General features: G+C 41.8%; 1 protein-coding gene and 1 long non-coding RNA gene across 5 annotated transcripts; one reads left to right on the forward strand and one right to left on the reverse strand.

The window, feature by feature from the left end:
• Positions 1-26,002: 26,002 nt before the first annotated feature.
• ADTRP (androgen dependent TFPI regulating protein) lies at positions 26,003-59,486 on the reverse strand. Of its 4 annotated transcripts, none has more exons than XM_030495944.1 (6): positions 59,216-59,486; positions 50,901-51,035; positions 49,340-49,441; positions 37,976-38,091; positions 32,870-33,021; positions 26,003-26,641 (listed from the first exon to the last, which is right to left on the reverse strand). In XM_030495944.1, the coding sequence occupies exons 1-6, from the start codon at positions 59,366-59,368 to the stop codon at positions 26,598-26,600; spliced, it is 702 nt and encodes a 233-aa protein (XP_030351804.1). In that variant the 5' UTR covers positions 59,369-59,486; the 3' UTR covers positions 26,003-26,597. The 4 variants fall into 4 exon arrangements, with proteins under 4 accessions (XP_030351804.1, XP_030351824.1, XP_030351814.1 ...); XM_030495954.1 differs by lacking the exon at positions 26,003-26,641 and adding an exon at positions 29,323-29,394; XM_030495933.1 differs by lacking the exon at positions 26,003-26,641 and adding an exon at positions 31,956-32,027.
• On the forward strand, positions 43,609-50,942 carry LOC115612093. The gene is made up of 3 exons (XR_003992879.1): positions 43,609-44,150; positions 46,044-46,136; positions 49,740-50,942. It is a non-coding gene; the product is annotated as an uncharacterized LOC115612093 (long non-coding RNA).
• Positions 59,487-71,839: the final 12,353 nt, after the last annotated feature.

Below are 71,839 nucleotides of genomic sequence, written 5' to 3' on the forward strand. Positions count from 1 at the left end.
GCGCTCTTCTGAAAGGCTGTTGCTATCTGCGCTTGCCCCTGCTCCTGTCTGGTTCCCCTGGCCTCCTGTAGCTCACTTTTTACAGTGTGTATGAGATGAAGTAAAAATATGGGATGCATTTTTGTCCTTACTATAGTCAGCTGAGGTATTTCGATACAAAGCAAAAATTTTCTAGGTGTGCCCTGTCTCATAGCTACCTATACTTGTTAGGATAACACAAGATGGAGTGAAGGAGTAGTTCCTGGTGTGTACCAGTCCTGCAACACACACAATGCTATTCAATTGCTCCTAACAGGTTTTTTAAGGGTTTCTAAATATCAGTAGTCAGTCAGGTCATATTCATGCTGTATGTTTGCTGGCACCTATGCTGACTATATGCCTTTTTTTCAATGAGGATAATTTTCTTTCAAACAGCTTTCAGTCCCTGCTGGAGGTTTCTCTCTGACTTCCCATTTTTTAATTAAGATGACACTTTTTTAATGGCTTGATTTATATTTTGATATGTAATTACAGCTTCTTTTGCATGTCCCTGAATCATTCCCCCATTTCTCCTCCAGTTCCAAGACAGCTTGCCTCAAAATATCCAAAATCCTTTGTCTTGAACTGCCTGGAACAGTTGTTGTTACAAATATGATGTTATGCATAAGCACTGTCAAATATTCCTCTCCTCCAAGATTTGCTTTTGGCTGCATCTTAATGGCTGCATTCCTTGAATGAGCTATGGAGAACAGAACTTTTCCTTCATGCAGCTTGAGACAGAAATTAAGCAGCCTAGAAATAACCTTTTAAAACAAAATCTATGAAAACTATGAATTAAAAGAAAAAAAAACACTATTATACTAGGGGCAAGCAAAATCATTGTTTACTCCCTACTCATGGGAATCTTTTTCCAGGTGCTCTAACGACATGCAATTGCTGTCTGACTGAATGCACTTATGACTCTCTTTAGCTATGTAAGAGAAATGTGGTAACTGGTTTATGCCAGAAAAAAAGGACATCAGTACAGAGAATGTGGTTCTTGGTTTCTAGGAGTGCGGGGAATCACTTAGGTGTACAATAGCAAAATCTCCTTTCCTCTTTATTCCTTGGTACTCTAGGAAAGGTGAGCTGCTAGGGAGTGAGAAGGAAATTCAAGCTGAAGATGCACAAGAGTTTTGCAAGGGTGTCTATAGGATATTTTTCACTTGCTTTTCTGCTGTGAGGACTCTGTGTTGTGTTGCAGATAGAGTGCAGAAAGGGGAAAAATGTATTGGCGAAGACTCATCTTTTATTCTGAGACCTGGGGTTATTTTAGCAAACAGCAATTCTAGGATAATCACTTAAATTAACAGTATTCCTTAGCTAGATGAGCACTACCACAGCTTTAGTTAGCTATATAAAGTGTTTTAAATTTGCTTTTTATGAGATGCATATTCTAAAATCTCCAGTACATTTTTCCTAAGCCAAAAGACAGATACCGAGTTGCTGGAGCGGGTCCAGAGAAGGGCAACAAAGCTGGTGAAGGGTCTGGAGCACAAGTCTGATGAGGAACGGCTGAGGGAACTGGGGGTGTTTAGTCTGGAGAAGAGAAGGCTCAGGGGAGGCCTTATTGCTCTCTACAACTGCCTGAAAGGAGGTTGTAGTGAGGTGGGGATCGGTCTCTTCTCTCAAGTAAGAAGTGATAGGACAAGAGGGAATGGCCTCAAGCTGCACCAGGGGAGGTTTAGATTGGATATTAGGAAAAATTTCTTCACAGAGAGGGTTGTCAAGCACTGGAACAGGCTGCCCAAGGAAGTGGTGGAGTCACCATCCCTGGAGGTATTTAAAAGACTTGTAGATGTGGATATTAGTGACATGGCTTAGTGGTGGACTTGGTAGTCCTGGGGTAATGGTTTGACTTGATGATCTTAAAGGTCTTTTCCAGCCTAGCTGATTCTATGATTCTATGAGAAAGAAAAGACAAACAAATGCCACAGCTTCAAAAAAAAACCCCAAAAACCAAAAAACAAAAACCAAGCACAAAACCTCCAAGCCCCAGACACTCAGGCCATTTCAAAACTTTTCAATGACTCAGGATATATCTTGAAATACATTGATGATTTCATCCTTTGCAGATAACTGTTCATATTGCAAATGCTACCAGAACAATCTATTTGTATGTTCTGGAAGATGACACGTATTGAATGGGCTTGGCAATAGAACTATTTTCTTCCTGTAAGTGTTCATCATTTTCCAGGGGCAGTGGTACCATGAGACAAGCGCTGAAGGAGTAGGGAAGGAGAATATGAAGATGTCCTATTGACATTTTCTTGTTTTATGGGTAGAGAGGATGTTCCCTGTCTCAGTACTGAAGAGTATTTGTAAGCCCTTCAGGAGAACTACCGTTATTTCAAACATGCTTTGATTTATTTTCATAGAAAAACTTTAGATAGATGTTTCATGCCACTGATTCTGTAAGTGAGCACTCCAAGTTTTGCTGAAGCAGCAGTAAAGGCAAACCATAAATTAGTAAATGCATTTCATCCATAATTCCTTCTTGCTGCACTCTTCATGGGTGCATTGATCCCATGTCAAAAGAAGGGATCAATTTAGTTTTAAATTCTTACTCTTGTGATAGCAGTTCAGGCTCTGATGAAGGATAAAACACACCGTGTGCAATGGCTACATAAACAAATTGCATATAGACAGGTACAATCTCAATCACTTCAAAAAACAGAGGGGCTTGCAAGGTAAGATGTGTAGGGCCTACCTTCCTGTGGACGTTTTCCATAATATGAAATTAAGGTGAACAGGTAATTAATTCTGAAGTGAGAGGGTCCACACAGTTAGGTGGGAATGGTTAACCTAGATTATGTGTAGACAAGTGTTGTTAAAACCAGACTCCAAAATTGGTGTGTTTAAGGTCAACATGTGGAAGGCTTAATTGATGGGTCCTATATGGTGCTGACAGAAATATCTAAAGACCCAGATGACTTCCAAAAAGTGTTTGATCACACTAACGACTGGCTAAAATGGTGATGACAAAGTCCTAAAACTTTTCACCTTTCCCCCTCCCCCTCCCATGATCACAGTATTTAATGAATCCAGAGAAAATGAAGTAGTAGTTGTACAGCATCCTACTTACCTGTGCCTGCAGTGTAGTGGCATGTTGCACATCCCCACTCCCCTTCACCTACGTGAAGCAGCACCTTCTATTTCTCCAGAAATGGCTTCTGCTGTCAACAGCAGTATGCTATGTTGATATCTCGAGAGAAAAAAGCTCAATGTGTCCATTAGGATATGTTTTCTTACGGGCAAATGAACAACTGGTGAGAGGAAGTGTCCTGTGGAAAAAGTTGCTGAGTGATGTAGGATGGTGAAAGGAAGCAAATGAGCAGTTGGTAATTTAGAGAGAGAGCAAGAAAGATGTTACAGGTCAGTTCTGGCAGTGAGAAACAAGGTATTTCAAGCTAATTAGCTGAAAAAAAAAAATTGGCATGTTTTAATTTCCTGAATAATTAGGATGAATAGAAATGTCTTCTGCTTTCTTTGGACAACATTTTTTAAAGCACATCATGTTAGGAAAATAATTAAGGATCTGCAATAACAGAAATGGGAAGTCTAATAATCAGCTAATTAAACCTAGACAATAGATCCAGCTCTCATAAATAAGATCACTGTCTGTCTTCTCGTTGGCACTGAATGAGCTCAAGCCTTTTGCAAAACATGTTTTGAATGAAGGCTAATTCTCTTCTATATAGTGGCCACATATTTTCTTTACAAAATAAATAAATAAAACAAAGCACCAGGGCATAGATCTTGTAAGCTGAAAAGGGAAGCATGAAATTTCAACAGTGAAATTTTTACCGAGTGCCATTGATCCCTGAGGGAGCAGGTCTCCAGTTGGTACAACTAGGCAGAGCTTCATTATTCAACTTAGTTCTGTAGGTGGCTTTACAGAAGCTGCAGGTTGCCCCCAGGCAGCCTAGATGCCTAGTCAAATTGTTTCACAGATTGTATAAATGGAGAAAATCTTTAGCTGTGTGCTGAGGCTGCGTGGGATGGAAGCATCACATCCATTCATAACTGAATGGCTCACCCCCTTTTTTGTTCTCAAACCCCACAGCACCCTCATGGCAACCTCATTATTACTTGCCTGGAAGTTAATCGTAAGTGTAAGTGCATATTTTTAACTTTCTTGAATGTGATCAGCTTTCTGTACTTGCAGGACTGTCAGCTCTATCGCTGTAAAGCAAGTGGAAAGAAGGGCAATGCTTGTGCCTTTCTATGTTGTATCAGGGCTACCAGCCCTGCTTGGAGGCGCCTGTACTGGGCTGTTTCATTTTTCTTAATCAGTTCAGGTTAAGCTTTGCCAGAGTGAGTTCCTGGGATAGATTTTGTTTTTCACCTTTGAACAATAACAAAACTGGTGTACTACCAGGAAGGGCAGTGGCTAGGGAGGTTAGGAAGGAAAGAATCAAATAGGAAATAATTGTGTAGGAGGTTTTTTAGTCTGAGGAAGTAGCAACCAAGAGTCAGATCTGTAATAGATTTGTGATGAATACATACATTCAGCTATCAGTGGTATCTGCATAGAAAATTGACTTATTTTTTGTTTGCAGGCTTTGTATTTCTGCTGTAATGTGCTATTCTTGTTTTCCCCAAATGTATTAAACTCTGCAGCTGAGTCTGAATTGGAAAATTCAATGGGAGCAGGTCTGAATGCTGTGGAAAATTCAGGCTGCCCAAGATTCGTGCTCAACTTTAGTGTGTGAGGCTCTGAAAGGAAGAGTAACCTGGAGGTTTGAATTTTGGTGGAAAACCAGCTGACTGCCCAGGAGTTGAGGTGTGGGCATGGGGTGGAGGAAAGGAGACATGAGATTCTCGCACAGCTCAGGTACTCACAGGGACTACATTTTCTCTAGTAGTGGAAACAAGACGTCCTGACTTCCAAAACTGTATAGTGCTCTTAATTTTCCATTGGATTGACATCTTTGTCTGTCTGTCCAGAGTGAGCACGTTCTGTGAACATGTTATTTAGGAGGAAGGGAAGGAACAGTCTATGGAAGTGAATGACTGACTTTACAACTTTTCTTTGTTTCTATGGCTTTGTATTTCTTCAGAAGAACAGATGGGGGGCAGAGGAAAAGGAGGAAGCTTTGTCAACATGTGGATTACCACGGAAGCAAAGGGCTGATTGTCTTAATTGAACTTCTGGAAACAGAAAGTAAAATCAATAGCAAACTTTGGTTTATTTTTTTCAGGTGTCAGTTTTGCAGGCAAATTGCACTTGTTAAATAGCTTTTTAGCTATTTAGTAACTTTCTCTGATCAGGTTGACACTTTCTGTGTTCTTAATTAGAAGCTGCTGGAGTGCTTGGGGACAATTTTTGCTCCTTGCAAGATGAGAATGACTAGTTACTTATTAATCTTCATTTTATTTTAAATATGGTGGTCTAACCAGTGCCTTCTGAAGTCTGTGAGATGTTGTTGTGTAATTGGAGTTAGAAATAGGATACTACATAGACAGCAATACTGACAACCAGACAAAAAGATGCCTTAAAAATCAGTGCCAGAAATTGAAGTTATTGTACAGGACACCTAAGTGTACTTGAACGTTGATGGTTTTCTCGTCATATGGTGTTACAGCCTTGCACTGCAGATCCTTTTCTAGAGGCTCACTTTGTAGCTATTCTCTGCTGTGGATGTGTGTTTCGTGCTCGCCCATGTGTAAATTCTGGATGCCTTTGAGAAATAACGAGGCAGTGCCTACCATAGCCTGACTTAACAGCTCTACTGATTCTTGGGTCCCTGTGAAAGACATAGCCTTGATACAGATAGCTGACCTGTTGTCTTGGTAGTCTTCTCTGCGCTTTTTTTTTACTATACATCTTTCCTACCAGGAATGGAATAATTTGGGTGCTTTTTTCCAAACTATTTTTCCTGCTCTTATGCTCCACTTTTGGGGTTGTTTTTATTGTTGTTTGTTACGATTTGGGTAATCATCTCCAGCCTTAGGCCTTGGCACAAAGGTCTTTATCCTGCTGTTCAAGTGGTGTGTTGTGAGGTGCACTGTGGTAGTCTGCTGGGGAGAAGTGATCTTTGATGACATCGAAGAATTTTACAAAGCATCACCATAAAGATCTGTGTTGTTTGTACTGCTACTGGCAGGAATATCTGGAACAAAGAAGCAAATGAGATCTTGGGTGCTTCAGATCTGAAAGAGAAGCAGAAAACCTCAAGGCTGAAAGCAGGGTGTGTTAGTAAGCTTGATATGATTCACAAAAGTGCAGTGTAGTTGCTTTCTGAATCCTGGGGCACTCTTGATCTTTCCTTCCTTGGTTCTTAGAAGCACACCATGAGTTATGCTTCTCTTGTGAAATCTCATGCTGCATCACACAATTCATACGTGCACGGCAGAAATTTGACTGTCACCTTAGCAAGGTCTCCCATTCCTTACTTCCTTCTATGGGACTTGGCCAGTCAGCCAACATCAATAATTAATAGTGAATAACAAATACTCACTGCAGTTATTTCACAATCTGTTTGTTTGCACAGATCTAGTCACTGAACAATGGCAAATAGAAGTAGTAGGTATCTTGGACTGTTTATGCTCAATTTATGAGCAGCAATGAAATGACTACTTATCTATGAAAGTAGTACAATGCTTAAAAAAAAGGGTGAGAAAGACAGTTAAAAGAGATGGGTTTAATCTTCCTAGCTGGTGGCTAACACTACATGCAGACAGGTAGTTATTTGTAATATACTTTCGAAATATCCATTTACCACCTCGTTATTGTGGCATTTACTTAATTTTCAATATGCTGTGGGTGCAAATGCATATTTAATTTTTTAACTTGTTAAAGATTCTTACAACTGCTTTCTGCTGCCACTTACTTAGGGGTTTCGAGATGGACTAACCCTAAATTGTTCTGTTTTGTTTTCGGAAAACAGACAGAATGACAAAACTTGCCAAATCTTTCCTTTTCCTTGAAAGCGCAGATGTCTAAGGGAACGCTGCTTTGCAAAGACTTTTGCAACCTTTGTTTTTGACTCCTCTGGAATGTGACACATTGTTATCGCAGTTGCCTAAGAAGGCTTTGCTTGCAGTTTTATCATATACTCCAGGCTCATGAACTATTTCCCTGGGGACGACACTGCATTCTTGATTTGCATGGCGTCTCGTGGCCAGCCAGCACCATTCAATTCCTGTCCTCTTGGCATCCTGTCTTAGAAAATGACCTTCTATTCTCCCCCAGTATCTCCAAGTTGCTATTGAAAAAGTGCCTGCTGTTCAGGAAGACCCACAGGGGTGTCTGGCAAGAGAAAACAGCATTTGAGTCTAGGAAGTTTCAGTGATGCATATACACACACACACACAGACAGTCATCTCAGGAAAAGCTGAGATGTTTATGTTCCTGCCTTTGAAATGATAAAGAATACAGAAAAATTCCAAATATGTACAGTATGAAACAGGTGCCGAGGAGCCCAGAGACACACAAAGGGCAACACATAAAGCCCCGGCTTACAAAACATGGGCTGAATCTGCTCTTTGCAAAGCGCAAATTCATAATTTATTTCCAACATACAGTTGGGCAGATGCCAGGGCTGGTTTTGTGCCTTTTTGTTTTAGATTTTAAAGAATTCAGTTTTGAGAGGAAGAAAATAAATAATCCCTTTTTAGGAATTCATTACTAAACCATCTTGCAGTTCTTGAATGGTGACACTACAGACATTAAGACATTTGTAGGCTTGACAGGATCCCTATAGAACAACATTTTAAATACAGTATGCACTTAATCAATTATCTTAATTGAGGACACAAGTAAAGCTGTTACAGTTTTGGGAACAGGTGCCCACTATCTCCTCTACACAGAAGAATGAACCAGTCTAGATGACATTTTGCTGATAGGAAAAAATCCTTATTTCCTTAACCATCTCAGAAAAAATGTCAATTGTTTGTGGTTTGGTTTTTTTTTTTTTTTTTAATCCATGAGAATTTTCATAATGACACAGGAAAACATTTCTTTCATTTTATATTCATTAAACTGTCATTCCATACTTAAATCTGCATTCCCAATTGAGAAAACGGAACAGTAAGGTCCTGTTTATTTTGTAGCAGTTCCTTGAAAATCTTGGTTTCCAATTTAGCAAGATGGGTAAATGCATATTCAGCTGCACGCATGTTATTTTGAATGAGTTAAAGGTGGGGTATGTGCTTAAATTCCTTGCTGATATGGATCTATCTGGTGCAGCCTTCTCAGTTTGGTATTCTTAAGAAACATGATCTTGCTGTATTTTAGAAGAGCATTGCTTGTATGGAAACCCAGTCTGTAGGGATCATATGTATGTGTACAGTGATTTTTAGAATACTTACACATATGAATATGCATATGAAGTCTCTGCAGCATACAGACCTACAGTGACTTTAGGGAAAAATGATTAAAAATCGTGCATTTAGTGGGTATAGGCTGGCCAATGTAAAGCATAAGCTCCAGATCATAAAGTTGTCAAGAGTCTCTTAGGGTAAAGAGAGGAAAGGAGCCATTTATTCCCCCTTTTGCCCTCCTACTTGGGCTGCATATTTGGGATTAGAGGCACTGCTAAGTAGTTAGTGACCCTAAAAGAGCATCTTTGCATAGGTCTCTGAACACAGCACGTTCACCCTCCTGGTGGGCAAAGAGTGTCCTGAGGCACAGAAAAAGGGTGCCTCTGGCAGGGCTGTGTTTTCTCTGTAGGGTGACAAAGCTGTGCAGCTCCTAGTGCTGGAGCTGGGAATGCCCTGCTTGTGTTCAGCTGCAAATGTGCATCTCCCCCCTAGGTGTGGTTCAGCCTTATGGAGAAGTGTTTCTACTGCAGATAACAGTGTGGATTGCTTTAGAGGGGGGGGGGGAGAAAAGTTAAAGCCAATTTCATTTTTTTTAAGTGTTTTCTAGAATTATTAAAATTGCGGCTAAGGAACTGTGCCCTAGGAAACCTTGGCTCTCTACCCAAGCATTTTTCTCTCATGTTTCGGTTTCAAAAATAGCTCTTGTTGTTAAGGCTAATCTCAAGACAAGAACAACGTGATGATGATGATAATTATAAAAAATTTCCACCTCCCTCAAAGATTGGGTAGAAGTTCATACACTGATCTTTCTTTCAAATGTGGCCTTTCCCTGTCATAGCTTCTAAGGCAATTTGAATATTATTATTGATATAAAAATGAAAAAGTTGTACCACTGTGGAACACCAAGCAGGAGTTTTCTTTCTCTGATCATTTCAATATCAGAAAAATCCCAAACTGTAATTTTTGTCCTCTTCAGATGTTTATCTTCTGTACTGACAAAGCTGATAGCAAGAGCCAGAGGCTTATGTCCTCAGGTGTGTGCTTTTCCAGTCTTTTCAGTCTCGGCAAGTTTTAGGGCTGAATGCCACCTTGATGGTGGTGGGCAGGTTTTGGGGTGGGAAAGACCTTAAACCCACAAAATCTTTCCCTGATTTCAGACTTAGAGGGCATCCTGTTGCTGCTGCATGGCAAGCTGAGGCCAGTGAGGCCTCCTCACCGTTCTCTCTCAACTCCCTTCTTGATATCCAAGGTCTTTGCCTTGGAAACTAAAAGTCAGTGATGTAGATGCCTGAGCGTGCTCGTGGTTGCGTGCTCCCATGCTGATTTTGATGTTAATCCTTTGATTTGGTGTAACCATGTAGGTTTACATTGATTATACAATAAGCTGTTCAGGTAGGAATGCTGAATCTAATTGCAGTCGACTATCACCACTTTAGTACTTTAGTAATGTTTGTTCTGACAAGTCCTCAGAACTTGCTATTGAAACAAAGTGGTTGTGTTTTCTTCTTAGAAACAAAACAATAAAAATGACAGTAATTCCTTTTCCCTCTCAGGAAATGTTTAATGGATATGGTTTGAAGTTTGTTGTTGTTTTTTTTCACTTTCTTATGACATTTTTATGTGCCTGTTGAATAGAAAACTGTAAACAAAAAGCTTACCTATAATTTTGCTGGAAACTTTTGGTAATAACTTTACATTTTTAAAAAATAAATTATTTTTTGAAACCCAAGCAAAAATTAAAATATGTTTTCCAAATCCTTTTTTTCACCTAAGAAATTTGCAGCAGACAGCATGTAAATATTTATAATGCTGCTTGAAAATTTCTTTTTGATTTAAGTAGTGTTAACAATAGAAGTTCAATCAGCCCTAATTATTACTACAGTCATTGATTTTTGGAGGCATACTTAGTGAAAAGAATACCTGAAACATGCTCCAATTTCTTTCCAAAACAAACTTTTGCTTACTTGGTAATGATACAATTGTTTAAAAAATACTGCTGAATTAAACTGTTGGTCTGAACTTTTAAAAGATTTGAAATCTGGAAGGTTGACCGCTAACAGGGATAGAAAGCCTAGGTGAAATCTATCACATAGATTACATTGGGAGATGGCTGATGGTGATTTGAAAAAAAAAAAAGGAAGAAATTACCCAACTGGACTAACACTGGCTCTGTGTACAATATCTTTTCATTCCTGACTAGTTAGATGATGTTTCTTCGCTGGAGCAGTTATGTATTCATCTCCCCAGGGGCCCATGTCCTCATGTAAGTGTTAACATACATTCTTCTCTAAAAGTTTTTGGGCATGTCCAGCTGAGGTAATGGTAATTAGAGATAAAAAAGACCCTTTGGATCACCATGTCTTTCTCCCTGCTGATGCAATTCTGGGATTTTAGGAGGTGTATTTACAATCGATTTAACAAAGCTTTGGAAAAGTGACTCAAGATGAAGAAAATGCTCCTCACTAGGGAGACGGTTCCACGTCCAATAGCCCATAGAAATAGTCTTTTTTTCTGATGGTTTCTTGTATTTTCCTTTCCAATTATTTTTATATCTGATAGGCACCTGAGAATACCCAGTAACAATTCAATTTGGATCTTGTTTGCCATTAGCAACTTCCTACTTCATGCTGTGCATTAGCTCACTCCCTGAGTAGACATTTGGTTCAGAACTCAGCACATGATGGGACTTAGCTTTTCATTTTTTTTATTTCTTAGCTTTTTATTACTCTGTTGTTGAGCCACTTTCTTTCCTGGGAATGCTTAAGCTCTCCTGGGCTTAAAGTCAAGTTTGATACATGTGAACAGCAGTATGTCAAACAAAGTCAGACCTGCAAGTAAAGATATTTTGGGTTGGGGGAGAAATGTTTGTTTACTGGGTTCTTTTGCTACTTCTTGCTGATATTACTGTCCCAGTTAAACTATATTTACTGGTCAACACTACCACTTCCCAACACCTCTTTCGACCAAATTTAAAAGATTGATTACGAGCTTGCTTAGTCTGGGCTTACACCACTGTAATTCCATATGGCGAAACTATAACTTTGTTGAAAGCAATAGCAGTTTTTACCTGTTTTTCCTGGAGTTTACTACTACAAGTCAGATGTCGGCATTTCTATTGTCACCACATGTCCTCTCTTCTATGTGCTAATGTATCTATTTACCAAGAGAGATTTTTCTTTCCCTGCCCTCTTCACTGGATACTGGATGATGGGAAAAGTTGATGTTCTGTCACCTTTATATACATAGCCATGTATTTTAAAATGGAAAATAAAATAAGATCTAATTGTTTTCAAAAGCTTGATGAGAAGGAGGCTGCTGTCTAGTTGTAAGTAGTTATAAGACATAAACAAAAAGAACTGGGAGACTTGTTTTTTAAAACCCCCATGTTTATATCTGCCTCTGCTTTAGCAGGAGGGTGGGCTGGATGATCTCCTTATATTCCTTCCAACCTGGGTTAGCCCATGATCCTATGAACTGGTTTGAGATGACAGTGGATAATCTAGATACATTGCTTGAGGAAATTTCAGTAAAAAATGATTTGGTTGAAATTCATTGTCTGCTTCTGCCCTGCATAGCGGTGTTTGCACAAAGAGACACAGGATTTTAGAATTAAGGCTTTTTATAATTCTCAGAATTTATCTCCGTGTTTTCTTTGCCCTTTTCTGATATCAGACACTGTAAGAGACCACAGTTTTGTCACTGGTAAGCTAAACCGCCCGCCAAGCTCTGCTTCAAAGTCAAACTGCTGCTTTTACAGCAAAGATAAAAGCTAAAAAAAAAAAAAAAAAAAAAAAAAAAATCACACAAAACCACAGCAACTTTCAAGTAGCACACAGGCAGCAGGGTGCTTTATAGACATCCATGCTTACACAGTCACCTTTTGAAATACCAGCAATTATACTGCATGAGGCACTAGTGCTACTCATATGCCAGTTGTCACTTTTTAAAAGATGCCTGTTAGTTATATTTCTTCCCTGTGAGATGCTGTGAAGTCTCTTAGCATTTTGAATAAGCAGGCATGTTTCCCAAAACAAATATCCCTTAAAAAAACCAACACTTAACCAAACAAGTTGGTATATTTAAATGGCATAGGATATCCATGGCGTAAATAAAAGCTCACTTTCTGTTGTAGAGGAAGGCTGGTGTCTGTACTGCCACTACAACCTCACCACTGGAAGAATACCATGTATATGTAGGACACATGGGAGATCATAAGGGAAGAAAGAAAAGGCAGATTATGGAATAAAAGGTAAGCTCCAGTGTTAAAAATTTTTTGTACCCATTCCACAGTGTTCTGATTCCTGTCCCTACACCACTGCAGGTTTTTTAAGCATTTCTTAAAATTTCTAATAAGAAATGTTGTTTTAGGTTCACTGAACAAAACCAACCAAACAAAAGACCTTTCCAGAATATCAACCAAGGCTTTAAATTGTTGTCCCTTTTTTCTGCTTGCTAAGTGTATAACAGCAAGCCAGCTAAACAGAAAATGAACAGGACCTAAGGTCATTGCCAGAAGGGGCAGAAGGTGGACATGATCCTTTATAGTCTGTATTTCAGCTGTAGAGTATCCTTGCGCTAACTAGCTGGAGCAGTGAGGGCATCCTACCTCCTGTATCACCTTTCTCTATGTTACACAGCCTGGCAATGGGTGGATGCATCATGTGAGGACAGGCTGAACCAGTCTAGATTCATTAAATAACTGGTACTCAAGCAATAACATGCTCTTGTAATAGTTTATTGAGAAGCAGAAGAACCTGAAACAGGAGTATCTGCTGTGCTGGCCTGTCTCGGGAGCCTTGTGTTGTGCGAGCCTAATGTTAAGTGTATTCACATCAGATTTAATTACGGGCATTTTCAGAGCACAGGAATGAAATAGCTAGTGAAAAGTCTCCAGTGCAAAAGTAATCTGCGCAGCTCATTTTTCATTGTGATACGAATTTGATAGTGATGGACAAATTGCATTAGAAATCATGTTCAGTGAGTAGCACTCATTTCTTTCTATTAGTGGCACTAGTTTTAATAAAATGCAAATTGTTCTGTGCTCTAAAAGAAACACATGGGGTTGCGCAGGACAGGCAATCTAGGGGCTTTTCTTACATGCAGTCAAATGGAATTTGGTTGGTATTTACCACTGTAACTTGGTTCTGAATGTACTTTGTGTCTCCATCAGCTGCAGATACCTGCAGCCTTTATTAGTATGGAAGTCAGGGAGGAGATTAAAAAAGTAGACATAATAAAAGGAATATTTAAATTTGATTTTATTAAGAAAAAATAATACTTTTTCTTTTAATTTCTGAATGGTTAGATCCCAGGTACAAGTCACCATATGGTTTGATACCTACTGCTCTAAAATGCTATATTGCTGGTTATTTGCATTTGAGGAAGAAAAGTCTTTCGTATGTCTGAATAGACACAGGAAAACTTGCATTAACTCAAAGCTAATCAATACTGTGCTTAAAAATACATTGCCTGGGAAAGCAAAACATATGCTTGAGAAGAGGGATGCTAATTACCATTCTGTTTCCAAAGTAAATTAGTTCTTGCACATTTTTTTTGAGGAATCCTGACCAGATTGTCCCCCTTATTTTTTTGAGAATGAACGAAACTTGTCTTTTTGCTCTACCGTATCAAACCTCTCTTATCAGAGAATTACTTACATCTTGTTTCCTTAATGTTTTTAGGAGATTCCAGGAACAGTTGTCTTTAAGGACTTGCTTTCCTTTGTTCTGAGATCTAGAAAAGTCTGGTTATGCCACAGTATTTAAAATACCTTTCATTCTTGAGAAATGGGTAAATCTTGCCATTTAATTGAACTGAATGTGATTTTACTGTGGTTGCATTTATGAAAAAGAAGGTAACCACTCTGCTACAGGCATCAGTGTTTTGCTAATGCTAGACCTGTGTGGTCCAGGAATAAACCTTGTGTTAGAGGTTTTGATGGTGGGACCACTGCTGGATTTGAGGGTAGCTGGCATCCTTTTCTCTCAAGCTAAATAGCTCAAGAAGAGCTACTTAAGGCTTCTCTGTATGGAGAAGATGTTGAAGAATAAACTAGTGGGGGAAGTTAAAGAACAAAAGCTGGTCTCTGGGAAGAGGCTATTGTTCCAGAAAGACACTAGCACTCTGCTGGGTTTGATTCCCTTCCAGAGGTGCTCAAGGGCTTTAACAGCTGCTCTGTGTCACCTGAGTGTCTAACCATGTGTGTAGTCTTAGCCTGCCACTAAACTAAGGTCAAACATGGGCTTACACATCCTTGACTGCGCAAACATGAGAGCTGACTGTGGGCTGTGTACCAGACTGTTTTTATGGAGTACAATAGCTGTCTTGCAAGCCCCCGTGCTTTTTTTGCTGTGAATCATGGTGGCAGCTTGGTTTAGGCTCCACTGGTTATGTGTCAGTTATGAGAAAATCTGATTTTTCATAGAGCACAAAAGGCAGAAAAAGAGATTCTAGTCTTCATTTTGTTCATGGGAAAAGCATAGGACTTAATGGGTCTCTGGGCAGAATGCAAACAAAAAGAACCTTAGTTAAAGTGCTCTTAATATTATGGTTTTTCAACACAGCATTTAAAGACAGTGAAAAGCAGAACAGGGTGGCAAACTACACTTATCAGTAAGCTGGATCTCCAAGAGGCATAATTAAACTGAACCAAGCAAGGCTTAAATAGGTAAGACTATCCATAGAAGAGTTTCCATGTATTGAATTAAATCAATTAATAATTCCTAATAACCAAAAAATTACAGGCTGAATATAAAAGTAAAATGGACTTGCTCAATGGCACAGCCCAAGATGAGTGAAATGTAAATAAGAAAACAGCCATATGGAGTCATGTATCAGGTATTAATAACTTTATGTAGATCATCAGACACAACCTTTGTACCAATAGAAAAAGAAAGTTCTGTCAAATTGCAGGGCCCAAAATTTTGGCATAGTTCGTACGTGATTATTGCCAGTGCAACCAAGAACAGATTTTTTTTTTACACAATTTCAGTCTCCTGTGTGAACTTTTATTTCAAAAAAGCCTGATTGCATGCATGTGTGATGAAGCTGTTTTTGTTTCTTTAGTCTGGATGAGGGTGAAAGGGGAAGAACATCCAAATCCTTTTTTATCTCTCACTATTGTTTTGGCACAAAGGAAGAACTCGCAATCAATTATGGTATTTGAATCCACTGGCTAAGAGCAGCCTGTCTTGAAGTTGAACTCAATGTAGCACAGCTACAAACAGTGTGCTTTGTCCATTCAAATGGTGTCTCTTTGCTGTAACATCATTTACTGCCATGTCATTGCCAAGGCACACCCATGCCGCCCCTGTCAAAATGTCAGTTTAGATTGGTACAGCGATAGGACTTAATTCAGCTGTCTCCATGATGCAGAGTCACTGCTCACAACAAAGCAACAATTTGGTTGCTGGTAAGCTGGCAGTAGGGCTTGGGAGGAGGGAGGGCAGGAGAGGAAGGTTGAGTGTGTGTGAATAAAACAAATAGGGAGCCATAATTGCAAGAAATGTGCTTAGTTTGATTACTTGATAACCTCAGTTTTCAGCTCAGTATGACCATGTGAACTTTGTGGCCAAAACTTTACTAAAACAATAGATATAGCTGTGTAACCTTTACTAATTAAAACCATAATAATAGCATGTGACTGCCTGGGAATGCATAGTTGGGTGGATGGCCAAAGTTAAAGCCCAGTGGAAACATTTTTTGCGTGCATTGATCCAAAGTCCAGGGAAGACAAAGGGAATGAAATGAGGGTCTTGTGCCAGGAGCCAAAAGACCCAGATTGTCTCTGATAAGCCTGGAGCGTTTTGGCCAGGACTTTTAGCTTCACGTGTTTTAAAAGTAGGTTTTGGTTTATGTGTTTTTTCTGTTTGAGGTTAATCCACTATGAGATCCCTGTGACCTGACCATCAAAAATACTGTCAGGCAACCATTTCCCTTGACTTCTGTTGTGCTGAACCGCACTGAAAATCCAGTCTAGATGCATTTTCACGCACACCCATCCAGAAGCAGTGAATATCATGGATTACCTGGGTCTTGTCTTCTCAAGACTCAGTTTCCCTGCTTGTAAATACTTGTGGTATTAAATATTTATCGTATTATTAGGCTTAATTAATGTTTTTGGGGCATTTAGATTTTCTTACATGAAAGAGCCACAATACAGAGTTACACTATGCCAGGTCAGCAACTCCTACTTAAACTGGCATGATCCCACTAACATCAGATAAAGCTATGCTGACACCCAACTGAAGTTCCTACCCAAAGTATCTGGAGAGTTATTCAAACAAAAGATTGTTTAATATCCTCTTAGGAGGAAGGTCAATCCATTGAAACAGAATTTCTGGCTATGATCCTCTGACATTCACTCTTGCTTAAAGCTACAAGGAAGCCGTGGCCCCCGGATACCAGAAAGTCTATAAATATATAGCAGACTATGGACCTTCTCCTGAATAACATTTCATTATCTAGGGTTAATCATGTTTTATGAAGTTTTCATGTCTGCCTCAGAGCAGAAGTTTGGAACAGGAGAACAAAGGGGAACAGTGCTTCTGGGAGGTCCTGAGGGGAAAGAGGAGGGAAATTTTGAGAGGGAATATGGCTTTTTACAGAGGGTGGGTGATTACTGTCTGCTAGGGAGTCAAGTTTGGGATGGAAGAGGAGGAAAGGAGAGAAAAAAAGAGGTAGTAAGGTTTCCTGTTAATCTGTTTAAGACAGGCATGGAAAGTTTCAATGACAGGAGAGAAGACAGGTGGTCCTAATGTTTCCAACCCCTACAGGGGATAAGGGTATACCCTGCAGTAGAAATTGAGAGCCAGTTACAAAGGCAAAACTTGGATTCAAATGTAAGTGATTTCAATCTTTTGCTTTAGAAATTCAGAAATACTTTCATGAATAGTTGGAGGGATAGATTGGGTAATACAGGATGAAGTGGTTGCAGTGACCTGTCCTTGGACATCAACAGCCCTCTCATGGAAGATATTGCAAAGTCTCTCTTGTAGGAAGGCTGGGGGAATAGAATAGAGAACAACAAAGTGGAGCAGCTGGAAGCAGATGTTAGTAATAATTGATTTTTCTGTGTTATGTGAAATGTCATACATTTTGAGGTCTGCTAAGGTAAAGAACATTGTATCACGGCATACTCTGGTACAAATATGAGGGGAAAAACAGATGGAGAGATAAAAACAGCAGCCATCCTTGGTATGGCTATACCCTTCAAATTGCAAGGCAAAGACCAGTCCGATGTACTGTTGTGGTACAGAACTGGAGCATCATCTGAGATGTCAGAGATTTAGTGGCAGTGAACTGTTATGAAAATCATCCTATGGATGGAAAATGGAAAACAAAACCCCAAAACAATCTGCTCTCCTGCAAAGAGAGGGTTTCTCCCAGGCAGAAACCAAGGCCAATGCTCGCTCAGGGGAATGCTGTGCAGAAGCAGTTTAAAGCATGTGCAGAAATAAAAGCTATAGGCAAGCATGGTGAGGCATTACGACAGACTGATGGCTGCACTGTAGGAAAGTACAATGTGTTTCAGACTTGAAAATTTGAAATAATAACAGCACAGGACATTAATGACACCTACTAGATTTCTTTTGCCAGCAAATGCAAGCTGGGTGAAAAACTGCATGCTTTGCTTTATTTCTTCTCCTGTTTAGCGGTTGCTGGTGGTGGAGCACACCTGAGGTGCACAGATTCACTCCCCATCAGATGGGTGAGCTGTTGTTCCTCAAAGCCACGCGCCCAGCCAGTGTCACTTTGACACGGATGGAGCAAGCCACTCTCCTTCCACCTCCACCCCCTTACTCCATCCTCTCCTGCACAGGAATACCCTAATCAGGGAAGTATGCGCAGGCTGTTTAGCAAGGGGTCAAATCCATTTGGATGAAATTCCAGGGCTGCAAGGGTAACAATGGCAGGAAGAGAGGTCCTTGAGCTGGCCTGTGTTGCCTGCCCGTAGCAGCATGTTGTTGACAGATGTGGCCTGCTGCCTGCCGCCCCATGCTGCCGGCCCTTGGAAAGCCCTTGCTGCTCACGACACCACGGAGAACCGAAAGCTCACAGCAACTGGAGTTACACAGAGGAACACCTCCCTTAATTATGAAATGATTCTATGACCATACCTCTTGCCCAAACACAAATCTCCTCTTCAGCCCCTTTGGAGTTTTAGGTGTTTCATGTGATGGTATGATAGCAAGTGATGAATTCCCTTTGCTCCTCACTTCGTTCCGACAGGAAAACCCTCCCATACAAACCCCAGCATGAGTACGCTTTGCATTACAAGCCCAGGTCTCAGATATTTCATCCCATCTGAGGGAAATTGTGCTTTGCTGATTGGTCTTTAAAGCATATGAGGCAACACACAAATAAGGTAGTGTGTGGGTTTTGAGAGCTTATTACATGCTTTATACAACGGCTTATTTTTCATTCCTTCAGCTACTGTTTTTTCTGCTTCATTGAAACTCCCCATCAGTTAAGGTAGGTGTGCAAACGGACCAAACCCAGGCCACGAGACCGCATCTGGCATTTGCTACAGCAATGCAAGTGCTGTAGCCTGGGAGATGTTTCTCTGCCTGGCTCTGACCCTGAGATGAGGAGGGAGGAGGAACTGGAGGGCTAGTCCAAGTTAGAAAGAGCGTAAGCACATTTTTTCTTTTCTAACATGCTGTGAAGTGCTCCCATTGCCTGATAGCGACTATGGGAAAATTCCATCTTATCAATTTGTTAAAAATGTCTTTCTCATCAGGGAATAGGAGACAGCGCTCACAGGCACAGACAGAGAATGTAGGAGTGCTCTGTGAGTGCTCTGATAATTGAGAAACTCCAAACCCCCATAACTAAGCAAAACAAGCCAGAAACTCCTAAAAGGCACCACCACGACTAAAAGGAAATGCATCTTTTCGGTCAGCGTAATGACCAGATCAACCTCATTTCCCTTGTTGATGGGTTTGTTTGGGGTTTTTTCCAGCTAATGACAACAGCATGCTCATGGAACGAAGTCCCACACCGTTTCCTCGAGGTTGTTTCCTCTCCTTCAGCTATGGAAGCAGTTTGCGCTGTATGGACTCAAGTGTCTGACCGAGACCCACGTGCTTGTTTCTGTAGATGTATAGATGCCAGCTCCCCCAAGGAGGAAGTTGCTGCAGCTGTACATTCAGTGGAACATACTTGTACGATGAGTATATAGACACGTCACCAGGGACAGAGCTTGGGGGATGCATGCGAATGACAGAGGCTTTGCCTTCAGGCTGTGCTTTACGTTGGTAATGTTTTTCTCCCTTATAAGGGGTGGTCATATTTAAAGAGAGCATAACGGAGTCTCTCCCACAGTCTGGTCCACTTGGGGTTTGGGGTTTTCTTCCTTTCTTTTTTTCCCCCCAGTGTTTCTCTACTCTTCTTCTGTGACCTTCTAACACCACAGATCATTTATCAAATAGCCAGTGACGGCTAAAGAGGGGCCCATTATAGCAGGCATTTAAACCATTTTGTTGTCAATGAATATGCTGTGGTTAGTAAATATGTAGTAACTGGATAGCATTACATGGAAATTTCAGCTTCAGTGTGTGCCAGAAATTCAAACTGCACTTTAAAACTGTTATTTATTTAGTTTTAAATTAGCTTTCATCTGAAATAGTTGAGGTGACTTCTCTTGGCCTGCTTTGTTTTTTCTACACCTATGATTCAGAACTTAGGTCAAAGTTCAGCTCTAAATTTGTGTCACAGTCTAGAACTGAGAATTATGTTTACTAAATAGATGGACTAGAAGTACAAATGTGAATGAAAATTTGAAAGTCAAACTTTCACACAATGTACAGTGTGAGTGTGAATTTGTCCTTGTTTTCACAGCTTTCTTTTTAGATAAATGTGTTACTGATTGAAGATGAATTATCTTTATTTTATATCAGGAAATCTACAACACAGACAACAACAATATGAAGTCCCATTGGTTGACCAAGGTGCCTTTGCTGTGGCCTAGACTACTGCTAGCAGAAAAGCTAAGGTGATCCTTCAGTGGTAATTTTTGAATTAGTAGGAAATAAACTCAGCTATTAAGGAGGCATTTTGAAATAAGTCCCTTTTTTCTGCTTTCCTTTCTCTATTCCTTCCCCCCCCCCCCCCCCCGCCCCGTGCTTTTCTGCAAAGTTTCGAATTTGGTATAAACTGCCCATAAGCCACAGGCTGTGTATATTTAGCTGTGTGCCTGTGATCCCTATGATTTCCAGATATTTCATCTTCAGTTGTCATTTTATATTCCTCCATGAATAGTCATTCCAACTGATGTTTGTGTCTTCAGAACCAAACTGACATAATTGTAGTAAAAGTTGAAGAAAGGGGGGGTAAAGATAAAAGAGAAAACTACTTCAGCCTTCTGTATCTTTTTGCCTCTTGGCAACTAGTTTTCTTTCTAAAATCAGAGCCATGTAAAAACACCATTTAAGGTGCTAGAGAATGATATGCAAATTTTAGTGATATGAGCACATGGACAGAGTACTCAAATATTTGTGTTTCGTTTTCACTTACTCAACAACATAAAAACAGCTGCTTAACTTCAACACTTCACTATCTTTAATATAAACTCTCCCTCATAATGTGTTTTTCTCTTCCATCCCCTACCACTTACTTATTCCTACTCCACCCACTTCCAGTGTTGCTACATGCTTTTCAAGTTGTTCTGCTCCTTTTGGGTTTATTTGTGCTGTACACCATCCATAAAGTCATCTCTGGAACTTATAAGTACTTCTGCAAAGACAACAGTGGGAAGGCAGTTGCACATCATATTATTTTTGGCGAGATCCTACAGGAACAATGGCTATTGTTTGGCAGCTAGCAACAAGGAGGCTGCTTTAGCTTAGAGCCTGGGGGTTGTTCCTCAAAAGGTTGTGAGCTATTTTAAGGTATGTGTGATTCAAGGTCAAAACTATTTGGCAACATCTGTTTCAAAAAGGAAAAAAAGGCAAAACATCCTCAAAACTGAGACTGTAGATAAAAATAATGTGTTCTGTTAAGTTTTGTTTCTTTCCTCTTGCACGTGATTGTTACATGTGTTGACCAAAATGACCAACTTTATTATCCCTGTGATTTCTGATTTAATAAGATGGTGTTGGTTGGTTGTGAGATGATGCAGTGGGACAAAGCATGGGGTTTTCTTTTGGGCTGGTTTGATCTCACAGATGTGCGAGTGAAACAGCGCCTGTGCCAAAAGCCTCCTCCACCAGTTCTCAGAGAGCAAATGCTAGTGCAGCTGGGGCAAATTCAGGTGGCCTGTCTTGTAATGAAGTATTAATTAGCATCATTTATGACATTGAAGCGACTCCCCCCAGTTGCAGCATCCCTGAAGTCATAGGTTGTTGAAATCACGCTCAACTGCAGCTTTTTCCCCACAAATGCGGTGTTTTCTACAGCTGCGAGTGGAAAAAACCTTTCGGGAATGAGCCGTGGCCCCTGTTGGTGCTTAGGGGCGGGTGGGCACCTTCGGGGCTTTGCCAGGAGCTCCCGCTCCGCTCTGTGCCGCGGGCAGGCGCCGGCGCAGGACACCAGGTGGCGCTATGGCGCCTCGGGAGCCGGGACCTCTGGCCCCGCCCGTCGCCCCTTTACTTCCCCTGGGAATAGCGAAAGTGGCAGCAGTTAACGTTCAGATCCTTCGGCGGAACCAAGGTGCTGGATTTCCGCCCATTCTTCCCAATGGAGCCTGAGAGCCCGGCGGTAGCAATGCCCCCACTTCAAAGTGTGTTTCTTCCCTCTCAGAGGCATGCTTCCAAATTGGTCCTGTCAGCGTCTAGAAACACTTGATGGAAACAAGCATGTAAGCATGGAGATCCTCTTCTCCTCTTCATGTGCCCTCTCATGTCACACTTTAGCACCAACGCTTGGGCACACTGAACCCTGCTGTGGCCATGCTGTGGTGTGCATAGCTGTCATGTAACCATAGCCTGTGTGAGCTCTGACTTGTGACCTGAGGCTATTCCCATGATTTGGGGAGTTCCCATCACTGGCCAGAGCAGGGAAAGGTGATTTGTGGGCCTGGATGAGAGCAGCCGAGTCCTCACAAGCCTCCGGGCGAGAGGTCCATCGGTAAAGATGCCCACTTAGTTGCTTCTGCCATTAGGCAACTAAGGAATGATCGCATCTGAGCCTGAGGACAGTCACCTTTGCAGCACTGAGTCTGTAAAATGGGTGCCTGAACTCTTCACAGGCTGACCCTTTCCCTGCATGCATGCACAGTGCGGTGTGCCCCGTGCACTGTGTCAGAGCCAGGGACACCGCTACCGGAGCTCCCAATGCTCACGCTTAAGAAAACCAAAAGAAGGAAAAAGTGGTGTTTCCAAACACAGGCAGAACTGACGGTGTGTTGCAGCACACCAGTGTTAGTAGACTAAGTGATGAATGTGTCTTTCACCTGGCAGCTGGCGACACATTGTCACTAGGTGGTTCCACGCCACAAACTTGAATGAACATCTCAAAACAAAAAGCAGGTATGCGTTGGCATATGTAGGTTTCCAGCTCTTCTCCTTGAGGAATATAGCCCTTATTGACAGTGAAACTGTGTACTCAGAGGATGTAGTTCTGTTTGTCTCAGGCATAGAAAAAAAGAGTTATTTCTTTTATATGTGCTGTGTTCTGGGTAGTGAGGGAAGTTACCCTCTCAAGGTGAAAGGAACTCTAAAGCTTGCTTAAATGTTTTGAGACCATTTCATAGAAGGTGATATTTGAAACACCAAGTATTGTTACTACATTTTATAGCTCAGAACTATTATTGGGCCATATCCTAGAGGTTTTACTAAAACCCATGTTTTTAAACACCATGTTGGGAAGTTAAACTAAAGTGTATTGACACCAAATACCTTAGGTATTTGGTTTTCTTCTCAAAAGCATTGAACTCCTTGCAGGGTAGGGCCTCTGGAGACTTCAAAAGGAAAACATTTCACTTTGGAGCTTTCGACCACTCGTTACGAAGTCTCGCCTGTTGTAATTGTGTTGGGTTTTTACCTGCTGTTTTTTCCAAACAGTCAATTCAATCACAAACAGCTCTTAGCTGAAAGCAGTAGCTTTAGTTCAAGAGCAGAACTTGATGTTAGGGTTATTCATATGAATCCACATAGCCAATAACCTCTTCCCCTGAGGTAACCAGATAATCAGTAAGGTTAAGTACTAACAAAAATTATTATGAACCCGTATATGAATGCAATGACTTTTCCCAATATTCACTGAATAACTTGCCTGGGAAATGGGTCTTAGTTTGGCTCTCATGGTTGATTCTAAGCCTCCTTTTACCAATACCCCTGAGACTCTGGTTAATTTTGTGGCATAAAATATTTAATTATGTGCTCTGCCAAGTGAATACAAGGTCTCAATTTGAATTTCAGCCTCTATGGTCAACTATTTTAGACACTTCAGCAGAATGTAAATGCATATTTTCTACATACCAGATCCTGGCCCCCTATCCATCAAAGTAAATCTACAGTAGTTACACTGAAGACTTGGAACAATTCTAAATGATGTTATTAAGGTCAGGTTGTGACCTTGAAGCTCTGGCAGAGACCCAAACCAAGAAATTTGTGTGGGAAATGGGGGGGGGGGAATAAATTATCACTTGCCTGTGCTTTTTTGTGGAAGTAAACTTACAAAGGTGCAAGCTAAGATGAAAGCTCCTAATTGTGGTGGATATTGCTTTCCAGCTGTTTCTGCTGGAAATAGCTCTCTGTGTGGCTATGGGATGAGTCCTTATTTTCTGTCTCAAATAACAACCAATTTTGCTTTTATTTTCCCTGACTGTCTCTGTCCCACTCACTCCCTCCAAAGAAAAATCACTTGATCTCGTAAAAAAGAAAGTCCAGGCGTAGGTTCTAGTTTGAGGGGTTGTGGGTTTTTTTTTGCTCTGGTGAATGTAAACCTTCATTTTCTCTCTCTGCCAAACAAAAGTGGCAGGTCTAAACAGTATTAGGTAATTGTGGCTGTCATACTGCACGTTGTACTGTGGAAAAAATTAATTGCTGTTTTTCGCCGGAGGGTTTAAGCAGCAGTCCCTTTGCCTGATGGGGAGCATGTCGTTCTCCTCCTGATTAAGGCTGTGTACTGTCAAGCAGCATGAAAGGATTCCTGTACAGCTGTGCTGGGGGAGTGGGCAGGCATCTCATTCAGTAATAACATCTAATTTATACAACCATGAAAATCTACAGCTATAAATAAACAGTTCTGACTGACTTCACATGCTTACTCAAAATAAAACGAGAGAAACAGGCTGGAAAGAGAAATCTAGTGTAATCGTCATAAAGGCCAGATCCTTGCTCAGAGTACTTCAGTAAAGCCATTCTGAAATCACAGGGAAAATGTGGGTTCGTGAACAACACAGGTGCATCCTTACAGGGCTTCGTGTGCACCAGAGAAAGGAGGAAAGCAAACCCAAGATCCCAGCAGTTATGTTCTGGGGACAGGCACTCCTGATTGCTTTCCCAAAGAGCATAACTGGGATCCAGCTTCTCCACGCAGGTCAGAGCAGAGAGCAGTGCCTCTTCTGAGCCCTTTTCAAGGAAACAAACACACGTACGATTCTCCTCAAACCCCTTGTAGTCCAACAGCACAGTCACGTTGCTAGATCCAGAAGGTAATCCTGGCACAGGCAGGAGCCAAGGACGAGATCTGCCGTTCAGCTCAGACATGGAAAGAGCTACCCCTCCATGTCAGGTCCTAGGCTCCGTTTTGAATTTGTGACATTTAAACTGTTTACAATGGACTACTTTGAACAACCTGGTCTAGTGTAAGGTGTCCCTGCCCATGGCAGGGGGGTTGGAACTAGATGATCTTTAATGTCCCTTCCAACCCAAATCATTCTATGGTTCTATGATCACTAAATACCAAAATATTAAAAGAGAGAAAAATATCCAACAAACCTGTGCAGGGAGTCTTCTCTTCCCTAATTCCCTTTATGGTTCTCCTTCTGTCTGTGTCTCTGAAATATTTCCTTTGACCAGCATCTTTCAAGTGAATTCTTTCCATGTTCTCCTTCAGTTTCAGCAGAAAAGAAGGGGGGGGAGTGGTGTGCCTGCGTAATTGCTTACATTCCCCTAGCAAAGTTAGCTGGAGTGAGTTATCTAGATAAGCTGGGAATTATTCAGTGCATGCACATCTTTCATTGAGTTAGCTTACAGTCTAGCCCTAGTCTGTTAACTTCTCAGACTAGAATTTTATCAGGTGTTTAACATGTGAGAAGAACAATCTTATGTATACACATTATCTTTTTATTGCTCACAGGCAGCTTACAATGTGTTTCATTTTTACTAAGCTCCAGCAGCATTTGGAAGATGAAAATAACACCCCGGTGAACTGCATGCACAGTAGCTCTAAGCTAGGGGTTCTGGCAATGAAGATGGAGTTAGACATTCAAGTACTGGAACTAGCTTCAAATCCTCTTTTAAATTCAAGGCTAATAACAGAGATCTTTCTTTTTCACATTGACCATTAAGGAACACTTATGCTACTGTTGGTTTTGGCTGTTTATTGGAGTTTGTAAAGCAGATCTCCAGTATTTTAGATGTTAACAAAATGTTGAGGCTAATAACAGAAATCAGCTATATTGAAGAAGATTAGTAAACATGTGAATGGAGTGTAATTATATGGCAAGCAGCTTTATGTTAAACAGTGCTTTAAATTAACATGCTTTCTGTCAAAGCAATCATACAGTCAGTATAATTAGGTTACTTTTGCTGTAAGATAAACTGAAACCAAGAAAAAGGAAGAAAGTGTTGCATTCAGATTTCCTGTTAAAATGGAAGGGAGATATTATGCATATTAATATCCCAGAAAGTTTCTCGTTAGGAGAACTTGGCTTCGTGGTGAACTGAGCAGACATTCCTAATTACAGTCCTTGTTAGCCCAATTTGTTATCTAGCTAGCTTGGAAGTCACAGCACTGTTAAAATTATCCCTCCTCTTAATTTTTTCCAGACTTGATGAAGGGCAATCCAAATAAGAGCTGGCTTGCATTCACAGGTCTTTTACAGAGTGGTGCCAAGCTCATGAGGGAGTTCATTTACCAGTGACGAGTTTTAACCATGGACACATCCTCATGTGCATTGTGCAAGAGATGAGAAATCTGTGTAAACAGATGAACACAATTTTCTTTTCATAGAAGTTGCAGAGTTATCATGTAAGAGGCAAACATTTCATATTTTCCACCAGTTTTCCGTATGTCTGATGACATAATGGCTTCCCCAGAAGCTGCAATGCATTGGAGAAAGGATTTATCACAGCTGCATTTATTTTCCTCTACTTCATGGCTTCAGCATTCATGGAGAGATTGTTTGGCTCTAAGAGGAGGATTCACTTGCCTTTCTGCCTGTAGTCCAGTACTACTATTGAATCTCCTGTTTGGAGGCAGAGGAGAAGAGATTATTGGGGTGTGCGGGGAAAAAAAAGCACAGTAGAGAAGTCCTCTTACAGATCAGGCACACTGTTGGGAGGAGGATGTGAACGTGACCCCAGCCTCCCAACATTCCTAGGGAACCAAACCCACCTGGAAGTGGGAATAAGCTATGAGTGCATGGCTTGGACCAGCTGCTAATGCCAAAGTGCTGCAGAAGCTGAATGAGCCCAGGATATCCTCAGCAAGTAAAGGTTTACTCAACTATTGAGAAGTGATTTGAAATATGCTATGGGCCACATCCATTGTTAATGGGAAAAAGCATCTGCTGCCAAATAAACCTAGCTTGGTGTAAGAATACGTGAAAAGCTTTAAAAATAAAGTGTACCTTACGTAATGCACAGTCTCAGTCTCTCTTCTTCCCGTTGATGATCATTTACTCACAGGGAACCCTGTGCTTTCTTTGTCCATAGACCTCAGAGGCTCTGAAACACTAATTGCTGTATTTTATTTATCTCCAGCTTGCCTAGCATTTGGCAATTGACCTGGTATGGAATAAAATCCTGGCATTTCTTTCTTCTCAAAGGATCCTGTATTTTGTACTGACCAAATATATTTTTTAAAGATGCGGTAGAAAAAAACCCAAACTATCTTATTAGGCCAGGGACAACATATTAGCAAGCACCTGTTAACGTCTGGCCTCCAGTGATGAAATTGTAAGCCCTAGGTTGCCACAGCTTCCGATCCCGTCTGCCTCCAGTGGATCATCAGATAAACTTGTCAGCAAGAGCAGGGTGTGTGACAGATGGCACAGGTTTCCTTTAAATAGTTAGACTCCTCTATCCAAGGGGTAACTGCAGCTTGGGGAGTGACAAATATGAAGGATATAAATATGCCATCACAGGTTTGTGGCACAACTAGGATGAATGGATGGGACAAAAGTAGGTATTTGTATTTAGTTTGCAAACTCTGGTCTGTAAATCCTCTTAAATTTGAGTTCCATTTGTCACTGGCAATATACTGAAATTGTAGATATAAACATTATTTGTTTACTGAAAGAAATAGATATACCCTGGACTCTTATTCTTTGTTTTTAAAGGCACAATAGAACAAATGAAGTTATATTGTTGAAAGGAAGCTCAGTTTAAAAATCCCTGCTGGACACGGTAATAACAAAGGGTGGAACCTGTATCTGCATTGGTAACTACCTGCAGAACATGAGCATTTTAACATTCACGCAAAAACCCGCGTACTAGTATAATAGTAGAATGACTTTGTATCTCACACAGTTACCCTTTGCATCCCTTTATTTGCCACTCGGGTTTCTACAATCTGAACAGCTGCTCAGAAGAATGAGAGCATCAAGAATGCAATTGTATTATAGTATTTGTATTGGACAGATTCATGTGCTGTCACGTAGGCTGGGTTTCCCAATAGCTGACTACAGGGTATTAAGGCAGCTTGGTTTCACAGGCACACAAACACAAAAATAAAACCCACGGAAAACAATCGGGTCCTAAAACATGTTATATGTTTCTGGAAAATTCATTTAATGCAAAAGTACTCCACAAAGAAGATTGCCATCTAACTTTAGCTCAGCTTTAGGTGAATACGTTTCAACAATGGTTTCATGAGATACTCAAGAGCTCATAGAAGGTCTGGAGGAGCACATCTGTCTGTGCACTGGGCCCGAGGAAGTTACTCCACCGTAAGTTTCCTCTTTTTCCTGGGAGCAATGGCTCTTATTCTTGTTGAACTGCCTTATCCCTTGCTTTACAGTATCTTTAATCCTGGCTTTGCCTCCTGTGTTCCCTAGCCAGCTGCTGGCCAAAGCTTTCCCCTCTGGAGGACAGTGAGCATCCAGCATGGATCAGTTGGACCTGCTGCAAGCTCTGACAGCCAGCCTCCCTTTCTGCCCTATTCCACCACCTGGGGATGAGCATTTCTCTGGACTTGGCAGAGGCCTTGTGGCTGTAAAATCTCGCAAGAGGTTTGCCCAGTGTCCCTCTGCAGGTATTTAAATCACTGGTGGAGCGGCTGGTTGTTGCTAGCTATAGCTCCTATCCATCTGCATTTCAAACTATTGAAATGAAACAGCTGCTGAATGTTGTTGCTTTGTTGTTTTTTTCCAGGTGTGTTAGTTGGAAGACAAATGATTCTGCTCTGTCTTCAAACACTGGTGCCAGAGAAGAGACCTCATCTGAAATGTTGCTCTGTCTGATGTGGAGAACTTTGATCCGAATTTCTCCTGAGGATCTGGTTGTCTCACCAGAAGTAAAACCCGAGGGAAAACTGCTTTGCTTTATTTGTGAGAGTTCTAGTTTGACTGGTCAAAGTAACATGAGATCAGTTGCCTGCGTGTTTTTTTCTGCCCGTTAGGGAACAGAAGAAGCTATCGCATGGTTCCTCTTTGGTACTCGGACCCTGCAGCCAAATTCTTGGCTGAGGTAAATTTATGGCAGTAAAAGAACCAGCGCATTGTTTCAAATGATCCTCTTCGGAGTTTCTGTATTGCTCAACATTGTCTAGTACTCTAGAAACTCTGGGATTTAAAACAAAAAAAAAGTCATTACTGGTACTATTTTCTGTGCCTCTCAGGCTGTGCAGCTGGGTTGCCTTAGTTACCACCAATCCAACTGTGCAAGGGGAGGGAGAGGCACATAAGAGATAATACATTTTTAAAACCTCCAATACCGTATGAAACAGTTCATCTATAAATAATAAAACAAATTTAGGGTCTGGCATCGTTTGGTTGTTCTGAAAAGGAAAAACAAGGTTATATTATTTGACAGCCTGGATTTTCCAGCTCTTAGAAATGATACTGCATCTTTTTGGTCAAGCACTGGACATAGCTTTAAAAGTTACGTGCTTGAAGCTGAAAGCTGCCATCCATAGATTTTGGAATAAGTTGGAACTGAATAGACCTTTAAGGGTGAAAAAGAGTAAATATTTATGTAGCTGGTTTTAGAACAAGTGGTAGTGTCCTGAAGCTATAAAGGAACATGGAAGAGAGCCCATATAAAGCATGGTATGTTGTGGGACAAGTTTCATTTGCAGCCTAGAGTCTGCCACAGGATGTAAATCCAAAAGGAAACCAGGCTTGCTACTCATGTGGAGCTATTTGTTAATCACTTCTCACACCTTTGACTAAACACAACTTCTCTGGCCACAAACTCAGCAAGCTTTCTTCCTTCAAGTGGGAAAGAAAAAAAGAGAAGCAGCTTCCCTGGAGCCTTTCCCTTTGGGGAGAAGCCTGGTCAGAGCAGCCCAGGTAGGGTGCTCTGCCTGGCAGATGCTGCCAGAATCAGGTCCAATTGCTTGGTGGCTAACAGATGTTAGTGAAGAAGGTGATTCCAGATGTGCCATAGGAACCTACTGGACAATTGCATTACTCTAACTCAAACTGTGACTTTGGGAGACCAAGCAGGAAGCAAAAGAGAGGCAGAAGTGCCCTTCTACGTACGCTTTGGGGTGGGCAGGGTGGAGGTTATGGAGAGATGAAGAGGTTTGTTGTCTACCACCACAGATAGTTTTGCTTCGTGTGGTTTGTTTATTTCTTTCTCCAGGGTTATCTTAACTGCATCGTCTCCCTTATTGTGATGGGAAGATATACAGGAAAAGGTAGGGTGAAAAAAAGTCAGTGGGGCCATTTTTGCTGTGACAAGAAAGGTATATTGGAATCATGTCTTCATTCAGTTTGCAGCTCTTTTCACTCTGACAATGCTGAGCCAAAGATTTGTCTCAGTCAGGAACATATTAAGACTCTGACACACTGTAATTTGGAATAGCTTTCCTCTGGCTGTGATTCAATATTTATTGTGGCCTTGTTATCAATACCAGCTTAAGGAGGTCCTACCCTTCTCTTGGGTGGACACAGCTGAGAAATTGGACAGGAAAAAAAATCTGAGTTGAAAACAGCCCCTGCTTACAAGAAACCTTGCTTGAGCAACCTGGTCTAGTGGAAGGTGTCCCTGCCCATGGCAGGGGGTTGGAACTAGATGATCTTTAAGGTCTTTTCCAACTCAAACCATTCTATGATTCTATGAAAGAGGTGTGTGTGGTAGAATAGAAAGGAGTGAGGGGTGGTGGGCAGGAGCTTATTGAGAAGTTATTGCTGCCAAAGCTTCCGTACTATCAGACTATAGCCTCAGATACTGTGGAGTTGCCAGGTATCAGGGTACAGCTTGCTACTTCTTTTATTGGTGCACAACAAATCCAGGGAATACTACCAGTCCTGAGGGTGAAGAGCTCAGGGTGCATATGAAGTAGCAAGAGTTTGCACAAACATGGGGAACTGTAACTCAGGAGGAGTGTCCCACACATGGATGAAAACACTATGTTATTTTTAAGGCCATGATTTTGTGGATCCTTTGAAAAATACCAAGTATTTATGGAGAGGCAGACCCACCACACACAGGAGGCCTCCATGGATTGCAAGAGCACACCAGATACCTACAGAAGATATCGTGCATGCCGTGTTTATATATATTCTCTGAGGTAACATTCATGCTATCAATCACAACTGGGGGATGCTTTTCAGCCTTTCTGTGTGCATAGAAAGCCGAGTGTTTGCCCCAGTTTCTTTAGAAAGCTCTTAAATTAACATCTCTTAAGTGGGCATATTTAGTCAGCTGTTCAAAACGCGTCCAATTTGTGCAGTTAATTTGATCTCTGCTTGGCACAACCTTTTGCCCAATCGATTAACACCTTGCAAATCAAATTAATTTCATTCTGATTATCTCCGATTCACGCATCTCCAACTTAGGCATACTCTAGGCCTGAAATTGCTATTACGTACTCAGTAATGAAGAAATCTGACACCTAGATGTATCAGCTATCAGATCTCATGCAAAGACCTATATTGTTTTGTAGCGATGATGTGGTCTTTGATTAGTAATAGTTACTGTTTATGTGATGCCTCTTAAACCAGAGCTAGTGCAGAAAGGCTGCAGACCTGTTTTCATTTACCAGCAATCCTCATCTCCTACCACATTTATGCAAGAATAGAATTCGGCCAAAATTTCCAAACATGGACATGTAGAGCAAGCATCTTATTTGCAAAGGTATCAAGCAGTGAAGTTGGTTATTCAGTGCATTTGAAAGTCAATCTGCTGCTTTTAGGTAGCTGAGTACGAATGGTGAGAGACTTGCTACAGACATGCTACTTTGGCTTGACAGGCATGTGAGACTTCACAAAATGCATCAGGCATCAAATGTTCCCTGAGAACAGAGGGAAGTTGTCTTATTTATTTTCAGAGGTGTTTTTGCAGCATTTTTTCTTTCATCAGAAAGCTAGTTTAAGAAATTGCAAATGTTCACACATTTGTCCTAAATAAAATACACGCGTTTTCCTGACAGAAACACTTTAATCCTCAGAAATGTAATCTTGACTGAGAAGGGAGAGAGGAAACCAGGAGAGAAATAATAGTAGTAATAATAGTAATAATAACAACAATGATAATAATATCATCCGATGCCAAACCCCCAAAGCTGCTTCATCAGTTCTTTCTTCCTTCCACTTGTTGAAGGTGTCTTCCGAAACTACTTTTTTTCTAACTGCCTATTTGTCCAAGGATGCTGCCTTTCATTTTCTTTAAATCACTACTGATTATATCACTACCAAAGTAGAAGGCAGATGTTCTCAAGAGTTTGTAAAACTTTCTGAAGTGCTGTTCTACCCACGGAGCTGCTGTAGTGCTTTCACTTGGATATACTAATGCCTTCCTATAAATTGTCAGTAAATTGCCATTCCCGTGACAAACACCACATAATGCAGGTGTAAAAGTTTCAGCCAGAGAAATTTGGCCCTTGAGGCCTCTGGGCCCTTGCTTGAGAAAGAATTCAAAATCCAGTGATTATGCTTGTAAGCGGTGTTTCTTGAGCCACGTTAGAAAAACCTGGCTCTTTATCTGGTGGGATTTGGATTCTTGCTCTGATTTGTTCTCTGCTTGTTAGTAACTGGTTAGGACCTACCAATCTGTAGCAGACACTCAAATACCACACCCACAGTGTACAAGGACCCCGTTCTAGGTTGGACGGGGCTCTGAGCAACCTGCTCTAGTGGAAGGTGTCCCTGCCCACGGCAGGGGGGTTGGAACTAGATGATCTTTAAGGTCCCTTTCAAGCGAAACCATTCTGTGATTCCTCTCCCACCTGCCTAGGCAATCACAGGAATTCATTTAGATCATATTTTTTCATATGGATAGAAGTGAAAAACAAAACTCGGACTGACCCCATATCATACGGTTGAGGAACTCCCCGAAGCTGTAGAAAGAGATGATGATGGCAAGGCTAACGGCAAAAAAGGCTGCTAGCCCGGCTGGGTTGAACAAAGCAAAGAGCGGATAGACCCACTCTCCTGTTACAGAATAAATCCGCAGGACCCTAGGCAAGGAGAGAAATGACCTTTGATTAGGACCATTCAGTTAGAAGAACCACTTCATGATTTCTAGCTCCTGAAGGGCCAAGTTATCAAAACAATCTTGATACAGAGGAAATTAGCTCTGCGTCAATACATCTCCTTGGCATTTGGGCTATTTGCTGTGAAGCACACTTGAGCCGCTGCTAAATTAGATGGGTTTCAGCGCAGTTCAGAATGCACACAATGTTCTGCTGTTCACCCTGGTGGCACTAGCTATTAACAGCAGCAAAATAACAGTAAAATAGAAAAATGCTTACAAACAGGGATGTGCACTTGACTATTCTAAGTGAAGCTTGTTCAAATAAGCTCTCACATATGTGTTTGCTCTTTAGTTACAACAGCTTTTCAGCCCTATCCAGATTTCGAGGGTCTGTGAAGACGAAGTGCTGTTTCTCACTGTCTCTATCCTGCTGCTGCTGACCACTGTTTTGGGGAATGGGAAGAGGTTTTTAGGAGGCAAGAGGGCGAGGAGAATTCTCCAACACTTCTCCTTTTGGTCTAAGAGGAGGAGGAGAGGAGGAGCAGATAGGTAGGAAACAGATGTAGCTGCCTTGCTCCTTTGTGCCAGAACCATTTGCAAAGCACTCTTTGAAAAAGTGAAAAAAAGTTAAGGATAAACATGCCTGCTTTACAGGACTTCTTTTCCTCTATTTAGACCCTCTCTTTCTTCCTTTTTCTTCTCTCAAAAAAACCATCTTGTAGTGGCTGTCAGTCCACTGATATTATTTTCATTATTTATGGCTCATAAGAGTGGTTGGCAGCAAATGCCTAGACTTAAGAATATAAAAATGGTCTTTACTTATTAAATATAGGAAAAAAATACATGTTAATGGCTAAAATTTGATATATTTGTATTGAATATATAAATAACATAAAAAACAAGGGAAGTCTCTAGTGATTGTTATGAGGATGTGCCATTCTAACACTAACTTCCCTAAAAAGAACCCTTGGGTCCAAAAAGTCTTAAAAGCTTTAATTCTTGTTTTACAAAAACACATCTGAGGAATATGCCATACTTTCCACCATCAGTGCCTACATGGGAATGCAATCCCACTCTCTCTGATGGCACCAAGCCTGTCACCTTACACTGGACATCATGCACCAAAGGGAAGTGGCAAACAGGCTGCCCCACCAGCCTGAAACTGTGACACAAAACTGAGGAATGGGAGAATGCGAAGGAAAATAATAATTAAGAAAAAAAGTGTGAAAAGGTGATTTCTCCTTTCTCTAGTTAGAGAAGGAAGGGGTAGGGCATAAGAAAGTGCCTTAAGGAGATTCACTAATCTGCACCTGAGGGATAGAGTGGGGAAATGGAGGGGGGTGGTAGTGGAGGTGTCTGGGCTGAGCATGGAAATGTTAAGGGTTGAGACTCATTTTCATGATTTAAGGTTCTTTCATTAAACAAACAAGGGTGTGAAACAGCTAAGTGATTAAAAAGAAAAAGCCTGCACAGAAGGCCACAGAGAGGCTGAGCAGAGACACTGAAGACCGGGTGCTAGCTGGGGCCCATGCAAATGTCAGCATGTGTTCTTCACTGCACAAGGCTACTGTTTTGTTAATGTGCCTGTAACAGTAAAACAGAGAGTGATAACTGCCTTTATTTTATATAATGAGGAACTAGATTATCTTGATGCAATTTGGCCAGCTGGTGAGCCTCATGTGAAGCACTCCAACCCATATTTTTAAACCTAAACAAATGACTATGCAGGAGCACTAAAGCACTTTCAGCTATCTGGCTTGGCAAGAGCCCTGTGTTGCCAGGTTTTTTATCTTGGGGCATACGTTTAGATACACCTGAACTTACTCATTTGATCACAGAATGGTTGACAGATTTTGGTTTGATTTTTTTTCTGTTTTGTTTTGGTTTGGATTTTGCTAGGGATTTTATAAAATGCACCCCACAACTTGCAAATGCATATTGCTCATTACTCGTGGGCAATCAACTGTTAAATATACATGCAGGATTCGGAAGCTTATTATTCTGAAGATTTCGTTTACCAAGTTACATTTTTTTTACCAGGATTTTACTTTGGATATCAGTGAGTGAAACAGAAGCAGAAAACACCCAGAATTTATGGTGGGATAGATGGAGATAACAGCCCTGGGCATAGCCAAATTTGCCAAACTACTATAGGATAGAGGACAGCATAGAGATACCAGGGAGAGGTGATGTGCTGTCATAGTACAGCTGGATACAACTGTGGAATTTATCCTGTCCTTTTGTTACCCGTCCATTGATGTTAACAGGACCACCACATTCACTGAAGGGAAAAAAAAGGGCATCTCTAGGGAATTATTAAATGGGAAGATCCAGAAAGAAGAAAATAACATATTGGCCACGTATGAGCTCTCTGAGACTGGTTAATTTAAATTAAAAGGTAGTGAACTGAAAATGAGCATGCAGTGAGTGAAAAAGAATTTGATTCCTATCAGAGGTAGAATATGGACCTATTTCAAGCAAGTTGTCAGTCTCTAGATTTAAGTGGGGTTGGGTTTTTTTAAGTTTTAGTTTTGTATACAGAGTGCAATCTATAATGATTTATATTCCCTTGAATATAAAAGTTTGAACTTTTCTTCAAAGACACATGCAGAATTGTGAAGATTAAGATTTATTTTATACTGATATATTACCACTGAAACGGGAAAGGGCAATCCATTGTCACTTCCTTTTTAAGATTTAAAATGCCAGTTCTAAAATTTATTTATTCTTTGCTGTTTTCAATGTGATAACTCCAGGATTAAGGCATTACTTAATGCGACCAGGAGATGCAAGTTCCATCTTTGCAAGAGTTAACTAACATGCCTAAAGGTTCTCTAAACCTTGGTGTCCTGCAACTGAAAGCCACCTTTCCCTTTTGAACACTATGGGTATTCAAAGCTGTAGTGAAGCCCCACTCAGAGGCAGGTACCTGGTGTAAGGCATCACCGGCTGCTTGGTTCTCTACTACCATGCAGGGACCGTCAGTTCTCAGCCCATCCACACTGGGGAAGGGGAAGCTCAGCAATGACAATGACAGTTCAAGGAGAGGCTTTTAGGAAGGACTCCTGCTTGTGAAACATAAGGTGTCCAAATGGGGCTATTAATTCACCGGGTTGCAGAACCAACAGTAAAATATGTACATGTATTAAGATTTCAGTGCACAGGCTAAGAAATTTTTCTGTTAATTGAAAGCTGTTCTCTGTGATTGCAGGGAACCGAGACAAGGAGGCAAAAAGAAAGCAGACAGGAAGTTCCTTGCTGCTTCAGAAGGAAAGAAAGCAACAGTATCGAGAGCCTAATATCTTTAACCCAGTTATCAGGGCCCTGAGACACAGGGGACAAGCACTCTGGGGGACCACCTTCCGCTTAGGATCTCAGCAGCACCATGAGACTTCAAGTCAGAGGAGAGACTGTGAGGACTCATATGTGTTGATGCTTGTGTTGATCGTCATCCTTTGATGAGGATTCAGGTCCTGGCATGAGCTGTGTCTCCTGTGGGGTGGAGTTGCTCAGCCGATAGGGGTTTTAGGGGAAAGCATGGCACTCATGACTGCAATAGTTGCCTGGATAGTTGTCTGGTCTCAAAGACAGTAAAAACCAAATGCTGTCAGAAGGCAAGCAAAACAAAACTGGCTTTAAGCAACTGGGTGCACCAGAACATAGAAAAGGAATTTAGGAAGCTGTGATTGTAATCCTATTAGGCTGTGGGCTAGATTAGGATAAATGGCTCCTAACTTGGTTATATAACATAGCAGTGAAGTCCACTGCTTCCACAGCCACTCTGATGGGTTTCTAGTCACAGGAGCCTTTTATCTGTGCAGTTTATTTTCTATTCCAGATTTTCACTCGGTGGCCTGAAGGCAGTATCTAGGTGAGAGTGAGAACTGGTGGGTGGGAATGGGAAGCATGGGCACTCTTGTAGTCCCAGTAACTTCTCAGAAATCTTTGCATGAGGATAAGTCACCTCTCTGCTGACCAGTTGTTCCGTACCTTCCACCCGACGGCCTGGGTGCTTCCTGCACTCTGGAAAGTGATATTGCAGCATACCCTGAAACTATACAGACCCATTCTTGAGCTGAGTCTCAATGTAAGTCATCTTGAGAGTGGTCTGAAGCGTTGACAGCTGCCCATAGTTAGGTGGAGTGGGCAGTGCCTCCAGACCCCGGCACTGCAGTCGGGATGCAATGAGCAGGAGTGGAGGCAAACCCAGCTACAGGGGTGCATGACACACACAGGAGGTGAGGGGGTGGCTAGGGGCTGGGGGGGTGCCTGGTGAGAGATAGTTTATTCTCTCAGGATCATCCTCCAACAGGTTGAAGATCAGCTGTGGTACATTGCTGGAAATGTAGGCGGTGTCCACCGGTGGAGTGGGAGGTGGAGTGGGGCAGATGCCTCCTTGCTGCCTGTCAATGTGCACCTGGCTCTGGGTATCATTTTCTATCTCAAGTTTCTAAACCCAGCCATGTGTCCCTGCCAAATACCAAACTGGGTTTTACTCCTCTTCTGCTCCCATGACCCCAAGACCTCTGAGATTTGGAGTTTCTGCAGTGAGCAAGACAGCGAGCAGAGGTAAACTTGATGGCACTGTCAGATGTACTGGGTTAGAAATAAAAACCCAGCCTGGAAAAAAAACTCAAGGGTTCATGGCAGTTTAATTGTTTTTCTAAAAGAGGCTTTATAAGAGCAGGAGATACTATTTATGGTCTCAGGACCTGTACTGTGTTTGAAGAAACCTGCTCTGCCTCTGTCTGGAAATAGTTTTCATGGGTCTCAGCTTTTTTGTTGAAATTTATTGAAATTTAAATGACTTCTCTCCACAGAACAAACTGCCGTTCTCTCATGTGCCTGGGAGGGAACCTAAATCTAAGTACAGCATTTGGCCCTATTTTACAAACTAGATCACTTGAGGAAAATGCTTTAAAGTATGTAATTCTTACCAACTTATATACAGAAAGCTGACGAGTCCCAAGAAGATCAATCCCTTCTTCTTTGCTGGGTAGCAGTGAGGCAAGGCAAGGATTTCCAGGACAGCAAATGGCAATATAGCTGTGTGCTGAGGAGAAAAAGAGTCTGTCACTGATCAGTCACAGTGCCTCTCCTTCGGTCATTGCTGCTCACGAAGCTCATGAGCCTGCCCATGAGCAAAGGATTATTTAACAGCACTGAATGTAACTGTTTACAAATGCACATAATTCTTTATTTTTTTATAGTGAAGTAGCCCTGCAGTAATGAGCATGGAAGTTTTCTTGTTAGTGTGCTGTAAAAAGTAGGTAATGAGGTCTGCCTGTAGAACGATCTGCATTCCTTTATAATAGGTGAACTTCCCTTTTACAATACGATAACTTTTTTGGTAATTCTCATTAGAGTACAAAAGATACAGAAACCTATTGTTATGTACATTTGCAGATGTCAAAAGTGTCCTCCTAAAACTCACTAAGCAATTGCTGAATTGACCTTATATTGACATTTATTATTTACTCCAGTGAATTGCAGCGTGTTGTGCTTCTCTTTGTAAACTAAAAACATGGTGGTAATCATGCAGAGGACTTAAATTAGCTTAAGATGATGATGATTCAAGATGATGAAGGAACTTCAAACATGCTTAACCAAGAGTTAGTAAAGTGTTAGCTTGCTGGAGAAGTTGGGTTTTTTCCTTCTTTCTCTTTTTTGACAAGGAGTTTGAATTGTATAAAGGAGCTTCACTTTCTAGGGCTTTTATGATGATAACTGAGCATGGAGGATTTTCAGCACAGGACAGACAGCTTGGTGGCACTGCCTGTTTTGTGGTGGGGAGCTGCCGCCAAGAGAGATGCTCCTCACTGTTGAGGAGGTTGGGAGCAGAGCAGAAGTCCTTCTGGGCTCAGATGTCAAATAGACAATGTGGGATTTTTGGGATGCTAATTCTTCAACTTGTTGGGTGGTTTGTGGCATCTTGAAAAAATAATTTGTTGGGGTGAAATTTCCCCATTAAAAGATTTGTGATATTCCCTGTGCATGCAAACGATAGTTTTAAGTTGCAATACCTAGTACAGAAGGCTTAAATAATGCTGGGGAACAACACAGCAAAAACAGTCAATGAGGTGCAACAGGAGAAAACTATAGCAACAACTGTAGCTGACTGGTTAAATTCCTATTAATTAAGCAAATAATTCACAAATAGATGGAGAGAGGAAAGGGGGAAAGAGAAAGCAGAGAAAAACATTTAAGCAAAAAAAACCTCCGAACTAATGGTTTTGTTTGTTTGTTTTTCTCTAAAGGTACAACCTGCTGGGTATGCTGTATGGTATGAAGTTTCCTCTTGTCCCAGGCAAGTGGTTCTAGTACCTTCAATGTTTATTTGTAAGAAGCTGCGCTGAGTATCTGATGTAGTAGTATGGTGTCAAAGTTTTGTTGCTGTATATTTATAATGTATGTTGCCACAAATACACATGAAAATCTTTAAATGTATATTGAGCTACATACTTCATGAAAACATTCTTTACCTATTTGTTTAAGAGGCAGACATCCATTTTTGCCTGCCACTGCCAAGCGTCAGCTGACTGGAAGCTGCATGTCATCCCTTGGGCCCTGAAGGAGCTGCTATTCATATCTGCCTGTCCTACTACCAAAATAACCCTTCCATCTCAGTTATTATTTTTCAGAGAAAAGAGGTAGAAAAGATTTATTGGATGTTCCAGCTCCTCTCACTCATTGACACTGAGATTTTCCTCTGTTGTGTTTCACAAAGATATCTTCTGCTTGGTTGATAACAGAGGTTTCATTGTATCAATACAAGTGATTCCTGTATTCATTTAACCAGAAAAATGTCTTCGATGCACACAGTTTTCATATATAATCCCTGCGTCTTTAAGTTAGAAATCTATGTGCTAGGCTGCTTTTAGAATGATTTCCATAGATGTTCAATAGTTTGTCTTTGAATAACCCAAAATATTCATGCAAGACAGCAATGATGGAAAACTTGCACTTAGTTGCCATTTTTAGGCTTTAGCCTTTTGCAGTGGATTTGTCCATTATGTGAAATGGATATAAGTTCTGGTTTTCATCTGACATCCGGTGGGCTGCAAAGATCCTTTGGGATACGTGAAATGTCCTCGCTAGTCTTTTCATTAATTTAAACTGTTTTAACAACTTCAAGCTGGTTGTTCAGCTGTGTTACTGCTGTCCTAAGAGGGATTTTGTAGGAGTGACCTGGTGAAATAATCTTTTGTTAAATAGTTTTTAGATGTGGGTTATTTTATATACTTATTTCTTTAGTTTGGGGCTTTTTGTCCTCAGACTGAACGTTAAATAAGTGCAAGTCAGCACTATGATGCTGCCTTAACAGAAAAAGTGTGTGATGTTCTGGGATGGTATTAACAGGAGTATTGTGTGTGAGAAAGACCTGGGAATTAACTATGCTGTTCTGCTTAAATTAATGAGGTTTTGGCTGGCACTCTGTCTCTGATTTAGGGCATCCCATTTTGACAGGGGCAGACAATGCAGAACATGCCCAGGAAAGGACAGCACAAACAGCAAGAGATGATGAACAGGAAATCAGTCCAAAGACAGGCATAGAAGTCAGGTCTGAATGTGTTGGTATGTTTAGAGAGAAAAGGAAAATGAGAGGTTTTAAATGAGAGAGGTTTCAAAGGCTTAAGAGGTTGATGCAGTGATGACTGGATGGGTGAGTTTTCCATGCCCCTTGCAGGTATGACCAAGGGTGATTGGTTCAATTTACCTCAGGAGAGATGTAGCTTTATACTGGGAAATATGCACAAGGGCAAGTAGGGAAATGACCACCTAGGGGAGGTGGGCAAGCACTTTTACACAAGCTAGACAAGAAGTTGAGTGTGATTCTGCCAAGCACCCTCTGGGCATCTCTGACTCAGCCTCAGTTTTTCTCTGAACCAGCTACCAGGGGCCATGCGGACTCCAAAGCCAGTGCAAATGCAAGTGTCCAGAAGCAGAGGATGAAAGTGTGGAGAAATGAGGGCTCTCCTCTTCTGACAGGAGCAAGCTATCATGGTTAAGACCACTAATGTCTCCACTTGCTAGCCAACTTCTTTTCTTTCTCAGTCCATGCATCTTTGAGCTGCCTTATATTACGTGAATCCCTCAGGAAAGGGGGAAGAGGAGAGAAAAGCAGAGCTTTGCACCTTATTTACAATTTCTCGTTTATCTTACAGGAATGAGTGGCACTGCACTGGATGGTGGCTGGAGGCACCCTGCAGCAGCACACCAGCAGTGTGTGGACAGCATGGTATGGTCACAGGGAGTAATAAGCTGGGGGTAGCGAGTGGAAGCCCACTGCTCTAACATGCTCATTGGCACCGCAGAAGAGCAGCAACTGGTAATGGTTACAAAAGACAGTTGGGAGCACTTCTTTTTATTCTGTCTTGACTTAGAAAATGCTGACTTGCTTAACTAGTCATCTTTTGGGGGGCTCCTCCAGTTACTCAGGGGCCCATAAATCAAAAAATGTTTGAAAGTTACTGGCAAAGCTGGACAGTTTGGCTGCTTTTGGAAATAGCCAAGAGTTTATTGGAAGAGGTAGGCTGAAATTTCTGCTCTGCCTGATTCACAGGGGCTTGGAGCTGAGCATCCCACTGCCTGCAAGGGTGCTTCCACCTCCGAGAGCAGCGAAAGCATTCAGGAATAGCCCTGTCTGCTCCTTAATATGTGAACAGTTTGTTAAAGATCTTGGATATACCCTGATTTGGGAAAAGGAAAAAAAAAAAGAACAAAATTTGTTGCAGCATAAGAAAGGTGCTTTTTTCCCAAGTCCAATGATGACACTGGCCCATGACTTATTGAAATGTGTGCTGCGTCCTCTGTACAAATAATTGTATCCTCTAAAATATTTTGCTATATATTAATCCAGTTGTATTTATTACTAGATTTTTAGCATATTCCTAGTTAGAGAGAATCACTGTGTATACTAACTACACATGCTTTTTTGTAGGGCCATTTAAATTTGTCATGCAAATGCTTTCTTGAGACAGATTGTTATAACAGTTCTCAGCTACTTCATCCCCCAGATTGAAAAGTTTTTTGGTTTAGAATTTTTCTTTTGTGGACATAAAGCTTCTTTCCCCTCCACCCCTCCACTTCCTTCTCATGTACACATACACCCCAGGCCCACTAAGCATGTGGGAAAATCTTCCCTTTCATTTCTGCTATCCATGAGTCTACTGGTGACTTCATGTATTTCAAGCCCAGTTTGTCCATTAGCAGTAAAATCACAGTGGAATTTCTACAGAATAGTGAAGCATGTTTATGACAGCAGATGCATATTTATACAGCAGACACCTGGTTGGCTACAGGGTGCAAAGCCTGCCCTTTGCCTATGACATGCAGTTGGCTTTCCAAATGATTTCCTTCTCACAGCCGATAGACGTTGATTTTGGCAGCATTGTTAGTGATAGACCATATATCACAGCTAATCATAGCTGCTGATAGGCTTTAAAGACTTCTCATATCCTTCTCAATAAAAAAGAAGTATTTTCTCATTCGAGTTATTTTTACCATAGGTCTCTAGTGCATAGTCATTAAGCATACTTTCAACCCTGTTTAGTTGCGCTTTATATCCTTAAACCAACGGTTGTCTGAAGAATGCAGTATTTGTAGGGACCAAATTAAAATATACAGTTCTGCCTCTTGCTTTAAAGAAAACTTAATAATTAAGCTCAGATTGACACAGATCAAAACATTGGCAAAAATTGCTGGAAACAGTGACTCATTTTTTTATTTCAATTAACAGTTTCTCAGTTTCACATATAAACAGTGAAACTGTCAAAAGTAATTATCACAGAGGGAGAAAAAAACTATTTCACTCCAAGGTAAGGAAAACAGGCTGAAACAATAGCTGTGTGTGCTGATCAGGGTGTCAGTGAACCGAACTGAATCAGAGAGCTTTTTCCTTCTCTTGGCAGGAATCCTGTTAGTTCTTATTTTTATGTTTTTTGAAATATTAGTATATTTACTTCTCTAATGACGTCCATTTGTTGAGTAAAGCTTTCAGCTTACAAATTTTGTAAGGACAGAAGTATCTTAGGAAAGATAAAAGTTATGGGACTTTCAAAATGATCAGAGACATTTTGTTAACTAATCACACTTATAATCTGAATTCTGATCTCAAACAATCCTTTGTGCCTTTTTTTTTTTTTTTGGCTTTTACTATGATTTTTACCTTGGGTTTGGTTTCTTTGCTTTTTTCCTAACAAACTCAGGAGTCTGAACTAGTTATAAAATTGCAAAATTCTTTTCATTGCTCATAAACTCTGGCATATGAATACAGTGAGGAGAAAGTTTCTGAAATGTATGCTGAACTTTATCTGAAATATTGGCATGTTAACTCATCTCTTGTGGAGAACTGAATTGTAACATTCTCCTGCTTCCTTATTTTTTGTTTCTGACCCTATCTTGCATGTTTCCCAGAATCTGTTTCTGGTTCATGAGTTTAAACTGAGATAAATAGTCCTCTCTGGATATTATTTCCACTGCTTGGTAAGTCCATATGGAATTTTTACTTCTCATATTTTCAGAATTTGTGTATTTATTCAATGTTATATCTTTGTTTTGCTGTTGAGAATATAAGTAAAAGCAAGTTTCCTGTGGCTGAGAAAATAGGGTTGGGTAGAGTTTGTGTTCAGCTGCAGGCTCCAGTTTAGGCTGAGTTTTAAGCCTATGAATAATCTCCCCAGAGCTGCTGAGATCACTCGTACGCCTAATGCGTGTGTCTCAGTTTGACCCCATTTGACTCCAGAGTGAAGGAAATGATGCCTCGGTTGACCATAGCTGTTTGTTTCTGATTTGTCTGCATTTACATACCCTCTGTGTCTGCTTTCCATTAACATGTGAGACTTTAGCGGGGGATTTTTCACAAACAGTTACCACTAGCCAAACTAAACTCCACTGGGCACAGTTCGACGCCATCGAGTGCTTTTGAAAAACTGCCCGTGTTTCTCCTTTCAGACAAATTCCCCGCAGAGCTTATGTGCTGACAACCACTCGTGGACGATACTCATGGTTGTATCTTCTCCATCGGTATGTTACTGCAAAGAAAAAGTAAAAACCGCTTTGGTGCTATCTTAAGAGGCTCATGAAGACAGTGTTCATTGGTTGACCCTTGAGGTATTTACTCAGTTATTCAACTCTTTGTTGGGAAATGTCCTCTTGTCTATGCAAATTTCCTCGGGTTCGATGCTTTCATAAACAATTACAGCCTGTGTTATCTGAGCATAATAAAACTAAATAGCTTCCTGTCACCATAACCTCTACTTAGTTTTATACTCCTCATAATTTTCTGAATCTCTGTATGCTCTCCCCTTTCTTGGCTTCATTTTGGAACAAGTTCCCTCTTTTGATTTATTTTGCTATGACGCTGCCTTCATTCAAATGCCTGCCTCTTTTTAAATTTTCTTTTGTAATCTGTTCTTGGACATTTTTCTTCCTCACTTAACCTCTCTATTTTTCAGGGTGAGAAAGCCTTAAGCACGATTGTTCTTTTTATTTCTTTAACTAGTACACTGCCATATTTACCTACAGAAATAATTATCACAGAGAGTTACTACCTGTCTTTTATATTCTCACCATCAGTGCATTTTCAGGGATTTATTTTATGGGTAAAGCGAGAGGTACAAGGAGTCTTGTTACTGAGCAGGTGTGGTGACAAATTAGTCAGGAAGCTATTACTCGGTTTAACTCCAGCAGCACTCCTCTCTGAACGAGCCTGTTTCTGTTTCCGTTTCCACTACTGTTTCTGTCCTTTCCAGGTCTGTTCATGCTGATCTGAAAAACAACCTTTTTTTTCCTGTTTTTTCCGAGACACATAGTGAGTTTAGGAGCATTATTGTGACAAACATCAGACCAATTGTACGATCAAAGGTAAAAGACCTTCAGAGATAACATTTCCTGCATGCACACATAGATTTTTGGAAACAAGGCCCTGGCTGAATATCCTATTGCTTACTAGCAAATGGTTTGTCTCCGTGTCAGTGCCAGAATTTTAATTGCATTCCTCCCCAACATTAGATACGTAGTCTAAGAAACTGATGTTGCACTGCAGCTGGGAGCTGACATGAGACTGAAGCGACACATCCTCTGCTGTGGAATATTCGTCTCCAGCTGTTCCTTCATGGAATGGGTTACAGAGACTGCACCTGTGCACGCCAGGGTAGCAGCAGCCTGGGAGGAGTCCCTGCCATAACATGTGTCTGTGAAACACATACTTTCTCCCTGAAGAAATGGGCTTATGTCAACAAAAATGGAAGCTTCAAAAATATATATATGTAGTGCTGGAAAAAGCTAAGCGTCTTTGCTCTTAAATGTGTGTGGTGATTAATTTCATGTGCCATATCCCTTGCACACACATTCTTCTTGCCAAAAGCTGGATGTAATTGAAGCCTGCGAATGTCCGTAGTTGCCAGACAGCTTAAAATTGAGATACTGTGAAATGCAAACAAATGGAAATGTTTCTCTCTTATGTAAATAGGCAAGAATTATTAAGCATTGAATACTAGTTGCAAGGAGAATCATTTAAGATGGTCAAAGATGAACCTGAGGTGGTGCTTGTGTAGACATCCGGAGCAGGAATCCAGCTAGAGTGGCCAGGACAAGCAGGTTCTGCTCCACACACTGATTTTGCCACCACCTTGGTTGGTTAATGATGCAGCAGCTTCCTAAAATAGTTGTAGGAAGATATAATCCTCACAGATGCCCTCACGTAAGAGTCATTTGTATTCATATAACTTATTTTCTTTTCCAGATGGAAGTAAACCATACTGATTCAAAATAACATTTCTGTTGATGTAGTTGTGTCCACACTAGGGAAGATAATGCTTTAGCTAGGTGGGACGAACATAAGCAGCTTGTAGATACCAAGAAGCTCCAAGATGAGAGGAGAAATGGCAAGTCTTGCTGCTATTCTTGTTGTCCGGGCATCGGTGGCCTGCTTAAGGGAAGGAAAACTACTTGTATGCACCCAGCTTGTTCTTTCATTCTCTTGCATTTTCTTTTTATATTCAGATACTGCTTAGCTACACTGGGGCAAAGTGCAAATAAGCTTGAGAGGCTCAGGCCATATGGAGTCTGTTGTCTTCTTTGCTGAAAGTCCGACAGGTAAGTAATTTTTCTTCTGTGCCTCCATTTACCATCCTTCCTTTTTTATTCTTAGTTATTTAGCTTACAAGGTCTTCAGAACACACACAGTTCATAAGCATGTGTCAATAAAGTGCCTGGGGCACTAAAATGCAGATTTTTTTGAAGGTGAGAGGGTAACACAGCTATAAAATAAATTAGGAAAAGAGATGGCTAAACTAAGCTGCAGCCTGACAATAAAGAGAATTGTGCTTTTTACAAGAAAATTTGCCTTTTACAAGAACTGTGCCTTACAGACTGAAAATATAAACCTCCTTTACGTAATATGTATACCATTACGATTTTTGTGAACACATCTGGTCAATGTTGACGCGTATTTTCTGTTATAGATTAAAATGTTTCTGAGTGATCTCTTCTGACCCACCATTGCCCCTCTTTGTTTACCATTAGGTTCTGTCAGCCCCTTCAAAATGTAGTGTTCCCCTATGCTGCCATTCAGTTGAATAATACATGCATATGGTTTAAACCAAGTAGTCTCCAGCAGCTAGTTGCTTTCTGGAAGGTATCCAGATATTGCTTGAAAAGAAATGACTGGGAAAGAAATAAACGATTTCACTTGACAAATTGGCCAGCATCTTTTGCCTCAGCCATCTTCCACTTTGAAAATCTTGTTCAAATACAATAATTGTGCTTGAGACTTAAGGAGGTTTGGGGTTTTTTTCCATCCATGAAGCTCAAAGCTTTGTGTAAAACATAATTATCCCAGGCAAACGGCAGTGGAAACTGAGGCAAAGCCCTTGGGCTAAACTCAGTAAAAAGACAGCGAGAAACCCAGGTAGTCTGGAGTATTTGACCTCCTTCAAATATTAGCAAGATTCCTTTCTGCATTAGCCATCCTTTCTGCAAAAAACAGAGAATGTTTCTGCTCAGAGTGCAAAAACATGCCTAAAATGTAAACTTATCTGTATGACTCTGGGCTACCAGGTGGGCACCAACACTTTCCCACTGTAAGAGCAGTAAATGTGAGAAAAATAAATGGCTAGTTCATTTTTGCAAAGAAGGTGCTGCAGCATCACTGAGAACTCAAGGAGCTTGGTATTCCTGAAGTGTTTCTGCATGATTATTTTTTAGGTTCACTCTTCAGTTACATAACAACATATGCTTTCCCTATTTACAACGTTAAAATAGGCTGAGATAAAAAAAAATACTCCCACTGCAAATGGTACGGCACTGATGTCTACTACTGATACACCGATGTCTTTTCCACCAAAGCCAGCTAGATGCTGCCTCAATCTGCCATGAAATGTCTGTAATTTCAGAGCCATAAAGCATAGCAGTGTGCAACGAAATGAACCCAAAGAAAAAGCGTCTGTTTGGCAATCAGAACTTGGAGATTGTCCCTTAAAGTGTCAGTAGCTCCCTGGATCTTCCTAGTATTCCCAGCGGATATTTTGCATTGGAAGAAAGAAATGCCTCAGCTAAGCCCACAGGCACCTGTTGGAAGATGTCCCTAAAAATGTGGGGACTGTCAATAGCGGGGATCAGTCTATGCTGGTGGCAGATGTTTTACGCTTGATAGTGACTGGAAGGAAAATTTCCCACCCAGGAACTGTCAAGCGCAAGATGTCTGCAGTGTATTAAGAGCTTTAGAAATAAAATACTAGGTTGTGATTGAGGTTTGATTTATGTGAAGTTTCTCGTCAAAATAATTTCGAGGAAGAATTGTTTTCCTTTTTTAACACCTGTTTTTGACATTTCTGAAATGGAAAAGCTTTTTGTTGTTGTCAGAATGACTTTGCTATGAAATGTAGATGTAGGCAGGGAAAGAAAAAAGTTATAATGAATACATTTGAGTGATTCCTGCAAAGAGCTCTTGCACATGAAATAAAAATGTACATCCTAGCACCTCTCAACCTTTCCATGTCATAAACAAATGTGGAAATGGAAAGGGCAAATTCTCAGCTGTGCACCGGGATTAAAACAAGCAGCAAAGCACATCTCCTCTTGGCTCCACCCTGTGCCCTCCCCTTCCCTAGCACCTCCATGACTGTGAAGATTTTAAGCTTCAACCAGTCTCCCATATCAAATCCAGGACCTGAAACCAGCATGATGCTGAGGACTCAAGGAGTCTTTCATTTAGGTGGATGATGGTTTCGAGAGAGCAGTGCCTGTTTGTGTCCATGCAGAAGTTTGGACAGCCATGCAAAGACCCTGGTGGAGATGAATTGGTGGGCAGAGAGCAGGTGATGAGGTTAAAAGTGCACAATGGCTGCAGTTTATCACTCAGATATCAGTAATGCGGATATGCCTATGTGTGTTTGGATTCCAGACACATGTATCTGAATATGCTTATCTAAATCAAGTGTCTGCTTAAAACCTTTAGCAAGCATCCTTGGCTAGAAACCCTGAAGCCTTCTGCATTTACCTTCAACAGGCATTGGGAGCTGCTGCAGTGGGTTGCAAAATGTTGTACTTAAGAAATGAAGTCTGGAGAGAAATGGGTCTTCTATGTGATTATTTCATACTTATTGGCTTCTCTGATTCAGTCTAGCGGTGAACCTCTCCCTTCTCTCCCCCTTCCCACTAGCCCCATGAGGCCTCCCTGACCTTACAATCCACCCACAGTTTCCATGTTACCTTCAGACTCTTTACACTTGACTGATGAGAAATATGTGATTATTCAACACATCATAAAAACGGCCAGAGCAAATGAAGGAGAAATCTGGAAAGTATTTATAGCAAATCTGTAAACAATCATTGCAATTCATCTATTCAAAGTTGTGCACATATTAGCCTATTAGCTGTAGAGCTGTCAGATGTTCTTTGGTTCTTTTACCTTTTTTAACAATTAAGAACTGCTCTGTTATACTCCCAGCCATTTCGTATTTCACAGACTTCTGTTTGCAGAAACTATTTTTTAAGCTACAATAACTGAGAAGATATTTTATGTTCTTTTTTTCCTTATTACTGCACATTTCATTGACTTAAGAGGTTTGACAAGCACGGATTCACTGACATTTCTTGTGTGCTAAGAGGCTTGTTGAGGTGACTTCAAGCACATGCCTCTGCTTCATGCAGCTCAACATCAGATTCAGATGAGTAGGAAGGAAGAGGTGAGAAAGAAGAAACTGTGAAACTCTTCTGGGAAGCAACACAATGCAACGGTGGGAAGCACGTTGCAAAGTCTCCCTTCCCTGCTAGAGGCAGGGGTGTTTCTTACTCACCATAGCATGATTTAACCAGAGCGGGATGACTCCATCAAGGCTTTTGGGGTAAACCAGCTCTCGATTGTAGCTATACAGTGTCCAAAAGGATATAGACACAAACTGGAACCAAAACACAAAATGAAAGAAATTTCAAAAGGAAAGCCAAACATGATTGATAGATTTTGGCTAGTGCTTTCATTTCTGAGGAGGCAAAACATCACCTACATGTAAAATGGTGATGTTGCCAGATAAACTCACGTATCTCACGTTACAACATAAAGAAAGGAATTTACTCTGAGGTGCAACATTCTGTGTTGATACAGCAAGAAAAACCGCCTTTATAAACAGCCAAAACTGACATTTTCTGTGGAAAACTGAGTTAGCTTTAAACTCTTTTTTCTTCTTTTTTCCTTTGCAGATGGGATCTTTTGATGGTCCAGAAGTTCTACTCAAGGGATTGGCTGTCAAGCCAGAGATTTTTTTCTGCTCAGTAACAAAGTAATCCAGATCTTGGTGAAACAGTTCACATAAAACTTATCCTTATCTTCACAATTCATAAGCCTAATTCCTAAACTGCAGGTGCAAGCTTCGCTGTGGGTACCTATTTCTTTCCCAACAGAGGAGGATTTACAGTGGGAGAATTTAACTGGAGGAAATGAGCCCTGGTATCAGCTACCGATACCTGGAAGCAGATTTGTACCTTTTTGGCCTGGCTTTGTATTTGAGCACCCTTTGTGCTTGGGATTGGAAATCGGAGATGTGAGATGCTAGAAGAAGGAGACTACCCTGTGCTTCTGTCCTGCGGGCACAGTGAGGATGCCTGGGGGGGGATATGGCAGCAGCAGCATGAATACTGCTGTGCAGGGAAGATAAATTAGCCAGTAGCTCTGTCTCCATCCCTGGCAGGACTTTTTTAGTGAGCCAGCTGGCTGAGCTGCCTGTGGACCAGATACAAGCAGTGCTTCTCAGCCCTTTGAGATTCAGAGGTGTCTGCAGGCTTTACTCACACAGAGCATACCTACGCATATAAGTAACCCATCGGTTCCTGTCCAACCCACAGTGCCAGATAAACAGCATTTTGCTAAACAGCATTGTCTGTGAGGGAGTAGGTGATCTGTGGGGAATCTGACGTAAGCTGTGACTATAATTATTGTCCTTTGAATCTGTTTCTCTGCAGTGCTTATTTAAAGCCACAGTGGAATCAGAGAAGGAGATGTGAGGTTTTGCTGCCTCTCAGGTATCTTCCCATGTCTGCCTGGCCCATGCTGCCCTTTCAAGAAATGCCCTAAGCGGGTAAATCCACAGCTATTTGGACTGTGAGATTAATGGAGGGGTTACACCTCATTCACTCTTTGGGGTAAATCTGTGTTAGCTTGGGGGCAGGAACCCTAAAGTTTGTGCAAGAGGCTTTGCAATCAACTCTAATAGGCTCAGCACTGTTTCTTCTTCAAAAAGGTCCAAAACCATTTTCAAATAGTAAAAAAACCCTACCGTTCCTATCTGTTGTATGCATGTGCGTGTTATGCTGTACACCCAATCGTTTATGCAAACATTATTTTTACTTACAGTGGTTACTTACTGTGGACACTGGGAAAGCCAGGACACTGAAAAGAAGGTCTCTGCTGGAAATTACGCACTTAGCACATCTCAGTTTCTTAATTAGTCTCAACACATCAGCCAGGAAGGACACCCCATAGAAGACAGCCTGCAAAACCTAAAGTAATTACACTTAATGAGGGAAATTCATCCAGCTTTCATTAGCATGTTCCTCAATGAACTCTGTTCTTGCTCTTCAGGGAGTTGTTTTGTTCGTGAGCTGCAAGCCTGTGTGAGGGAAATAGCTGTTGGCTAAATCTTTTTTACTAACTGAAACTGATTAAATAAAGTTGTTCGGGAGATAACTTTAACAGTATCTCACTTAAGAGAGTAAAGAGAGATGTATGATGTGATTCAGATAGGAGAGGTGGAAGGACATGTTGAAAGCCAGCTCCTTCACACTTTCTATTAATTGTTACTTTCAATGCATGTGGGCAAGAGCAGAAAAGAACAAAATATGCCAAGAAATGCTTGCTGTAAAGCAATTGCTAGATAGTTTCTCCCACTATTTAGCCAACACAGGGCTTTCTTTCCAGGGACTCATGGTGCAGTTGATCTCAGTGTCAAGTAGCTCAAAATGCTCTAACATGAGAATTAGGTGCAGAAGTTATCAAAACCAAAACTTTTTTTGCTGAACTCAGAGGCATTTCAGGAAAGGATTTCAAGTGCTTAGAAGCAGAGATCTGGGCTTCACTAACTAATACTGAGTACATTAAAGTATTTATAAATAATGAATTTTGGAGATGGGGAGTGGTGAGGATTGCGTTTTGGTTTTGGTTTTTTATTTCGTTTAAATCATTTACAAGTAATGAGGTAGGGTTGTTTGGGAAGGGTGCTAGGAGGATTTGGTAAAGAATTAGGTAAGCGCACAGTAACAAAACAGAATTCCACAACTGTGAAATTGTCACAGTATTGTGGTTTAAGCCAATATGCTTTACTAATTACTTTGTTTTCTGTACTAATGCTACACAGCGGATCAAGCTGAACCAGCTTTCAGACACACAAAGGCAAAGCCTCGCAGAAAAATACTTCTTCTGCTACCTTGCATTCATCTCTGAGTCTAGTTCAGTTCTGTTAACTCACACGGTGGACTCTTTCAGTTTAGATTGCCCCAGACTGATGCAATATGGCAAATGCAGCCTACTGCAAATGCTGGACCAGCTAGCAATGCTTAAATGGAAAGAGGCTGTGTCACAGCTTTCAGGATGAGATCTCTTTTGCCATGATCTTACTCTGAATCAGATATGTATTTAGAGCAAAGTGACTGAAGATGTGGCTGGTTACTTCATCAGTTTCTGAAGGAGCCGAGAAGGGTGGTGCTTGGGAGGGGTCAGAATTAGTGCAATGCTTTTCCATCAGAAATTACTTTATTATCAAAATATCTCAGGGAAGGAGGGGACTGTGATTTCACCATGCCCGTTGTCAAACAAGGGTTTCTGCAGGCTTTAGTTTGCAGAGACTGAGTCTTCCTGCAGAGCAAAATGACCATAGTTTGCATGACCAAAGTATCCTTGTAGCTATCCGCAACCATCCCCATCCATTTTGTTGCTCCCTAGCAAAGGGAAAAGATGCATCCTTCTTTCCCCATCCCTTACACAGTCCAGATGGTGTCCACAGTAGACCGCAGCCAGGTACCACTAGTGGCGTGTCCCTCATCTCTGCACAGACCCGCAGCGGTGGAGGTGCTGGCACAGGCTGGGTGGCTGGCCCAGGGTCACTCAGGATGAGGTATTGGAGGTCGTGCACCACCCAGTTCAGCTGCAAAGCCTTGTGTTTCCTCTCAAGAGCATGGGGTGAACTGCCACATTTTTACATAAAAAAAACCTCAAACAGCTTCGTCAGAACCCACATATGGTTTAGTTCAATACTGAGGCACTCAAACCAGCTCTTTTAAATGTGGTTTTCTCTCTCCCCATTATCACAATTAGCCTCTGTAGCTGCAGACACAATTTCAGCCCATAGAGATTCAGCCCTCCAAGTCACAGGTCTAGTTCAGAAAAGTCCATACTGAGGCACAGTGTACTTAGACCCAAACACGTGTCCGACCCAAACATCTGCCCCAGCCTTTAGCCTCACCAGGACACCTAAACCAAGCCCCTGAAGAGCTAAGAAAAGCCTGGTAACAAACAGACACTCTCATTACACCCTGTAGAGTCAGCAGTAACTTTCTGTAAAAAGCATGAAAAATGAACATGAGGGTGGTGACAGTCTGGTGACACATGGTGACTAATTGCCAATAAAGCAATTAGGGAGAGGCCTGGTTCCCAGAGGATGGGGCTATTATTATCTTGTTCATGGTCAGCCTTACATTAATCATCGGACAGGGATAGGCTGCTTCTTCGCCCTCCTTCAAAATTAACTAAAACAAACATTGCTGAAAAGAAACAGTCCCAATATAGCCACATTCTCAGTCTGGTAAATATTCTGTCATATGCAGGGAAGGATAATTTTATCGTCCATATGGAAACCGCTTATCAGAACGTGTAACCTGACCCATTTCTCTGACAGGACAGGGAGAACAGCTCCTAAAGAAGTTTGAACTCAGTCTCAGGAGCTTGTTTTGGTGCTGCTCATAGTTCTACCCTGGTCTGTCACTGTGAGTTCAAAAGGGTTTCAGTCACTTTGTGGTCACCCTGTATTTCCAAGAGCAATGGAAGAATATACAAGTAATTTTCAAGCCAGAAAACTGAACCTAGGTGGAACCATCCCTAGTAACACTCAGTCTGGCAAGGTGCGTAGCCAGTAGACTAGAATCAGAGCACAAAACCCATGCTTTTCCAGGCTTATTCCTGCAAAAAAGGTGCATCTAGATCTCACAGCCCTTCACTAGTGAGAAAATGTTGACATTTTTTAAAAAAAGACATGAAAACCTCAAATTATTCCAGATGTTCTGTGAATTTCCCAAGCAGCAGTGCTGGCGCTCACAAATCCATTGCAGCCGCTTGTGGAACATAAATCCACTGGCTGTAAATAAAGAGGATCCCCTAAAGTATTCCCACACGAACAGAAGGAAGACTGGAAGCATTCAGAAAGCTAATGATTAACCCAAAGAGGAGAACATGGATATGCTTATCCCTGTTGGAGAGATGTTGCTTGTCTCAAGACCCTGCAGAGCTCCATGGCACTAGGTGCTGTAGAAACACTTAATTTGGTCAGATTGATTTTCCAAACTGAGAGTCATCATGACAAAGACAAACTCGTTTTTTATCTGCTGCAGTGATCAAAAGGGTGTTTCTGTTTAACTGACCCTGACATGATTTACTTTCGCGTGTAAGATCTAGTCATATGTGTACATTGAAATCTCCAACTAGTACAAATAAATTGGGCTCCAAGCTCTGCCCTTAAGGGGGGATAAATCCAATAGTATGAGTAAGCTATTAGACATAACAGTTAATATTGAGTATAGACGCACATCCATTCACATGATAGTGACCTGGAAAATATGTATACTAAATACTGGGTCTATTTTGAAATAAATAAAAATAGCTTTCAGGAGAATTGGAAAGTATTTCAGTTATAAGACAAAAATGTAAGACATAAAATGGGGCAGGAGTGCAATTAATAGTTTTTAAAGGTGCAGTGTGCTCCTTATACAATGATTTGCTAATAGATTTACAGGAGTGAGCAGATTTTTATAAGCTTGGATATTTCAGGCAATGAATGATTCAGCTTGTCCTGTTTTGTGTCACAGACAAATGAATACAGCACTGGTTTTATCTGTCATTTCTGCTTGTTCAATAATCAGTCAATGAACTCCTTTGATACAAAACGCACTTCTCTATTTTTTTCCCCTACAAAAATATTTCCTTTCTGAATCTTGATTGCTATGATCATTAACTAGATAAATGAATCTGAACGTCAGAGCTGTAGCTCTCTTGGAAGAGCCACATGACTACTGAGGAATTGAATGAGGTGCTAAAAGAGGGTCATATCTAGAAGAAATTCTTCCAGCGTCCCTCCAGCAGAGCTAGGAGTCAAGCTGAATTTCCACTACTGGAAAATGCCACGTTTCCCAGTATTTCCATTTCGGATCAGAGCGAGCTGGCCACAGCAGCTTTCCACAGAAGGAAATTTTAAAACACAATTCCAAAGAGCTAAGAGGAATCTTTTTGGGAAAATTTCCAAGCAACTCATCCAGCCAGTGCCAGAAGCCAGGCAACCAAAGTCTGGCAGGAGACAGGCAGAAGAACTGGACAAGGACTCTGCATGCCTGGCTCTAGGGAAGCCCAGCGTGGCAGCTCTACTGAACCAGCACAGCCCAGCAGGAAGCTTTTGCCTGCTCTTCTTCCCCAGGACCGTATCTCCCATCATCCCAAGGCACTTCCTTGGACTAGGCGCTTCCGAAGGTGCAGAAATGTAATGCATCGGGCGTGCATCTGATGGACGTCTGTGACTGACAGCCACAAGGTTCCTTAATGTCTCTCAGCAGCAACAGGAAGTGATTTAATGCCAAACCATGGGACAATTCTTCAAGGCCCCGTGGAGCTCCACAGGTTGCTCCATGGCCCCCTGAGCCATATTGTCTTCTCACCTTCTTCCTTTCTTATACACCTGCTCAGGAAACTTTTGCCACCTGGAGATGACAACAATCACTGTCCAGATCAACGGAAGAAGGGGCAATGATGGCATTTCTTCATTTCTTTCCCCGGGCCCCTTTCCCTATTGGCAACTCTTTCTTGGAAAAAAACCTGCATCTCTATAGCATAAGGACTACGGCCGCAAAAGAGTAATTTTGCACACCCTGCCCCATTGCCACGTTTTTTGCATGAGAGATAGACAACATCTTCAGCCCAAACCATCTCCCTCCCCCTTGGCTGACAGCTCTGGTTTAGTATTGGGATCAGATCAATAAGTGGTTAAAAGATGGGAGACAAAGAACTGGAGAAGTGGAGCAAGGGGCCCTGCTCGCAAAGATTTAATGAAACCTGAGCTGTTCAGCAGATCCATAAATGAGCTGGGGAAGGGAGCAAACACTGAGGGGGTAAAGCTTTGTGAATCTTTTTTTTTTCCTTCTGTGAAAGCAAAGCCTGACTGCAAAATTGCCAAAGAATTTCACAATACTGAGTGCCTGAAAGATCAAGTAGCAGGTAAAAATCAGTGTTGGTAAATGCAATGTAATGCATTTCAGTGGAAGAAAGAAAAAACAAACATAACAAAACAACAAAAAAAAGCAATTTCAATTATGTATTTTCAACAGTGGATTTTAAATTAACTGTCACCATCCAGGAAAGAAATGTTTGACCCACTGTGGATAGCTATATCTCAAATTGCCTTGCTCATCAATAATCAAAAAAACCAAATATAGAATCAAGAATTGTTAAGAAGAAATAAACAACAGACAAGAAAGAACCTTTAAGCCACTGTATAAATCCATGCTGTGCTCATAGCTCAACCACTACAGCCTGCCCTACTTACCCCTTCCTGAAACTAGAAAAACTACTGCAAAGGGCAACAAGGATGCTTTAATGAAAGAAGCAGCCCTTTGTGAAGGCAGATGAAAAACGCTCGGACTTCCAGCTTGCAGAAAAGAATAACTGAGGGGAAAATCTGATAGAGGTCTCTAATGAGTGGCAAAGAAAAAGTGAACAGGGATGGATGATTAGATTATAACACAGAAGTGAAGAGGAATCCAATTCAGTTGTCAGGAAGCAGGTTTACACCAACAAAATGAACAGCTCCTTCACATAAGGCACACTTGCCTCAGGACAGGGAAGGTACCAGAAGTATAACCAGGTATGTTTTTCCTTCAGATAGATGAAGAAAAGGCTTTGAATGGGTATTAGCTACCTTGGGCTGGATTTATTTTCTGCTGGGTAAGTTGGTATGCCAGTGTGAAGTCAGAGCCATGGAAAGTTCATTTTATGCTTATACATGTTCTTGTCTTGTGCAGCCTTTCCCTAATTAGCCACTGCTGGTCACTAGGGGAAGATGGATGATAATTTCCCAAAATACTGGGACATAAGTACTGCTTTCTAGTCCTGATCTCATATTTTAGAGCTGTGTCATATACTGGGTGGTAGCTCTCGTTAGAATGGTGCCAGGAGATGGAGGTGGAAATGCTGTTTTGCCTGAAAGAATGGATGATACTTTAATAGGGCCAGGAGAGGAGCTGGACACACAGACCTTTGCCTGGGACTTGGCTGGTGGTGTTCTAGGCTACTGACATATGCCCCAGCAGGATGAACTGAATATAGAATCACTGAATCATAGAATCATAGAATCATAGAATGGTTAGGGTTGGAAAGGACCTTAAGATCATCTAGTTCCAACCGCCTGCCATGGGCAGGGACACCTTGCACTAAACCATGTCATCCAAGGCTCTGTCCAACCTGGCCTTGAACAACTCCAGGGATGGAGCATTCACAACTTCCTTGCGCAACCCATTCCAGTGCCTCACCACCCTCACAATAAAGAACTTCTTCCTTATATCTAATCTAAACTTCCCCTGTTTAAGTTTGAAGCCATTACCCCTTGTCCTACCACTACAGTCCCTAATGAAGAGTCCCTCCCCAGCATCCTTATAGGCCCTCTTCAGATACTGGAAGGCTGCTATGAGGTCTCCACGCAGCTTCTCTTCTCCAGGCTGAACAGCCCCAACTTTCTCAGCCTGTCTTCATATGGGAGGTGCTCCAGCCCCCTTATCATCCTCGTGGCCCTCCTCTGGACTTGCTCCAACAGTTCCATGTCCTTTTTATGTTGAGGACACCAGAACTGTAGACAATACTCCAAGTGAGGTCTCACAAGAGCAGAGTAGAGGGGCAGGATCACCTCCTTTGACCTGCTGGTCACGCTTCTTTTGATGCAGCCCAGGATGTGATTGGCTTTCTGGGCTGCAAGCACACGCTGCCGGCTCATGTTAAGCTTCTTATCGACCAACACCCCCAAGTCCTTTGCAGGGCTGCTCTGAATCTCTTCTCTGCCCAACCTGTAGCTGTGCCTGGGATTGCCCCGGCCCAGGTGTAGGACCTTGCTTTAAGGTTGTTGAATCCTGACCATTTGATTGCTGGCTTTTCAGAAAAATTAATTTTTAAAGCATTGCAAAAAGCCTAGATTTACTGATACAAGGGCAATATAGCAACAAACCATACATATACCATCCTAATTGCAGTGATATATGTACCCTCATCGTTCCACAGGCGGCTTGGTCACTGAGAAGGGCTCTGTGGCTCCCTGAAGCCCGGGCTGTTGTAGCCACCTCATGTGCCACTCACTGCCTCTTGGTTGCAAATATTTTAGAGTCACAGAATGGTTGAGGTTGGAAGGCATCCAAATTTCATAACCCCATGGGGGTCTCCAAAGGTGCCACTTGGAGCTGGGGAGCCTTTAGGCTTCCGTTGAACTCCACCATGGAGTATCTCCTTCTGAAGAGTAAAAGTAGGGACAAACACACCCTGGACCAGACCTCCCACTGATATTTAACTCTGACGGTCATGAAGAACTGACAAAAGGCTACAGAGGTCCCTGCAGTCATCCTTCAGATTAGCAAGTGTCCCTGAGATTTGTCCCTTGTAGGAGCCCTCTCCACATGCCCGGTCTTTCCACCCCACTGCCACCACTGCCACGAATCACTGATGAACCACTTGGACTGTGAACAAGCCTCCCCCAGGGTGTCTCATATGCTTTCATTTTGATTTCTATTTTATGAAACATTAGCATATTAGAAGAATCAGAATACGTTATGGTCTGTGTTCTCCTCTGTACTTTTAGGAAGTGCAGCAAGCAGTTAATAGCACTGTTAAAACATATGTAGTAATGCCACAAGCACCACTCTCCACAGGCTGGAATTTCTTTCCCTCATGCTCTCAGTTGATTGTCAAACTATGCATGTACTCTGAATGGCTAAATCAGCACTGTGCTATGCTTTATTTTACTGTTTCTGTAATTGACAGGACATAAAAGCCTATTAAAAAATTGAAGTAAAACTCCAAGCAGCATTATAATGTGTATTGAAGTAAGGGTTAGATAACATGCATCAAACTTGCACATTTCCTGGCTGGACATACCTTACCTTTCTGTCCCTCTCCTCACTGATAGCTTGTCTCTTTTACAAGGAGGCAGCTAGCTTCAGAGTACCTTCTGAAAGCCAAGCAGCTCACCAGCCAAGATTCTTTCTGCATAAAACCTGTGAATACACTTCACAGCACAAGCATGGATCCCTACTTAGTTTCCTTTGGGGTATAAACCGTTAAAGGAAGCAGTTTAACAGCAGCAAATATACCAGCTGCATATGTCTTGAGGCACAGATGGCAGACAAACAAATAGACATATTGGTATCACTGTACAACACGATTTGCTTACCAGATTGAGGACTGTCAAATATTTCCACTGCCCACCATAAAGGAACACTTCAGATGGCCGCTCTTCTGTTCTTATGTTTGTGATTGAATAGGCAATGAAAAAATACCAGACAAAAGCAAGGCAATGGTACGTTGCAAGAGTAGAGATTTCCATGCCTTAGCTAAGAGCAAGTGATAATCAGTCTAAAAGCAGCTTTTCTCTTAAGGTCCTCAGTCGCTGTTCATGGGAAATGGCAGGGCAGGAGGGTTTACTTCAGAGCAGACTCGGGACACATTGCTACTTCGTTCTCGTTGAAAGGAATAATCACAAGGTTGCAAACTTTGCTTCTATTTGTTTCCCTTTTCACTGTACAGAATGGCTGGGGGGGCAGGGGGGAGAAGAAGAGGCTTATTCACCAGATTTAAATGCCTTGCTCAAGATTAGCAAAGATTAGTTGCAGTTACGTAAGTTTTGGGGTGGGTTGTTGGGGTTTTTTTTGTCAAAAGTATGGGCAGCTTTGCTGCTGGTTTTGTGTAACAGGCTGTCATGCTTTGGGTAGCAAGTGAGAACAAGTGGCATTTTCCCTGCTCGTATCTGTGGGTGCAGCCATGTCTACAGCTCAGCTTCGGAAGCCTCTGAGACTGTTTTTCCCTTGTGCCAAAGGAAGAAATGGGAAACGTAACAGTCTGTGAAAGAAAAATCAAGTCGATTTGTTGATAGGCTATGGAGGTGGCAAGGAAGCTGAGAGTATTCGTAGGCAAAGGCCCTCTGGGTTGAAAATCACTGCAAGTGCTGACATTTTTTTTTTGTGGCAAAAGGCTCTGCTGCTTTTATGCTGCTTCATAGAGCTGGGGTCCTTCACAACCATGCATGCCACATTGGCTAAACCCTGAGTTGCTTCGAAGCTCTGGCAGGGATGGAGGCACAGGGCAAAGGCCTTGGGTGACAAAGCCTAAGCCCTGAGCTGGGCATCTCATGTATCTGCTTTTTTGCTTGCTGCCACACACCTTCAACAGCCCCTCTTCCCTGGCGTGACATTGTCGCATCGTTGGGGCTGGGGTAAAGAAAAGAACTGATACACAAACAATGACTCTAAAATGAAGCAGTCAAAAAAGTTCCCATGGAAATGCTCATTTTCCCCTCCTCTCCTGCCTCACCAAGCAGCCTTAATTAGCACTGGAAAACACACATGGCATTTCTTAGTAATTACAGTGCTGTCAACAGTAGTTGACACCTGAGTGTTTCACAGGGGCTTTAGTGAGGAGTGGGTATCATTGCCAAACCCATGCCCGGACTTTCCCCATGCTGAATGGGGAGAGGAACTGCTCTTCTCTCCCCCGCAGAGGCTGTTCCCATGAGCAGGGCTAGGCTTTGGCCAAGCAGACTGCATTGAGGGATCTCTTTTTTTTTGCCCTTCTAACTGGCCTGCAGGCTACATTGAGCAATCTGCTGTGTTTTGGTTTGGTTTTTCTCTTGCATTTCTTTCCCCCCTGGTACCAGACATAAGGCTCCATGTGGGATGACTTCCTGTGAACTCAAACAGCAATGTGCATGCATGTTGGGAAACAGCCCTTGCACTAAGGCGCTTCAATAGCCTCCTGTATTTCATTGACTTCTCCCCTAATTCACATTGCCTGCATCCAGATTCTCCAAGCATTCCAGCCATCATGATCCCAATGAAACATTTCTGCCTCACTTAGGAAAAATAAAGATGTAGATCCTTTTGTGCCTTTTGTGGTTGTCTGAGGTTGGAGGAGAAAACCCCTTGCCAGAAAAAAAGTTTTTTGGACTCTGACAATGTCATTGGGCTTTTCCTGAGAAATCTAGCAGAAAAGGGTTTTCTGGGGAAAGGCAGTGCTGTCATGAGCTGCTTCCTTTGCTTCTCCTTGTCAAGACTCATTCCTGTGACTTATGGTAGAAAGAGAATAGGACTATGGCATGGAAGGGCCCTTTTATTAGTGATTTGCATATCAAAGGCACCAGGCAATCAGCACTTAACCAGTTATCTTCACACCAATCTTTCTGAGGCTTTGCTATAGTACAACTTTAAAAATGGGAAGGCATGTGCTTCTGCTTGGGGGGTGCCGAAATGTATGCAAATTAATGTAAATATATGCAAAATGGCAAGGTATGTTTTTAATTTTCTGGAGGATCTTGGCCAGTATGGCTGGGAAGGTGTCAAGTACGGTGACAGTTTTCTGATGTGGACACCTGTCCCACAGACTGAGACCATCTGCTTTGTTTTCCCATATACAAGAAGCAAGATACATATCTTTCAGCCTAGATAAGGGATGAAATTTGGATGCAGAAACATCGCAAAGAAAGAATGAGTGCCAAATAGGATCTGGAGTCCAACACCCCATGCTTCATGGAGTCTTTCTTATTTCACTGCCAGTGTGATACAGTGAGTGAATACACTGGAAAGGTCGGATCTTATACAGTCTCTCCATCTACTGAAGGTTCAATGGAATACGAAATTCAGCCTGAAACTTTTTGCAGGGGCACAGCCAGATGTGCTGCTACAGATCTAGCAGGATGGCTTAAAGAAATCTTCCATCTGCTTGGTACCAGACCCCAGCTCACATCTGCTGCTTCCCTGGAGCTGCGCCACATTTGTGCACCTTGCCAATGCTCCCACTCTGCTTCATGGGCTCATCTGATTCAAGCAGCAATAGCTGACTTTGTACTGAAGCAAAGTGGGAGCTCCCAGTTAGTCCATTAACATGGTTCAGCTGAAGAATGGTAACAATTAACTGGAGCTGTAAATCACCTTATAAATATATAAAAATATCAAATATCCTCTGCTCTTGGCCTTTTATATTATTCATATTCAGGCACAGAGATGACAGCAAACAGCATAAACTGGTAATATTTTAGACCAACAGTGTCTGCTTGCAACACGACTGTGTGTCTCTACTGATGGGCATGGTATTTCCAAGCTATGAAACAGTCTTCTGTATGTCCATCATTACCATGTAGTGTTTAGTTAGTACCTCAGCCTGTTGCTAATGGGGCAGTTGGTAGAAACAAATATTCCTGCTTCCTCAAGGGCTGGCAATTCATTTAGAGACCAGTTAGGCACCTTTCAAATACTGTTCAATATTCTTACACTGGCAAAAATTTCCCCTCTGACAGGGTAGCACTCAATGAGACAAAACAAGCAAGAGCAAGGCAGGAAATTACTGGCAGGTGACAGCAGTTTAAACCAGCTGGGAGGAAAGAATTTAAAGCCAAGCAAGGCCCTCAGAAAATTTTGGAGGCCTAAAAAGCAAAACTGGATCTTTGTGCTCAGATCTTTTTTCTAGACACAATCTAAGAATAAGGGCCTGATGCGCAACTGGGACTTGCCTCTGTCAGAGAAAACACAAGGAGTTGGGTAAGTACGTTCTTCTTCTAGTTTTCTTACACTTGTTTCTATCTTCAATTCAGTTCTCTTCCCTCATGTATGGATTTCGTAATTTATTTATTTTTAATTTACTGCTGTTGTAAGCTGGCTTGCGTTAAGGGCAGCATTCCTTGAAAGCAGTGCCTAAGGCTGTTCTTGTTCAACATCCTCCGTGTGTTATGTGAGTGTGTCCAGAGTTAACAGGCTGTCTCTGCTACATTCTGATTTATTTGCAGGTAACACAGAAGTCTGTGTGGAAAAAGCATTTTCTGATAAGCATTAGCCAAGAAAGCTTTTCAGCGTGTAGCATGAGGCTGCCTGAGCTCTGTGTCCCCAGGGACATCTGTAATCATTCATTCTGTGATGGTTCTAATGTATGAAATATAGCATAATTGACAAAATTGCAAGCCTGACATAGTCTGCTCCAGGCATCCTCAAATTCTGAGGCAAACTCCCCCAAATTATGTGGTTAGTGTAATTCACAAGATTTCATTTTCTCTGGTTTTATTTGTCTTGGGCTTTAGCAGCTTCTGGGGGTCTGAGTTTTCCAACTCTTCTTTCACAACTGTGTGAGCGACAAGTATAAAAATGTTTTAACTACTAATGAAATCCCAGCGATGCTGCAGTGATAGTGACAACTTATGAAGACCAATAAAAATGTCCTGAGATACTGCATTAAAAAATCTGAGAATGGGCAATGCTGCAATATCAACCTGCTGTTTATGGCAAGCAGGGAAGTTATACAGTTGAAAGACAGCTTCTGCAGCCTCCTGCATGGGCCTCTCCTCTTATCTTGTGCGAGAATTTTCTTTTTTTTAAATATATGTTTTTTAAGGAGAAGACAAGAACTGGTTTATCTCATTTTCGTAAGTTTGTTCCAAGCTGTTGTTAAAAAGTTGTTCCAAAATCCAGAAGGATTTTTCAATCACAAAATGATGACTGGTGTGCAAGTAGAAACTGGATTCGGCAGTTGGAATACTTGCTCAGATTTTGGGGTTTCTCCCTCCCATTGAGTTCCATTGGCTTTTAAACTATATGTTTATTCAGACTGCTAAACGAAATGTCACTTTGATCCAGAAACAAAACTTTCTGTGTGACAATGATTTGACATTTCTGACTCTAAAATGAATGAAAATGATGACATGAATCAAAACAAAACCTTTTCAGCTAACAACTTGGGTTCTTGAAGTAGGTATGCTGAAATTAAAAAATTTGATTGGAAAAATGCTTGCCTAGCTTATTATCTCCAACTTGTAGTGGAAATTAGTAATTGTTTGCCTTCTCACCAAACACCAATAGCGTCTTCTCTCTTGGCAAGGTGAATATTGCTTAGAAATAAAAGGCATGACTTTCATTAATTCTCAACAGTTTTTAAGAACTTTTATACTGTTTGAAGGGATATATAATATTGCTTCTCAATTTTACTTTTTTCCTTTTCTGTCAGAGTTACAAAATTAATCTTTGACATCTTAGAAAAATTATGCATAAAAACCTGAAGTTCAGATCAAAACACACACTCATACCACAGTGTGCTAGGGAAGAAATGCCATGGCATTTTTTCAGATCTTGGGTAGAGAAGGTATGACTGGTTCTCATTAGACATCTTCCTGGTATGTATATCAGTCTATGTATAATCATAAATAACTATTCAATATACAATGCAATAGAGAATCATCCAACACTGACCCCACCAGTCAGAGCTTACTGAAATGGTGTAGGTTATGTGCAAATCTACCTTAAAGAACAGGTATTGTTACAAATGGGTATTAGATAATAAGATAAAGGCCTACCTATTGCCTGTATTGGTGTACTACCTAAATCTGTTGTCACAACCTTTGGTACTTAGATTGCAACAAATGCTGGGCAGAGGAAGGAACTGATTATCCCCACAGAGTGCATGGAGAAGTGCAACACAAAGCAGTGAAATCATGTGTCCAAGGTCATGTTGAAAGCCTTGGAGCTGATAACATCTAAAGCATGTTGAAGTAAAGGATGTAATTCTGCCAGAGATGTTGAAGAGGTACTGGTTTGCACCCTGTTACTGGTATCAAAATATGCCACAACTTCAAGAGCCTCCCAAACCCTGCAAAGTGCTGGTGTGCCAAGTGCTGAGTCAGCCGGATTGGCAAGTACAAGGATCTCCTATCCCTGAGAATACTAAAATCTTTGTACACCAAACCCATGCCTGGTTCCTGCTCATTACCAGACACTGAACAACAAAATAATATTTTCAGTCTGTCAAAGGCAAGGCTAAAACAAAAATTGCAATGTTTGAACTATGCTAACAACATCTCGTGAGACCTCACTTGGAGTATTGTCTACAGTTCTGGTGTCCTCAACATAAAAAGGACATGGAACTGTTGGAGCAAGTCTAGAGGAGGGCCACGAGGATGATAAGGGGGCTGGAGCACCTCCTGTATGAAGACAGGCTGAGAAAGTTGGGGCTGTTCAGCCTGGAGAAGAGAAGGCTGCGTGGAGACCTCGTAGCAGCCTTCCAGTATCTGAAGAGGGCCTATAAGGATGCTGGGGAGGGACTCTTCATTAGGGACTGTAGTGGTAGGACAAGGGGTAATGGCTTCAAACTTAAACAGGGGAAGTTTAGATTAGATATAAGGAAGAAGTTCTTTATTGTGAGGGTGGTGAGGCACTGGAATGGGTTGCGCAAGGAAGTTGTGAATGCTCCATCCCTGGAGTTGTTCAAGGCCAGGTTGGACAGAGCCTTGGATGACATGGTTTAGTGTGAGGTGCCCCGGTCCATGGCAGGAGGGCTGGAACTAGATGATCTTAAGGTCCTTTCCAACCCTAACCATTCTATGATTCTATGATTCTATGACGTCAACAACCTAACAAAGTTTGAACCAGTGAGTTGGCCAGACTGCCTGCCTAGCAATGGGGACTAGGAGCAGCCATGCCATTGGCGCAGCCTTCACATAAGATATCAGCAGGGTCTGACACAGCTTGTGGCTCCAAATCCTACTTGTGTAATGGGCAGTCAGCTGCTAGTGGTTCCTTTCTGGAACAGGGGTTGCTACTCAGAGGGCTGTGTGGGCTGAGGTGCAGCTCTTCAGGTGAGGCACTGCCTTGGTAACCAGGCTCTAATGGGGCACTGTCATCAGGCTAGTGCCCAGTTTACCAAGTGAATGCTGCTCTTCATCTCCTTCTCAAACAAAAAAGCAAATACTGCAGCAGGGGCTGTGTGGGATACCAGTAGTATCTCAGTGTCTTGGCTACTGTTCTTCATTCAGCGGCAATGTACTTCTGCTACCGTGAAGAGCTGGTGAATCGCTCCCTATCACCCATCCCGTTTGTCCTGGGAAGATCTCTCTGAATTTTCCCATCTCTTTGCCGAAGATAGGATGGGCATGTCCAGAGCAAGCCCTGCCCTGCTTCCCCAAGCTGAAGTGGCCTACTACCTCCTCTCCCTTTCTTCTTATCTTGATCACCAGGACCAACTCCCACATAAAGAAGTTCCCCATACCAGCCTCTTTGTAAGGAGGTCAGTCCACTTCCCTCAGCTTCCCCTTAGCACCCACACATATATCTGCTCATTGTAGTACTTAATTTGCACAGATTTTCCTGTCTGCATGGCTTTTTCTACCTCCTCAAAGTACTGTGGTAAAGCATGTATTATCTAAAGAGCTGTGCTAGGTATTACCCGGTTCTGACGCACAGCACCTATCTGCAGTTTGCCTGTGCTCCAGCAGCGCTATAGATGATGGAGGTGGCAGTAAGAGAGTACTTTCTGTTTGATCCTCACAGACCTTGAGGCAGCAAGTCACTATCTCATGGACTGGGTTGATTTAGTGGTAGAAGAGCATTTTGCTGTAGCTGTTTACAAGACAGGCTGTCTTCTATAACAAAAAGTTATTCCTCAAAAATTACCCTATGTAGAAATGAACTTGGGTGACGGGAAGAGGCGGGGGAAAACCCAACAACTACAAAACAAACCCAAACCCACAAAACACTCAACATTTTGGTTTTTTTTCATTGTTGTCAAAATCCACCTTAACTTTTCTTCTGCCACTGTCTGTTCCACTACATGATGAACATTGGCACATTTCCTTTCTAAACGGCTATATTCAGTGCTGAGGAAAAGTGCCTCCAGCCTTTGCAACGCTTCATTTGATTATTGGTCAGATAATCAGATATATTTGTGAGGAATTTGAGTTTGGAATAAGGCCACATAGAATCATAGAATCACTTACTACGAAACTCTTGGATTGACCCTTTCCTTCTCACTGCCCTCTGAAAACATGTTGTATTTCATTAATGCTAAATGAGTTTGAGAGATCTGAACTATTTGGTCATGTGCATTAGCTGCTTAGGGAAAACATAGGTGGTTTGTATACATTTATGTTTCTGGGATCAGCTGTTGGGGAGAGATGCTGTTTGCTGTTAGCTTCCCTTCTCAAAGGCTTGGACTTGTCTTACATTCTTGCTTTCTAAAAGTGGGGCTGGAAAAGAAACCTGTCCTTGCCAAATTCAAGATGCTGGTTATCGGCTGATTCCACTGTTTACACAGCTAAACAACTGCTTGTGTTTGACAGCGAGCTCGAGTTCATGTGCACCATGCAGGACAGAGCTGCCTGCTTGTTTTCATCAGAAGCTTTCTGCTGTTGTTTAATTGTAATGCTCAACAGCAATCTGCAGTACTGCTTTCTATTGGGGCATTTCAAGATGGTTTAAAAGGGAGGTATCATCACCCTGCGTTGAAGAAAGAAACCTGAGCTTCTAGACAAGCTGTGCAGGGTGCTCGTTCCAATACATTAGACAAAAGTTAGTGTGAAAAGACAGAGAAAGGTTAAGAGTTCAGAGCATCCTGTTTCTTCTCAAATTTTGCCTCGTGATAATGCAGTTACCCATGTTAATATACTCTGATGCTGAGTGGTGCTGCTGCAGGTGGCTGTGAGGGGCAATCTGACTTGCAGTGACTTCTTTTGGTGCTGGTAATCAGGACACGAAAATACATAGGGGAAAAAAAACGGAAAGTGTAAAAATAATCAAAAGGACCTCAGACCTGGATAAGGCACTTCCTGGGTGCCCTCAGTACCACCTTTGTGTAAACAGAGCTGGAGTTTTGCTGGGATGTGAAGCTGAAGTTTTTCTTGCAGCCAAGTGTATCCTGGGCTGGGTAGTGCTGCCTTTCAGCAGTGCCACTCTGACATGGGGAGGAGAGCTGGTGCCACCTAATGAGATTCCAGTGCTACCTCTCTGTACCCTGGGCTGCCAAGAGGAAATATCAGCCTCTGTGTCATTAGTGACAGCTTCATGTTGTTGAACGAGTCTTTGATCCCTTCCTCCTCTGCAAAACTGCACAGTGGGTGGCAAATTAATCCCTGGAGTTCAGCCCAGCATGTGTGCAGAAAGCACAGGGGAAAAAGTAGGTGATTCTCGCTGATACTAAGAGCTCAGAGCTTGCATGTGCCCTTGGTTTTAGCTTGGTGTTGCTCCACTGATTTTGGTGGCAGAAGTTCATTTGCACAGATGTACATAAGCACAGTCCGTGTTTCTTTCCTCATGTCTGCCGACGGGGTCATGCAATAAGCATGAACCGAGATGGCACTGTTCCTCTAATTAAATGTTTAGTCAGGGTAGAATAAGGTGACCTGATTCAGGCTACCATGGATGCAACAAAAGGTGATGTTATCAGCTAAGTGGGCTTAGTGTTAGGAAACTGGACAGTATTTTATGCATGCTTCATGATGAAAAAAAGAGGAGAATCCAGGCTGTCTGTACTAATGAATGAAAACTAAGGAATAACCGAATAGCAAATATAGTTAGTTAAAGGAAGGGACCCAAAATTCACACCAGAATGGGAGGAACAGACTGCCACATTAAAAGGATCATTCCCAGTTTCATTTATTTTGCTCTTCCCTTTTTTCTCTGCTTTGCTCTCCTCTCCATTGGGATGTAAATTCCCAAGCTCAGATGCTAACATCATTTTAGGACACTTAAAAGGGAAAGAAGTTTTGCTTTGTATGTGACTGGGAGGCAGAAAAATACACTCTCACCATATAAAGTAAGAGTTTAATTTAAGTAAAGTAAGTAAGTTTTGTATTCTGGTAGCCAGCTTGGTGTTAGAGCTGAAGCAAGCTGATGCTATGTTAGAAGAAAGCCTTTGCTGAGAATTCCAGTGATTGGCGCAAAATACCATTGTCCTGGGTTCAGCTCAAACCACGACAACCATCTGCTGAAAATATCTAGTTCAATCCCCCTAGCTGTAGCTAGGATGTGGCACATGACTGCAGCACATGCTCAGGATGCTTTTGAACTGCCCTTTTCACCTTTTTAAGAAATTGAGCTGTAAAGCATGAAGTTCAGGAAGGCCAAGTGTCATGTGCGACTATTGCTGACTACAGCACAGCGAAGGTCCGTGCTGAATGAAGCTGGTCCTCTGTGGTTCTTTGTAGATATTTAGTAACAACCTCGAGCAGAGCATCTTCACTTTCCAGAGCATTTCTTGTAGTTCAACACACCCATACTCCTCTCGAAGAGCAATCTATATACTCTGGCAGCTACTTTTGAGTAAAGTTATATTTCACTTATTAAAGCGGCATACATTTTCAGAGTGCCTTGTGCAAGGCAGAATAACTACTCTTTAAGACGGCGCCATGGGATAATGACTTCCAGACTGTCCAAAGCTGCATTCCTTCAAGCTTCTCCATCAGTGCAGTGCAGTAACAAAGACGCTGTGAGCCACCTGGCCTGCATCTGTACTGTGTGGGAGGTAGCAGCCCTGCTCCCCTAGCTAGCCAGATGAGGCTTGCTGCTGAACTTCCCTCCTGCCACATGCATGCATCTCCTTCCAGTGGAGCCAGGAAATGCAGCGTGGTGGTGTGCATACGCCTGCGTAGAACATGACCTGTGGAATTAGCAAGGGTTGGATCATGCAGGAGATGGTTTCCATGAGCAGAGCAAGCATCAGTTAGGAGAGGTACTGCAAGGGACCGGAAGGGCCCCTGCCCTGGGCAGCTTGCAGGTTTAGGACCTGCAGCCAGCAGAGGGCTTTAGTAGTGCAGCTTCACATTGCTTTGCTGGAAGCCTGTTCCACAGTGAAATTAATGCATAAAATATTGAACAGATCTGACTTGAATCAAAGATGAGTTGGACCTTCATGAGGCAGGAGCTTGTTCCCCAACAACAGAAAAGCTGGGGCATGCAAGGGCTTTTCTATAGATTACTGAAAACACTAACTGTGGGGAGTAATCAGTTAATTACAAAAAAAAAAAAAGAAAAAAAAAGTGAAAAAGGCTAAGCTGCATGGTATTAAAATCCCAAATCTGTTTCTGCCATAAAACTAGGTTTTGTGGCTCCCTAGTGACTCCACAGAATTCATGGCTATGCTAGACTTGTAGAAGCTGCTCCAATACTGACTCCAGCTTACAGGAGAAAGAAGATAACAGATTTCATCAGCAAGCCTTGTACACTGGGGAGAAGCAGACAAGCTCTGAGAACAAAACCTCCTCTTTAGGTCTGCAACAGTAGGCTTGCACTTCAATGTACAGGGACTTCGATTACATACAGTCAACAGCAAATGGGATACCTTGTTTACTTTTTGGTCTTTTGTTCTAGATATATAACGAAAATATGAAATAAGGCCAGAAACACCATATGGAAATATGTAAGAGAATATAGATTTAAGTGAGCTCTTTGAACTGACTCAGTAGTGCAGTGGTCTGGGCATCTTTAAGTGATGTGTTCAAGGCTTGCTGTTGCAAATCTGAAGCTAGCCACATAATTCTGTGGGACATGTACGGACTCCTAAAAATTTAATTGAAGCATATTTCTGCAGTGGAGCAAGAAAGCTCTCCATTCTGTGTAATTGATCTCACTGAGTGCACCTTCTCTTTCAATGTGCCTCAATGGTTAGCTTTGCATTTAGGCCATGGAGAGAAGTTTGGCAGGCAAAAAAGGTGAAGTTCAGGAATGAAAAATATGAGAACTACAGGAAGAAAGTAGGAGAACTACAGGAAAAGAAAGGGGGAAAGCAGCTTAAAGGAACGGAAAGAAGAAACACCAAACAGTCTCCAGGAAGCTGGAATATAATGTTTTTTCAAACTGTTTTACTTTTCAAATGTAGGAAAAAAAAAATACCACTGAAGTTGGTATCTATGTCAGGAGCAGCAGTTCAGAGTGGCCTTGTTACCTTTGGGTATTGACCCCTTAAAGAAGGATATACTGCTAAGGCTGTTGCTTTAGAATAAAAAAATGGTTTGGTGAAACAGGGAGGGGGATTCTGTCTTCTGGATTCCCTATATTTACTTATTTTTATAGTTGTGTGTGCATGTTTATATATGTAATGATTGTGATGACATTGAATGGCCTTACATGGATTGCTTCATTTCTATTGGAACAGTGTTATGATGGAAGGAGGAGTCTCTCTGGATTGGATTTATGAGATCATGGTGGTAACCACTCTCCATCCAGAAACCCCATTTATTCTGTAGGTTGCTCATTCACTGGTTAAGCATCTACTTAAAGCAGGGTGAATTGCAAGCTTGAGTAAAGTCCAGCATATTTTCTGTGAGCCGCTTAGTACCTGTAGCTGTAATTGGTAGCTCCTAGACATTAATGAAAGCAACAAAGTACACATCTATCAACCTCAACCCCAAACTCAGGGCCTTAGGTGACTTCAGCAACTGATTTAAACTAAGATGAAGGCACACAGAATAAGCTGAGAAGCAATGCACAAGAACTGGGTTTGCAGCTGCGCCTGTTGAGTTTCTGCTGCCCCCAGCACACTTGTATACATTTGTACCTGAAAGTCTCCTCAGAGGTCACATGGCTCTTCTAGACAACATGAACTTGCTCTTGTTTGCACGAAGTTGATCTTTCTCTAGGGGTAATACATGAGCCCCATGGAAGAACCAGTCTTCATGTCCCTCACCCTGTTCCTTTCCCCCTCTCTCCCTGGGCTGCCATGGGCTCTGTGCCCAGCCAAGCACAGTCCTTTCTGCCCATTTCATCACCTTTCCTGAAGATGCTTTGGGCCACACCACAGCTATGGCCTGGAGAGGACCATCCTCAGGAGATGCCAGGCTGGAGCTGGACTCCGGCTGAGATACCCGCTTCTCTCCTAGCACCCTGTACCCCATTGCTGGCACCTACTAGAGGAAACTCCTGGGGCTGCCCCAGTTTGCAAGGGGTGGAACAGGCCTGCACAGCCCCTAGGTTGGCAACATGAGTGTTGGGATATACTCAGCAGCCTCAAAGCTATTTAAAATATTCTCTTGTGTTTTGTTTTTTGGTCCCCAAATCTC

Source organism: Strigops habroptila, chromosome 1, assembly GCF_004027225.2.
Source record: "Strigops habroptila isolate Jane chromosome 1, bStrHab1.2.pri, whole genome shotgun sequence".
In the NCBI taxonomy this organism is placed as follows: domain Eukaryota; kingdom Metazoa; phylum Chordata; class Aves; order Psittaciformes; family Psittacidae; genus Strigops; species Strigops habroptila.

What these genes read in the sequence shown, in the direction of transcription:
- ADTRP (XM_030495933.1), bottom strand. Translation starts at nt 59,368, where the DNA reads ATGGAAATCTCTACTCTTGCAACGTACCATTGCCTTGCTTTTGTCTGG. An exon ending in ATTTGACAGTCCTCAATCTG is followed by an intron (nt 51,036 to 59,215) that starts GTAAGCAAATCG and finishes TAATTACTTTAG; the next exon opens with GTTTTGCAGGCTGTCTTCTA. An exon ending in CCTCAACCGTATGATATGGG is followed by an intron (nt 32,028 to 32,869) that starts GTCAGTCCGAGT and finishes CTCCCTTCTCAG; the next exon opens with TCAAGATTACATTTCTGAGG.